Below are 72,089 nucleotides of genomic sequence, written 5' to 3' on the forward strand. Positions count from 1 at the left end.
CCCTATAACCCTAGCATCATCGAACCTTAAGTGTGTAGACCCTACGGGTTCGGGAACCATGCAGACATGACCGAGACGTTCTGCGGCCAATAACCATCAGCGGGATCTGGATACCCATGTTGGCTCCCACATGTCCCACGATGATCTCATCGGATGAACCACGATGTCGGGGATTCAATCAATCCCGTATACAATTCCCTTTGTCTATCGGTATGTTACTTGCCCGAGATTCGATTGTCGGTATCCCGATACCTTGTTCAATCTCGTTACCGGCAAGTCTCTTTACTCGTTCCGTAACACATCATCCCGTGATCAACTCCTTGGTCACATTGTGCACATTATGATGATGTCCTACCGAGTGGGCCTAGAGATACCTCTCCGTTTACACGGAGTGACAAATCCCAGTCTCGATTCGTCCCAACCCAACAGACACTTTCGGAGATACCTGTAGTGCACCTTTATAGCCACCCAGTTACGTTGTGACGTTTGGTACACCCAAAGCATTCCTACGGTATCCGGGAGTTGCACAATCTCATGGTCTAAGGAAATGATACTTGACATTAGAAAAGCTCTTAGCAAACGAACTACACGATCTTGTGCTAGGCTTAGGATTGGGTCTCGTCCATCACATCATTCTCCTAATGATGTGATCCCGTTATCAACGACATCCAATGTCCATGGTCACGAAACCGTAAACATCTATTGATCAATGAGCTAGTCAACTAGAGGCTCACTAGGGACATGGTGTTTTCTATGTATCCACACATGTATCTGAGTTTCCTATCAATACAATTTTAGCATGGATAATAAACGATTATCATGAACAAGGAAATATAATAATAACCAATTTATTATTGCCTCTAGGGCATATTTCTAACACACGCCATCCCTGGTCAGCGGGTAGGTGGAGGGCACTGTTGCCACGCCCGGCTGACCAGAGGCATGGGCGGGGCACTGTTGTCTTCATCATCGGTAGGTGGAGACTCGTCCCATCGTACGGCTGGGATGGGACGGCCGCTGACCCTCGGCCGGGTTGGAGAACATGCCAAGGGTGGAGCTAGCTTGTTGGGGAAGTCTTGAGTTGGTTGTTGGGGCCGAGTTGAGGAGTCTGGCCGGGTCGAGGATTAGGCCGTGTCGAGGGGCTTGGCCGGGTCGAGCGACCCGGCCAAGCACGAGCCGGCTTAAGGGGCAATGCTGGCCCCGTTGTTGAAAAGGATCCGGGTTCCGTTGCCTGCGCGGGGTTCATCCCCCCAACACTCCTCCTCCTCCTCCCACTGCCCTCCTCCCCCTCCTCCCACCTCCTTCTCTCTCCTACCTCCTCCTCCTCCCTCCTTCCACCCCCTCCTCCCTCGGCCTCCTAGCCCCTCCTCCCTCGGCCTCCTAGCCCCTCCTCCTCTCTCCTCCCTCCTCCTTCTCCCTCCTCCCACCCCTTCCTCCCTCCTACCTCCCTCCATCTCTCCTCACTGATAATGTAGTTTTTTTACTGTTTTTTCAATACAATAGAATTTAGTAAGTGCTTAATTTAGTTGTGTTAGGTTTATTAATAGAACTAGTTTCACATAGTTTATTTTACTGTATTTTTCAATACAATAGACTTTAGTAAGTGCTTAATTTAGTTATGTTAGGTTTATTAATAGAACTAGTTTCACTAATTTTTATTAAATGTTAGGGCTAGAACTAGGATGTTTGAGACATAGGGTTTCACTAAGATATTTTTAGTCAATGTTAGGGGTAGAAGTAGCATGTTTTAGACATAGTTTGTAATTTTAGTAATATAAAAATGTGTATTGGAATTTTTTTGTAATTTTGTTTTTCAATATAGAAATGTATTGGAAAATTTAATTATTTTTATGTCATTATCACTTTGTCATCAAAGAATGCTATATGAGATTTGATGATCTAAAATTTTCACTCGGTGAAATATGCAGGTTTTGTAGAGTCGTGTCTCCATGGAGTGATCGTCATCCGAGCTACCTCTAGCTACTTCCTCTACACCCGAGTCAGTGAGCTAAAAGTCCACCTCCTCCTTCTCTACTCCTCGGTGTGTTGAATAGAGTAGAATTAGGGTATTTAGTCGGTGAGCTCATGTGCGAATGCTTATGATAATTGATTCGGATGGAATTGCAAGTTTAAGCATCGTCGTATGTGTATGGACATCTTTGTATCGCAGGGAAAATCCGCGTGGCCTATGTTTTGCCGGTGTGTTGATTCATTTTCGTTCCGACAAATTTCAGGCGCTCAATATGTCCTATTTTAGCAAAGGTCATGCCGGATTTTTCCGTGAATTTAAGCATGACTTGTGCTAGAATATGTAGGAAATATCGAGTGCCCCGGATTTGCTAGAAAGAGAATTAAATGACACTTTGAGTTAACTTTAAGTCTGTCGGGGCTCCATACATGACAGTCAAAAAATCGGTGAGGGAGAGTCTTCACCATATATGAGAGAAGAAGAATGCCGACTGTTGTCGTGGAGGTCGCTTCTCCTTCTTTTCCTTGTGCTAGATATTTGTAATGCACAAGGGAAAGGAGGAGTAGCGATCATCACCGACGGTCGCAATATCAGAGAGGGAGTGCCCACCATATACGTGAGATGAGAGTTTAGGAAGGAAGACTCGACAGACCTAAAGTCAACCCATTGCATATTGAGTAATAGTGGTCTATGTGTTGAGTTTCCTGGTAGTTGCCTTCGATATATTTTCAATTAATGTTTCAACTATGAACATTGGAAATGTCTGACGACGAAAAGGATTTCGGTATGTGCAAATACTGCGAAGACGAGCGCGGCCTGTGTGACAGGCCTCATCTAGTTGGTGGTAGGCGCTTCAGCATGAAGCTGGATGAGACCTTCGAAGTGGATACAGTAAGTCATAACGACAAGTCTTATTTCGTAATTAAGCATGACTTCTGCTTCTTTTGCTTCAACTTATAATTTTTTATTTTTTACTATTCCACTAGTGTATCCCTGCCATGCAAGAATTTATGTCTTGGATAAGATTGGTTTCAGTAGTATGGAAAGTATGGAGGTAAAGAGAGTTCACTTGAGGACCAAGTATGATTATACTTTTGCCGTAAAATTGTACAATGCAGACACCTACACCTATTTTGAATGCACAAATTGGAGAGCACTATGCAAGGCTTATGCATTTGAGCCTGATATGCTTATCACCTTTGATATTCGTCTGGGAGATGAAATTGAAGGTAATATCGACATCTGGGTCGATGTGCAGACGTCTCCAGTTCTACCATTATGTGAGTTTCTCAACCATATTTATGTCTCGGATATTGTTTATTTAAAAATAATTGACAACTAATTTCTATTGACAATTATTTCCATTCAAGCAAACATGTCCAGTGCTTGGTAGACAGCACCTACTACTGTCTCGGTGCTGAACTAAACAGCGAGGAGATAACTCATTATGTTTCATGGCTTGAGGATCTTATACTGTCAAGACAGGTTATTTTCCGGGACTTCGAAATGTTAGTACTCAAAATGTGGGACCACTATTGTGCGTATTGAACTACGGTCACAAATATTTAGGAAAGATGGTAAGATTTTTACTATTTGTCCTTAGTGCATCTTTTATATGCATTATTTTTTAAGCTAAACTTCATTGCTAAGTATATTACTACGATGTTCTTCAACAGGGACTCCCGATGATAGTTGTGCCTCATTGGATCGAGCCTAAAGGTCGCATGACAATGGTCAGCTTACGGCCAAGACATCCTACATTGCACATGAGTGCATTCAAGATTTCTCGAAGCAAGCAAGTCTTAATAGTCAATGACTGGAGTAAAATTGTGAAGGATCGCAGCAGAGAAGTACTAGGGGGCAGCAATCAGAAGCGCGGCCCACAATTAGGAGACAGGTTCATCTGCGTTCTCCAATATGATGAAGCAGGAGTGCTACACATGTTCTATGTTATTTTACCTGAGAGAGAGCAGCAGGAGTGATTAGCTAGCTAGAATGAGTTTGGAGATGATGATGTGCTACACTATGACTATGATGATTAAATAGCTAGTGTTGGTGGTAATGACTATGATGATTATTCTTAGCTAGTGTTGGTGGTGATTAGATAGCTACACTATGACTATGATGATTAAATAGTGTTGGTGGTAATGACTATGATGATTATTAGCTAGTGTTGTTGGTGATGATATGATGCAAGAGTTTTTATATTAATATGATGATGATGTTGATCATGATTATCATGATGATTTTTTATTATGATCATGATTAGTTATTATATCATAGGAACACGCTACTAGTTAGATTAGCCGTAGCGCTTGTATGGAAGGCGCTACTGCTAAGTAGCTATAACAGTAGCGCGTGTAGGAACACGCTACTGCTAAGTGTTAGCTGTAGCGCCATATCAGTAGCACGGTACCCCGCGCTACTGATAGCCCTCAGACCTGCGCTACTTCTAGGCTTTTCCCTAGTAGTGAAAATTAACATAAGTTATGATGAAGGGTTAAGATTGACTCACTAAAACAATTTCCTTCCAACTCCCACCCCCTCCCCTGATAATAAAACAGTGAGAGTTGGAGTCTCAAGTCCCATGACTATTTCCTTGAACTCCCAATCCCCCTAACCAAACAATAAATTTCAAGTCTCGTACCCCTTCAATTCTCATTTCCTAGCTCTAATTACCCCCAACCAAACATGATGTTAGGGCACATCTAGATGTGCTTTAGCAAAACTATAAAACAATAGTTAGATCTTCCTAACAACCCAACGTGGATGCCAAGTCTACCTCTTGGTTCGTGACATAACATGTAGTACAACTGACATGTTTAACAATCTATGCATTACCAAGATAACCCAAGGAAAACCCCACAAAAGAACAAAATATAATAAGGCAAAACAAAACATCTTCATTGCCAAGTTTTCGTGGTGGTGCTGAAAACCATGGCGGCGTCCGACACGGCGGGCAGGTGCGGCCCGTCTTCAACCACTAGTCGATGCAGCCGGCGTGGAAGACGTGGCCACAGCATAGCGGGCGGGATCTCTCCGCGTCCAGCATCAGCTGCTCCATGCATAGGGCCACTCGCAGCGACCACCACATGCCACCGTCCGCGTCCGCCATCTGCTCCAGGCATATGCAGCATCTGTCGCCTCCGGTACCCGTGCCGCCTTCGCCATCGCCTTCTCCCTCGCTGATGGCACCCCGTTCCTCGTCGTAACAGCCTGGGCCTTTGCCGTCGTTGGAGGGGGAGGGGGAGGGGGAGTCCGAGCCGTTGTTTCTGCATCTGTAGATGACGACATAGAGGAGCCGGCAGGTGAAGGCGATGGACACGAGTGAGCCTGTACAGGATACCAAGGAGATGATAAGCCCGACAAGCGGCATTAGATCCATCTTGCTTGTATCCACGACGAGCACATAGAAAGGTTTTTTTGAGAGAGAATCACCAGGGGGAGCTCCCCCACCTGAATATATTACTCAAAAGAGTCACAGCAAGCTGTGTTACAGAGTTACATAGGCAAAGAACATCGAGCAGAGAGGAAAGACCGCCACAAGGAGACGGCCTCCCTGTCACCGGTTTTGAGAAGCCGGTGAGACCAAAGGTCAAGGTCTGAAAGGATTAGTTTGCATGTATAGGTAGAACGTCTATCAAGCGATCTGAACAGTTTATCATTCCGTGCCTCCCATATCTTCCACAAGATCATGAGAAGCAGAAAGGGCCAGACGTGGTCCTGTGTGGCCGGTGGGAGTTGGGCATACCAAAGTTCAGCGATGGCAGGGGAGGTGGGGGTGATGCCGAGTCGCTGCCATATGCGGGCCGCATATGGGCATGAGATGAAGAGATGACTGGCGTCTTCAGGTAGAGCCCGGCATCACGGGCATGCCGGGTCAGTGATGATATGGTTGTGGACGAGGTTTGCACGCATGTTTAGTCTGTCCCGGAAGAGGAGCCATGCGAAAATCTTGATCTTGTTTGGCACACGCGAGCGCCAAATGAGGGTTGAATTTAAGTCGTTGTCCGGATCGCGTAGAAGAACAGCATAGGCTTCTTTGGTGGAGAAGCGGCTGCACCCCAGGAGAAAGCGTTCATCGTGTTCTGGCGATGGCATGAAGTCCTGCAGCAAAGACAAAAGCGAAACCAACTCTTGTGTGGCCACAAAGGTTAAACGATTCCTCAGGTTATAGTCTAAACCGAAACGCATGATATTTGCCACCCTAACTAGTGGAACAAGGGAGTGGGAGAATAGGTTCGGGAAGGTGTGAGCGAGCGGTAGCTGCGTTAGCCAAGTATCAAGCCAAAAATAGGTTGAGGTTGTATTGCTTCACGAGAAAGTAAAGATCGTTCCGTGCTTTGTGATTTTCATTATTTGAAATCGGCCATGTGCTGCTGTTATGTTGTGAAGGAGTATATTCAGAAGCCTAATCGGGTCAAACTCGTTTGAAAGAATTGAACGTGACGTGGCATACAAGGCCTTTTTTTAGTAGCGGAATAGAAGGACTGTTCCCGATTGAACTGCCCATAGGGCCCTTCGTTTCACAATCTTCTGCACAAGGCCCATCAGAGATTATGGTTGAACAAAATGGTGCAGGATCATCTTTTCTTCTTTTTCTCCCCTAAAAAATATCTTCTCTTGTTTTTGATAAATAAAGAAGATTGTACCGTATAACCTCTGCATTATTGACTGACCAAGAAATATGCTCTCTTGCTGTTGTAAAAATGACTAAGGTAAACGTTTCCACTTGGCTGACCGGCCGAGTGTTATGCCGGTCCCTCGCGAATCGTTCGATCGCGTCCCCATCTGTCGGTCCTCCTTTAACTACAGCCACTCATTCTTATCTCTTTTCATCCTTATCTCTTTGGAGGAAACCGTCGACCACTCATTCTTCTCCAATTCCTTTCGTCTCTCTCGCCCATCTCCTCTCTCGCACTTGCAGTCCCTGACTACCGTCTACCGTGACGCCGGCCCGACCACCGCAGCTGGCAGCCTCTGTCCCACGACCTAACATACTCCAAGTCTTCCGCCCTCATCTCCAATTCCTCTCATTGTCGTTCATGTCTGAAACACCGGCCATGGCCACCACGACTCCGAATTTTTGCCGTGAGGGCTGCATCCCCGCGACGGTGGCGGTGCTGGAGCCGTTCGAGACAGTGAGCTACAACCTCGCCGCCTATGCGTTTTTTTGTTGGAAACAACATTATTTTTTGTTGTAACTGGTTTTTTGTTTTGCTACATCGACTTCTACAGTTTTTGCTGCTGAGATTCTTTTGTTGTAACCAGCGGAGTTTTTTGCTGGAACTCGCTAATTTGTTTGCTACAATCCACTACTAAAGTTTCTGCTACAAAGAATTTTTTGCTGGAACCGTCAATTCTATTTGTTGGAACCACCTATTTTTTGCTTCAAAAGAGTACCGGAGATTTATGTTGCTTTTTTATAATTTTTGCTGGATGCGGCGGTGCAAGTCGCTGCAAGTCGACGACGACGGCGAGCCGGAGGAGGCGGCACTACGGGTGCTGCAACCATGATGACTGTGTGCTGGAACTCGCTAATTTGTTTGCTACAATCCACTACTAAAGTTTTTGCTACAAAGAATTTTTTGCTGGAACCGTCAAATTCTATTTGTTGGAACCACCTATTTTTTTGCTTCAAAAGAGTACGGGAGATTTCTGTTGCTTTTTTAGAATTTTTGCTGGATGCGGCAGTGCAAGTCGCTGCAAGTCGACGACGACGGCGAGCCGAAAGAGGCGGCACTATGGGTGCTGCAACCATGATGACTACGTGCTGGAACTGGTCAGCGTTAGAGCTGCATCCATTGTGACCGCACGCTAGGACCACCGGCGGCGGTGCTGCAATCCCGACGGCCATAGGCGGGACCTCGCCGGAGCTCGTCGGCCATGGCCACGACGGCGGGGGCAGGCACGCCTTTTGAGGTGTGGAAGCAGCGAGCCGGGAGGTGGCGCGGTGCTCTACCCGTGGTGGCCCGTGGTGGGGGTGGATTTTTATTCAGGGGAAGAAGACATCGAGGGGGGACCAAATCAGGCGGCTGGGGCTAGTCCGGCGCAACTGTTCGGCCGGACTGCCGGCGCCTATCACTTCCCAATGACTAAGGAACGAAAAGTGAAGGCGAGACACGATTGGTATTCAATTAAAAAGCACTGCTCCGGGTCTTGGGTACTTCAGACCACACTGTTAAATTATTAATGTTAAAAGAGTGAAGTAACCTTTATTCTTGTGCACAGTTTTCGTACTAAATCGTTAAGCAAATGTTCCCGCTTGAAACACTGCTTTTTCCAAAGAATTTTGTTACCACCACGGATCTTTCTAGCAACTCAAGAACATGAAAAGAACATTGTTTTTGTATACAGAAAAGGAGGGACTGTGCCTCCTGTCCGTCCGAACTACAAGCAGAACAAGGTCGAAGTTTCGCATATGCAAAATATGCACTTCACTGGAAACAAAACCACCGGTCCGTCCCTTATTACTCATCAAGGCTAGATGATGCAGTTGGCAATATGAACCTCCTCATAACACCAAAAGGAAATTCCCTTTGGACCATCAGCGAGTGCCCACAACACCACACGCGAGCACCGCCTCCGTGTTCGTAGATATGCCGATGACCAGCAGATACGCCACGACACGGCCCGTCCCGGGCGTCCCCAAAAGAACATTATACGTCAACACCTTCTCTCACGTGTGGCTCCCTCAAACCTAAACGTGGACCGAAAGTGGGCTGTAATTTAATTGCGCCAGCCGGGTCTTGCGAAAGTGTGCCGCAATTTAATTACGTCAGCCGGGTTCTGAACTCAAGACCTCTTGGCTCCAATATCATGTAGAAGTGCATGCTCTAGCCAATGCAACCAAAAGACCGATCTGACGGAAGAGACTAGACATCACATTATACGTCAACAGTCATGACTTGCTTCCCCTTTCCCGTTCCTCTTCTTTTTCGTTATTGGCTATTTGGACTTGTACTGGATAAATATTTCCGTTAAGAAATTAATGAAAAGGGGTGATAGGCCGATTGGAAAATGAGAGATGCCTCTCCCGCGGATCTGGTCGATTCTCCTCTCGCGGCTGGCTCCTGTTGCCACGGCCACAACACTGTTTTTATTTATTTTCTAAGCCTAACACTGTTTTTACACTTGTTTGATGAGTGGGTTGAGGCTGGCCATGCGGTTTCCTGGCTATGCGGTTTCTTTAGCTCAAAAAAAGAAGGCTATGGGGTTTCTTTTTTATTGTACAGTAGCATCTCGAGGTGTATACAAATTACGTGGAAGTACTCTTTTTTTTAACGTGATGTACAAGTAATTTGGCAGACCGGAGGAAGCATGTGCCTGCTGTTTCTTCCGTTTTCCAGTCATGGAGCGATTTCGATTTCGGTTTGGATCAGAACAATGCTACTCTGCAGAACCACAGCCCACAGGACAGGAGGTGGCTTGCGTGACCGATGGACCGGTCACGGAGCGAATTCGAACAGACAGCTCGGTCAAAACTCAAAGGGAAGAGAGGGAAATGCCGAAAACGTCAGCCAGCACCGGGCGGGCATTCGCTGGAACCAGTCCACAGCAGTCCTCGCGTGAACCCTAAACCCGCAACCCACCTCCCCCGAGCTCGGCGCGCTCCCACTCCAAAAACCCTCCTCCACTCCGGTCTGTACACCGTACCGCCACCACCGCACCGGCACCGAGCCGCCCCACCCGCGGCAGAATGCTCCGCTGTTAGAATTAACCTTGTTGTTTTGTTTTTTCATCATATTTATTTAGTGTCATGTTCATCCACTAAGCTGCGGTCATACACTCACATAGATGAGATCAGTGTGTGTATGAAAGCTAGTGGTAGTTAGCCAGGCAGCATGTGGACGGCCAGTTAGTCATGTCAAGTTGTGCGTCGCATGGCACCGTGCTGCATGTGCCGTTGGGTTTGTTAGCAGTCTGCATGGATGTGTTAGCTGCATGCGTATTACTCCGTGGAGTCCGAGCGTCCGAGTTGCGTGGCAGTTGGAGATGGAGAAAGAAACGGACGCAGTTAGTTGTGGCATGCGCCGGGTCAACTGAAACTTGGAAGTGACTCAAGTTCTACGTGTGTTTGCTGTTAGTGTTGAGTATTAATCGGATCAGCCGGTGTGTGGCTTGACCGTGTGTGTTCCATGCAGAGTGTATGCGTGTGTGCATGATAGGTAGTGGTTAGTGGGTGCGTGCTAGACAAGGTTTGTCTGGCTACTTAAGCTTTGTAATCCCAGTGCATTGAGCCAAGAGAATAGAGAAACCGAAAAGTCACAAGTTGTGCGGTGCCACAAAGTTTCTGTGTACTCTTCTTCTACCTCCGCGAGTGATAGGCGCCGGTGCGCCGGCCGAAATTTGGGCCGGTCGCACCAGCATCGTCCGATCAAACGTCACGTAGCCACACGATTCTCTCCCCTCCCTCCATTCAGATGTCATCTCCTTTTCAGAAAAAAAAAGCTTCCACCGCGCCGCCATGGACTAGCGACGTTCCTGGGGCCTCGAAGCACCGCCCGGCGCGTCTCACCTGTCGCCTCCCCCGCCGCCAGTCGTCGTCGTCCCAGCAGGTCGGCGTCGCTGCTGCCGCCTCCTGTGTTTCTCGCCGTCGTCCATGCAGCAGCGTGCGCCAGCTATTGCAGGTCCCCATGGAGACGGCCGCAGCTCCGGTGGCGTCGGTCGCCGGTCGTAACACGCCGACAACGAGCTCGTAAAAAAAAGTACTAACTCGCAGCAGCAGCAAAAAAATAGCCAGTCGTAGCAAAAAGAGTGTGTGGTTCCAGCAAAGATAGCTCGCCGGTGCCGCCACCCCGTCACCATCGTAGCAAAAAAGCTCACCGGTTGTAACTTTTGTAGTCGCGGGTTGTAGCAAAAACACCACCCATCACCACCAAAATGAAGAAGTCGATGTAGGAAAAAATGTAGCAAGTTCCAGCAAAATAAAAAGCTGGTTCCAGCAAAAAAACGACGTCGGCGGTGCGAGGCACGTTCGGTTCCAGGCAAAACCACAGGAAGCAAAAATCAAAAAAGAAGACATGTAGCAAAAAAATTAGCAAGTTCCAGCAAAAAATAAAGCTGGTTCCAGCACCCGACATAGCCGGTAGTAGCATCGGAGATCGCTGGTTCCAGCACTCGACGCAGCCGGGTTGCAGCTTGCCGTCGAGCTGGTTCCAGCATCGCTGCAGCCGGTGGTAGCACCGGGACTCGCTGGTTCCAGCACCGGATGCAGAAGGTTGTTGCTTGGGTCGAAGCTGCCAATCGACGCCGGAGAAGCCCGTCGCAGCTCGTCCGCTCGAGGTCCAACACCTCCCACTGCTCGTCGCAGCACGGCACCCGGGGTCCCCGCACCTCCGGCCGCTCCGAGTGGTCCGCGGTGCGGCTGGATAGGAGCGTGACGATGACTACCTCGCCGGCGTTGAACAAGACACGGTGGCACAGTAGTGGCATGGCTTCCGTAGCCGGCGAGCAGAAAGGAGAAGAATAGATGAGATCTCGCTCGTTGTGTGCGGTGGAAGACGAGATGCAAATGAGTGGTTGTATGGAGCTGTGAAAAGATAAGGATATAAAGGAGACGTGAATTCTTGGTGGCCCCAGCTTTGCACGTGGCTGCTGTAAGCGAGAGAGCGAGCGTGAGCTGCGTGACCGGGAGACCGGCTGAATTTTTAAACGTTTCCCTTCTACCTCTAGCACTTGCATGTTTTCTCGAGAGAATCCTTGAGCTGAGAGAGTTGCAAGGTAGAGAAGAAGAAGCAGCGCTGCGAGAGGCAGCGCCAACATCCGCCGCCTGCCCGGCGCCGCGGCCGGCCTCCGCCGCTCCCTCTGCACGGCGCGCTCCCGCCCGCGCCCGCCGTGGGCCCTGATCCAGCGCGCGTCGGTGGACGAGTCCGGGGCGCCGGCGCCGGGCGTGACCTTCAGCGCCGGCGACTGCGAGCCCCCGCCCGTCGCCGGCCTCACCTTCCCCGCGCACCTCGGGTTCGTCTCGGGCCAGGTCGCCGCCGCCAGCTCCGACGGCCTCCTCCTCGTGCGCTTCTGCCACGCCCGCCTCGACGCGCACGCCCTCGGCGGCCTCGACGCCCTCCCCCTGTCCTCCCAGTTCCGCAGCCTCTCCTGGGCCGGCACGGACGTGGACCCGGAGGTGGTCCGCTTCGCCTGCAACCCGCTCACCGGCGAGCTGTACCGCCTCCCGGACCTCGACGGCACCAAGAGGACCTCCGCCTGCCGCCACCTCGGCCTCCTCACCCAGTCCCAGGGCGGCGACGGGTCGCCTGATAGGTACGCGGTGGCAGAGATGTTTACTGTCGGAGCCCGGGAGGAGGGCGAGGGGGGCTTCGTCATGCGCCGGTTTCTCTCGGAGACGGGGAAGTGGGACAAAGTGACGGGCTTGCCGTCCCCGCTGCCCGCTGGGCGGAAGATGGACATCGGCAACGCCGTGGTGGCCTTCGGCGACCGCCTGTGGTGGATCGACGACAGCTGGGGCGCCATCTCCGTGGACCCCCTCAGCGACCGTCCGGAGCTCCGGTCCGTCCAGCTGCCGAGAGGCAACGAGCTCCCTGACCTGAACGGCATGGCGTCGATGAGGACATTGGGCAGCCACCGGCGCATGGGGGGCAGCGAGGGGAAGATGCGCTACGTCGAGGCGTCCAAGGAGAAGCCGTATGTGATCAGCTTCTTCTCGCTCGACGACGGGGACAGCTCCTGGACGCTGGACCATGAGACGGCGTTTGCTCCAATTTGGGATGATGCACTCCCCTGTTCGGCACCCTTGGAGCAAATGCTGGCAATTGCCGCCATCAACCCACTGAAAGCCAACATCGTGTACCTTGCCTGCGGCGACAAAATTCTTGGCGTCGATATGGTTACTAAGAAGATAACTGGGATTTCTGGTCTAGCTATAGCTGTGCCCGATCTCCCCCTACTACCATGTGTGCTCCCGACGTGGCTGGAGTCAAGCCAAGTTTCATCTTTTTTTTCGAAAAGGGGATCTCCCCGGCCTCTGCATCAGAGTGATGCATAAGGCCATCTTATTAACGAGAAATAAGGTTCTAACAAGGTTCCATAGTCTCCGACTGAAAAGTAATAAAAAGACAGCTCACACAGAGCTAAAGAGGCTGGACACACAGACTAGCCAAAATAGGACGCCACAACCGGCTGGCTAAAGATAGATAGGTAAACTAATTGCCTATCCTATTACATGACCGTCATCCAAACCGGTTGAAGATATCCTGAGCTACCATCTCCCAGCGGATAGATCCAGTAACCAAATGCTCCCTGGCCTCCATCTGAGTGAGTAGCGACCATGAACGGATCACAGCCGTGGCTCGGAAAATAACCTGCAAAAAGTGAATACGTGATGTTCTGTTAAAAACCAAATCATTTCTGCAAGTCCAGATAGTCCACAACAAAGCGCAAACTCCAACACGAATATGTCTCGCTAAGTCCAGCTCAATCCCAGTGAGCCATGTCCCAAATAACGTAGTGACAGAATTCGGTGGAGTAATATTAAAAGCGATGTGAACCGTCCGCCAAAGTACTCTGGCAAAAGGGCAATCAAAAAAGAGATGTTTAATCGTCTCGTCCCGATCACAGAAGCTACACCTCGTAGGTCCTGTCCAATTACGCTTAATCAAGTTATCCTTGGTTAAAATAACCTGTTTATGGACAAACCACATAAACACTTTTATTTTCAACGGAACTTTGACAGCCCAAACATGCTTGGAGGTAGGAATGGAGCTCGAATTAATTACATCAATATACATTGATTTAACCGTCAATACTCCAGACCTAGTCAGTTTCCAGTGTAATACATCGGGTTGTTGAGAGAGATGGACATCCATTAGTCTCCGAACTAGACGGAGCCAATCTTCCCAACGATTGCCCACTAACGACCGTCTGAACTGAATATTAAGGGGGGTTGACTGAAACACCGTAGCAACGAACACCTCACGTCGTTGAACAATGCGATATAACGACGGATATTGAATGGCCAAGGGTGTCTCGCCGAGCCAAGTATCCTCCCAGAAGCGTGTACTAGCGCCGTTGCCAATAACAACCTTTGTCCTATTAAACAGAGATTGTTTGACTTTCATCAGGCCTTTCCAGAAAGGCGAGTCAGTTGGCCTGACTGTGACCTGAGACAAGGACTTTGTCTGTAGGTACTTGCTTCGAAGGATTTGGGCCCACATGGCATCAGTCTCAAAAGAAAGCTTCCACAGCCACTTGCTTAGAAGGCATCTGTTCTTAACTTCAAGATTCTAAATACCAAGACCCCCTTGGTCTTTCGGTCTACAGATGATATCCCATTTTGCAAGTCTGTATTTTCTTTTTAGATCATCACCCTGCCAAAAGAAACGCGATCGATAAAAGTCCAGTCTTTTCCTAACACCAACTGGGACTTGAAAGAACGATAAGAGAAACATAGGCATACTCGTGAGCACCGAATTAATCAGAATTAATCGGCCTCCATAAGACATGAGCTTACCCTTCCAACAACTCAGTTTCTTCTCAAACCGATCTTCGATGCACTTCCATTCTCTATTGGTCAGCTTTCTATGGTGGATTGGAATACCTAGGTAAGAGACAGGTAAATCCCCCAAGTCGCACCCAAACAATTGCCGATAAGCCTCCTGTTCGTCTTTGGCTCTACCAAAGCAGAACAGCTCGCTCTTATGAAAGTTAATCTTTAATCCGGTCAATTGTTCGAAGAGGCATAACACCAGCTTCATATTTCTCGCCTTGGCCAGGTCATGCTCCATAAAGATGATTGTATCATCAGCGTACTGAAGGATGGATACACCTCCATCAACCAGATGAGGGACCAAGCCACCCACTTGACCATTCTCCTTAGCCCTTCCTATCAAGATGGCTAACATATCAACCACAATGTTAAACAAGATAGGGGACATCGGATCTCCTTGTCTTAGGCCTTTATGTGTCTGGAAGTAATGACCAATATCGTCATTCACTTTAATTCCCACACTCCCTTTTTGCGTAAAGGATTCAACCTGGCGTCGCCAGGATTCATCAAAGCCTTTCATACGCAATGCCTGTTGGAGAAATGGCCATTTAACCTTATCGTACGCTTTCTCGAAATCCACCTTAAAAATGACACCATCTAACTTCTTGGAATGGATTTCATGGAGCGTTTCATGAAGGACGACCACCCCTTCAAGGATGTTTCTGTCCGGCATGAAAGCAGTTCGGGAGTGTTGCACCACAGAATGCGCAATCTGTGTGAGCCTATTAGTCCCGACCTTGGTGAAAATTTTAAAACTAACATTGAGAAGGCAGATCGGCCTGAACTGCTCAATTCTCACAGCATCCGTCTTCTTCGGAAGCAGTGTGATAGTTCCAAAATTCAAGTGAAATAATTGAAGTTGTCCAGAGAACAGATCACGAAACATAGGTAGCAAATCCCCCTTGATAATATGCCAGCACTTCTTGTAGAACTCCACCGGAAATCCATCTGGTCCGGGAGCCTTATTGTTTTTCAACTGTGCTATAGCATCAAACACCTCCTTCTCCGAAAACGGGGCAACCAGAATATCATTTTCAGCAGCCGAAAGTTGAGGCACATCCTCATTTCTGGACTCATCGAGAGATACACAATTATCCTCCGGAGGTCCAAATAGCTGCCTATAATACTCGGTTATATATGTTTTTAGGTTATCCTGTCCTAAAATAGTGTCCTCATCTTGTTCAAGTTGGAAAATTCTCTTCTTTCTGTGCTTACCATTAGCAATCAGATGAAAGAATTGAGTATTCGCGTCCCCTTGGACCACTTTGCGAACCTTAGCCTGCAAAGCCCACTTCAATTCTTCTTCGCGGAGAAGTTCTTTCAACCTCTTCTCTGCTTCAGTTTTAACCTGGAGCTCATCAGGCATCAAGATCGTCGATTCAGCCTTAACGTCCAGATTCTGAATAAGAGAGACGAGCCTGTCCTTCTCAATCTTATATACCCCACTAAGGTGTTTAGCCCAACCCCGTAAGAAGCTTCTCAAACTCCTAATCTTATTTTGCCAACGCTCGACCGCGGTCCTACCGCCTACACCCTTCGCCCATTCCCTAGCGATCAGGTCTAGGAACCCTTTGCGTTCGAGCCAAGTTCCATCTGCAGGTAACATTCACATTTGCTTGAGTCCTGGAAGTGGTGAAAGCAAGTATACCATCACTATATAACTGTTAGATTGGTCCATTGGACACATTTCATTTTAAAGTGTCTTGTGAAATTATGTGCTTGGAGCCTTGGAGGCTCATGTAGGATCCTCCCCATGCACTGATTGTGCTAGAATTTAGGAAAAGTGGGGGAAAATTGAGGTGAATTTGAGGGAGGGTAGTGCTTGGAGTCTTTTTGTTGTGATCCACCAGTACTAGAAACAAAATAAGCGCAGATAGGAAGAATAGGGTGTGGATGGAATATAGCTCAAGTGAAAGGCTGAGTATGTTCTAGTCTGTTCATCTTCTGGTTCTGCTGCCCTTTAAATCTAATTAGAACCTGCCACCTCTTATCCTAGTAGCAGCTACTCCCTACTAAATCAGCGACAAGTAATATGGAACGGACGGAGTATGTTGCATGGCCCTTGTGACTACCTATTATTATCACTTTTGTTGCCTTTATATATACTCCCTCCGTCCCAAAATGTGACACCCCCGATTAGACCGTACACTAATCATGCACGCAAATGTGTATGACCAAGATCAGGGACTCACGGGAAGATATCACAACACAACTCTAAAACATAAATAAGTCATACAAGCATCATAATACAAGCCAGGGGCCTCGAGGGCTCGAATACAAATGCTCGATCACAGACGAGTCAGCGGAAGCAACAATATCTGAGTACAGACATAAGTTAAACAAGTTTGCCTTAAGAAGGCTAGAACAAACTGGGATACAGATCGAACGAGGCGCAGGCCTCCTGCCTGGGATCCTCCTAAGTACTCCTGGTCGTCGTCAGCGGCCTGCACGTAGTAGTAGGCACCTCCAGTGTCGTAGGTGTCGTCGTCGACGGTGGCGTCTGGCTCCTGGACTCCAACATCTGGTTGCGAAAACCAGATAGAAAGGAAAGGGGAAAAAGAGGGAGAGAAGCAACCGTGAGTACTCATCCAAAGTACTCGCAAGCAAGGAGCTATACTACATATGCATGGGTATATGTGTAAAGGGGCATATCAGTGGACTGAACTGCAGAATGCCAGAATAAGAGGGGGATAGCTAGTCCTGTCGAAGACTACGCTTCTGGACATCTCCATCTTGCAGCATGTAGAAGAGAGTAGATTGAAGTCCTCCAAGTAGCATCGCATAGCATAATCCTACCCGGCGATCCCCTCCTCGTCGCCCTGTTAGAGAGCGATCACCGGGTTGTATCTGGCACTTGGAAGGGTGTATTTTATTCAGTATCCAGTTCTAGTTGTCATAAGGTCAAGGTACAACTCCGGGTCGTCCTTTTACCGAGGGACACGGCTATTCGAATAGATAAACTTCCCTGCAGGGGTGCACCACATAACCCAACACGCTCGATCCCATTTGGCCGGACACACTTTTCTGGGTCATGCCCGGCCTCGTAAGATCAACACGTCGCAGCCCCACCTAGGCTCAACAGAGAGGTCAGCACGCCGGTCTAAACCTATGCGCGCAGGGGTCTGGGCCCATCGCCCTATGCACACCTGCACGTTGCGTACGCGGCCGGAAGCAGACCTAGCCCCCTTAATACAAGCGCGAGCTTACGGTCCAATGCGGCGCGCGCCACTCAGTTGCTGACGTCAAAAGAGCTTCGGCTGATACCACGACGTCGGGATACCCATAACTACTCCCACGTAGATGGTTAGTGCGTATAGACCAAATGGCCAGACTCAGATCAAATACCAAGATCTCGTTAAGCGTGTTAAGTAACCGCGAACGCCGACCAGGGCCAGGCCCACCTCTCACCTAGGCGGTCTCAACCTGCCCTGTCGCTCCGCCACAAAGATCCACTCGCGGGTACTCCTACAAGCCGACCCGACTTTAGTCATCACATGTGTCATGTATATAGTATTTAAGTATATATCCATGATCACCGCCCAGGTGATCACGGCCCGATAGTATAGCACAGCAGACGAACAAGAATGTAGGGCCACTGATGGAAATCTAGCATCCTATACTAAGCATGTAGGATTGCAGGTAAAGGTATTAACAGTAGTAGCAAGGATAGGCTATGCATCAGGATAGGATATCGAAAAGCAGTAACATGCTACACTACTCTAATGCAAGCAGTATAGAGAAGAACAGGCGATATCTGGTGATCAAGGGGGGGGCTTGCCTGGTTGCTCTGGCAAGTAGGAGGGGTCGTCAACTCCGTAGTCGAACTAGGCAGCAGCAGTGTCGGTCTCGTAGTCTACCGGAGAGAAGAGGGGGAAGAAACAGTAAATACAATGCAAACATAAGCATGACGATGCGTGACATGACAATGAGCGGTGCTAGGTGTGTCCTAACACGACAGTAGGTGGTACCGGCGAAGGGGGGGAACATCCGGGAAGTATTCCCGATGTTTCGCGTTTTCGGACAGACGGACCGGAGGGGGAAAGTTGCTAGTTCGATAGGTTAGGGAGGTGTGGTGGACGAACGGACTGCGAAGTCAGATTCGTCTCGTCGTTCTGAGCAACTTTCATGTTGAAAATATTTTAATCCGATTTACGGATTAAAAGATATGATTTTCTAAAGATTTTATTAATTTCTGGAATTTAATTAATCATTTAAATTAATTCGAAAATGGATTTATGACATCAGCATGATGTCATGCTGACATCAGCAGTCATCAGGGGTTGACTAAGTCAAACTGACATGTGGGTCCAGTGGGACCCACCTGTCATTCACTGTTTAGGTTAATTAGTGTTTAGCTAAATAATTACTGTTTAATTAATTTAAACAGGATTAATTAACTTAATTAATTTAGTTAATTAATTAATTAATTAATTAATTAAAATTATTTTTAATTTTTATTTTCTTTATTCGTTTATTTATTAATTTTTATTAATTAATTTATTATTATTATTATTATTAATTTATTTTATTTATTATTTTATTTTTATTTTTATTTTATTTATTAACTTTATTAATTAATGTATTCTTATTATTATTAATTTATTTTATTTATTATTATTATTATTATTATTTTTATTTTATTTCTTAACTTTATTAATTAATGTATTCTTATTATTATTATTATTATTAATTTATTTTATTTATTATTATTATTATTATTATTTTTTATTTTTTTGTATATTCGTTCTGGGGCTGGGCCCCGTTTGGCAGTGGCCCAGAGGGTTCGGGCCCAGGGGGGCAGTGGCTCAGGTGGGGCGAGGCCCACCTGGCAGTGGCCCAGAGGGGGGCGATGCGGGTGCGGGTTATCGGGCACGGCCCGAACGGGCAACGGGGCGGGGCGCTGGGCGCGCACGGCGCACGCCGGCGTCGGCGGCCAGGGCCAGGGGAGGCGGGGCTCCGACGAGCCACCGGAGCGGCGGCGGAGCAGCGCGGGCAGAGCAGAGGCGAACGGCGGAGGCGAGGCTGCGGGCGTGCGGGCGGGGTCGCCGAAGGAGGGAAAGGCGTCGGGGCCGGAGTGGCTGGAGCGGGACGGCGGCGGCACAGCCCGCGGGCAGGGCGGCACGGAGAGGAGCGCAGCGGACGCGAGCCCGTCCGGAGCTCGGGCGCGGGGCGCACGGGGGAAAGGGGGGGCGCGCGGCGCGAGGTCGACACGGGCGCGCGGGCGAGCGCGTCTGGGCGCGCCGGAGCGCGAGCGGGGCGGCGGTGACCGAGAGGAGAGGGGGCGGGCGACGGAGGCCGGTGGCCTCACCGTGGGTATGCAGGGTCATGGCAGTGGGGGTCGAGGGGGAGACGGGGACGACGGCGATGCGGTGACGAGGCGCTGTCCGGTGAGGAGGAGGAGGCAGGCTGGCGAGGCAGCGCTCCGGCGAGGCGAGGGCGAGGCCGGCGGGGGCGGTCGGCGACGGGGTCGAGCGACTCCTCCTCGATCCCGATCGGGGGAGGCAGAGGAGATATTTCGGGGGGAGTGGGAGGTGGCTGTCGGTAGGGGGGGACTGGGGAGTGGATAAGGGGAGAGAGGTGGGCCGGCCCATTCGGGCGGCTGGAGGTTGGCCCAGTTGGGCCAGGTCCAGTGGGGGGGCTTTTGTTTTTTTTTGTTCTGTCTTCTTTTCTTTTTGTAATTTCTTTTCTTTTATTTATTTGCTTTTCTATTTTATTTCAATTTAAACTATTTAGACATTTTATAAAAATGTGTTTACCACACCATATTTACTTAGGCAAAATATGGCATCTCCCGAACATTTTTATTTTAATATTTGAAAACTTTTGTTATTGACATTAATTTGAATTTAATTTTCGAAACGGTTTCGAATCATCACGAGGTTAACAACAGTAACCGTGGTGACGCGGCACCATTAGCGTGGGATTACTGTAGCTTAATTATCCGGGCGTTACAAATCTCCTCCACTACAAGAGATCTCATCCCGAGATTTTAGGAGGTAGAAGGAAACAGTGCGGGGTATTCATCACGCAAGCGATCCTCGCGTTCCCAAGTGGCCTCATCTTCAGAATGGTGCGACCACTGGACTTTGAGAAACTTGATCGCCTTCTGACGTGTGCGGCGTTCACCTTGGTCGAGAATGCGGACCGGATGCTCCTTATAGGAGAGGTCTTGCTGCAATTCGAGCACTTCATGATCCACAGGTCGGATTGGGTCCTTGAAGCAACGGCGGAGCTGTGACACATGGAACACATCGTGAACCTGAGAAAGGTTCGGCGGTAGCTCCAGTTGGTATGCCACCTTTCCACGCCTTTCGAGAATAAGGAATGGGCCAATATATCGAGGAGCTAGTTTGCCCTTGATTCCGAAGCGGTGAGCACCCTTCATAGGTGTGACTCGAAGATAAGCCTTTTCGCCAGGTTGATAGACCATGTCTTTATGATGACGGTCATACTGATTCTTCTGACGTGACTGAGCAGTCTTGAGATTCCCACGGATAATGCGGACTTGTTCTTCGGCATCTTGGATAATATCCGGACCGAAGAGTGGACGTTCCCCAGTTTCTGACCAGTTCAGAGGGGTTCGGCACTTTCGTCCATATAACACTTCGAAGGGGGCCATCTTCAGACTAGCTTGATAGCTATTATTATAAGAGAACTCAGCATACGGGAGAGATTCCTCCCATTTCTTGCCGAAGGAAATAACACAAGCTCGAAGCATATCTTCGAGAACTTGGTTGACGCGTTCAACTTGTCCTTGCGATTGAGGATGAAACGCGGTACTGAATGACAGATGAGTTCCCATAGCTTCTTGGAAACTTGCCCAGAACCTTGAAGTGAATAAGCTGCCACGGTCTGAACTGATAACCAATGGAATACCGTGGAGTGAAACAATCCTGGACATATAGAGCGTTGCCAACTGGCTAGCAGTGATCGTTTCTTTGACTGCCAGAAAATGTGCAACTTTGGAAAGCCGGTCAATGACGACAAGAATAGCATCATTACCTTTCTGTGATTTGGGAAATCCAGTGACGAAGTCCATCTCAACATGGTACCATTTCCATTCAGGAATAGAGATAGGTTGCAGAGTTCCAGCAGGCCTTTGGTGTTCTGCTTTGATACGACGGCAAACGTCACACTCAGCAACATAACGAGCAATGTCTTGCTTCATATTAGACCACCAGAATCTCTGACGGATGTCTTGGTACATCTTTGTACTACCAGGATGGATACATAGAGGCGTATCATGAGCTTCTTTCATAACTTCCTGTGTCATATCCAGGTTTTTCTCGGCACATGGCACCACTAGGCGGCCCTTGAAGTATAAGGTGCCATCTTCAGCAATGGTGAAGAATGAGGGCTTTCCTTCTGCGAGGTAGCGTTTAATCTTGTGGGCTTCAGAGTCATATCCCTGTATTCTCTTGATGGAGTCCAGAAGATCTGGTCCGACGGCCAGGGTATTGAGGGAACCCTGGGGAACAACACGGAGGTTCATCTTGCGAAACTCCTTAGGAGGGGGAGCGAGTGCACCCGGAGGAACAATATGGAGGTTCAGCTTCCTGAATTCTTCAACAAGCGAGGGCTGAACTTTGTGAACCTGGAGGTGGTTGCAGTAAGACTTGCGGCTCAAGGCATCAGCCATTACATTAGCCTTGCCTGGCGTATAGGAAATACCCAAGTCAAAGTCTGCAACAAGCTCCATCCATCTCTGCTGACGGAGGTTCAGTTCTGGCTGAGTAAACAGATACTTCAGACTTTGGTGGTCGGTGAAGATCTCGCAACGATTACCGAGAAGGTAATGTCGCCACTGCTTCAGCGCATGAATGACAGCAGCAAGTTCGAGGTCGTGAACTGGGTAGTTCTCTTCATGAGGGCGCAATTGCCGAGAGGCATAAGCAATCACTTTGCGGTCTTGCATTAGGACACAGCCTAATCCTTGACGGGAAGCGTCGCAGTAAATGACGAAGTCCTTCTTAGTATCCGGTGGAGCTAGAACTGGGGCAGAAGTCAACTTGACTTTGAGTGCCTGGAAACTTTCCTGACATTTGTCTGTCCATTGGAACTTGACGCCCTTATGCAACAGGTTAGTCAGAGGTCTGGTGATCTTGGAGAAGTTCTCGACGAATCGACGGCAATAGCTGGCGAGACCGAGAAAACTTCTGACTTGCTTAACGTTCTTGGGAGGAGTCCAATCAAGAATAGCCTGAACTCGCTCGGGGTTGACGGCAATACCATCCTTAGAGATGACATGCCCAAGATAGGTTACTTCCGGTAGCCAGAATTCACATTTGGAGAACTTGGCATATAGTTGATGCTCTCGTAGCTTTTCCAGCACAAGTCGAAGATGTTCAGCATGTTCTTCTTCGTTCTTGGAAAATACCAGGATATCATCCAGATAAACCACGACGAACTTGTCGAGGTAAACCATGAATATATAGTTCATCAGACGAGAGAAGGTGGCTGGAGCATTGGTTAAACCGAAAGACATGACGGTGTACTCGTATGAACCATAACGAGTCACGAAGGCGGTCTTTGGGATATCCTCTTCGCGAACACGGATCTGGTGGTAACCCAACCTCAAGTCGAGCTTAGAGAACACTGACGAACCCGCCAGTTGATCATATAGATCGTTGATCCGAGGAAGAGGGTATTTATTCTGAATGGTAGCTTGGTTTATAGGACGGTAGTCTTGAACTAACCGGTTTGTCCCATCCTTCTTCTTGACAAAGAGAGAAGGTGCTCCCCACGGAGAGCAACTTGGGCGAATGAATCCTTTGCGAAGAGATTTGTCGATTTCCTCCTTAAGCTCAAGGAGTTCATGCGGCGGCATTTTGTAGGGTCGCTTGGCTATAGGAGTGGTGCCTGGTTTCAAGTCGATGATGAATTCGACAGCTCTAGCAGGGGGAATCCCTGGAAGTTCTTCAGGGAAGACGTCGAGGAATTCACGCACGACGGGAATGTTTTCAATGCCCTCGAGTGGTGCAGCATTCAATGCATTCAATGCATAGAGCCTTGCCTCGGCATTTTGCACCAGATGGGCTTGGTAAGTAACTATCTCATCTGAAGGGTGTAGCAGATGGACGGTCTTAGTGGCGCAAACTATAGAAGCAGTATGCGCTTTCAACCAATCCATACCCAAAATGAGGTCGATGTTAGACGACTTCAGGATAATGGGAGAGGCATAGAATTCCAGCCCTTCGATTTCCACGGGGACATCGATGCCAACCAAGGAGGTTTGACACTGTCCCACGGGGGTTTTGACCAATACAGAGGTGTTCATCTCCTCACATTTAACGTCGTGCTTGTATGCAAAATCTTCTGACATGAATGAATGCGATGCACCTGTATCAAATAAAACGGATGCTGGTACTGAATTTACGAGGAGTGTACCCATCACAGTAGCAGGCTGGTCTTGAGCTTCGTTGAGATCAACGTGGTTGGCATGAGCACGACCATAAGACTTAGCATTGTTGTTGCGTGGCTGGTTGTTACCACGGACCGTTGCTGGAAGGGCAAGTTGATTCTGATTCTGATTGCAGTCCCTGGCATGGTGACCTGGTTGCCCACACTTGTAGCACAGACCATTATTGGGAGTGGGAACAGGGGCTTGGGACGGTGGAGCTGGAAGTCTTGACTGCCTAGATGGTGGTGGAGGCAGACGAGGTGCAGCATAGGTCTGCCTTGGCGCAGATGCATTTGGACGGTACATGCTGTTCGGGATCCATATCTTACGCTTCTGTGCGGGCGAGCCTGAAGATGAGCCCGTGTCACGGTTGCGCCTGTGAGAGCTCTGGTATTCCTGCAGACCAGTTTCGACATTGATGGCCTTGTTCACCAAGGTGGCGAAATCAGCAAAGTCATGCACTAGAAGTGCGAGCTTGATGTCAGCTTGAAGGCCATCACCGAACTTCTCCTGTCTGCGTGCATCAGTTGCAATGTCCTCTTCAGCATAGCGAGATAAGTCCAGAAACTCCCGCTGATAAGCTTCAACAGTTTTGTTGCCTTGGGTGAGGTTGCGGAACTCACGCTTCTTCCGGTCCATGACTCCCTGAGGAATGAAGCGGGCACGGAAAGCTGCTTGGAAGTCTGGCCATGTGATGATTGTTCCAGCTGGCAGAGTACGCCTGTGGCTGTCCCACCTTTGAGCTGCGGGTCCCTTCAAGAAGAAGGAAGCAAAGGTGACATAGCTGGCAGGGGCTACATCAGCAGACTCCATCTCATAGGTGATGTCACGGAGCCAGTCATCAGCATCCAGAGGCTGAGTTGAGCTGCGGTAGATGGTTGGGTTGAGGCGTATGAAATCTTGAAGAGTCACTTGGGCTGGCTGCTGGTTCATATTGGGGCGAGGAAACTGAGCCATCATACTTTCCATGAACTGGCGGTTCAGTTCAAACTGTTGGATCATACCAGCCATGTACTCAGGTGGTGGTGGGGCATTGCCACCACGACCACGACCACCTGGTCTAACCATCCTGCTAATATATAACAGGGGTAGTTCAGCATTGAGAAATATTTGCAAAGACAAGAATCATTCATGATGAAACATGCATAACGAGAGGAGCACGATAGCTACTACATAGTAGTCGGCATAACTTACAAAAGGGGTCATGCATAGAGTTCAGTACACAGAGTTCAGTGCATAGACTAAAACATCATAGGCGGCACACAGGCTCACGGCGACTGCATCTAACACTACAAGCAAGCCTACATCAGTCCCAAGAGGTACTGTGGAGGTAATCGTAGCCCGACAGCTGGTAGTGAGGCAACGGATAGCGCTCCACGTCAGCAGACTGGGGGGCACGGATACTCAGGTGTAGAGCCCGACGCTCAGGTGGCAGAAGAGGACCAAGTCGGGAGAGTAGCCTCCCACCTCTGGCCAACCGACACCGTGGGGCATCACGGTCCTGGCTGGGTAGATCGCAGTACGTGGTACCTGTCCAGATCGGACAAAGGGGTGCAGCAGCGTCAGAGCACAGTAAAGGTGCTGACGGGTGGTGTACATCTCGTGGCGAAGAGCTCGGTTAGCTCGATCCAGCCCATCAGCATGCAGAACCAGGTTCTGATGGTAGAAGGGCTCTCGGGTGACAGTGGAGTAGGCAGCAGTATAGTATCCCTCCGCACCAACATCAGATGCGATAGCTATGTGCCTGAAAGGGGAGGTGTCCAACTCCCGATACTCTCCACGAAGACGTGTCAGAGCAGCATAGGCAGCATCGTGGACAGCCATATCGATGGTCACACCAACACCATGTGCGGTGTGCAGCACAGTAGTGGAGTCATACTCCCGAGAGTAGAGGTGGACGATGGCACGGTACTGCTCCAGGTTAAAGTCCTGGTACTCCTCGTAGACGGTGTACTCAGGGTGCCAGCGATAACCCAGATAGGTCATCATCTCAGCTAGCACCGCAGGTGATCCCGAGGCACCAATGGCCATCGTGTGGCGAACGACCTGCCTCGTGGGTTCCATCTGAAAGCAAAGACGTTTCAAAGGAGTCAAATGACAGTGTGTGAATTGTTCAAAATACTACTCTAAGAAACAACTATGGCTTATCCAACTTCGGGGTGAATGCGGTCACGGGATCCTAGTGTTAGAGTTAGTAAATTCGTTTTAATCCGAGTAGAAGAGAGTTTAGAGTCCCAGAGTAAAGGTCGAGGAGTAAAAGATCCTAGTACCACCCAATGGCGACGTGGGCCCGTAAGACACACAGCCATGTTAGTAAAAGTTTTGTAATGTCTAGACTCGACTTCGGCCAAGGAGTGTGGAAAGGGGGATTCCTACAGGCAGTCGGCTCTGATACCAACTTGTGACGCCCCCGATTTGACCGTACACTAATCATGCACGCAAATGTGTACGACCAAGATCAGGGACTCACAGGAAGATATCACAACACAACGCTAAAACATAAATAAGTCATACAAGCATCATAATACAAGCCAGGGGCCTCGAGGGCTCGAATACAAATGCTCGATCACAGACGAGTCAGCGGAAGCAACAATATCTGAGTACAGACATAAGTTAAACAAGTTTGCCTTAAGAAGGCTAGCACAATCTGGGATACAGATCGAACGAGGCGCAGGCCTCCTGCCTGGGATCCTCCTAACTACTCCTGGTCGTCGTCAGCGGCCTGCACGTAGTAGTAGGCACCTCCAGTGTCGTAGGTGTCGTCGTCGACGGTGGCGTCTGGCTCCTGGACTCCAACATCTGGTTGCGAAAACCAGATAGAAAGGAAAGGGGAAAAAGAGGGAGAGAAGCAACCGTGAGTACTCATCCAAAGTACTCGCAAGCAAGGAGCTATACTACATATGCATGGGTATATGTGTAAAGGGGCATATCAGTGGACTGAACTGCAGAATGCCAGAATAAGAGGGGGATAGCTAGTCCTGTCGAAGACTACGCTTCTGGACATCTCCATCTTGCAGCATGTAGAAGAGAGTAGATTGAAGTCCTCCAAGTAGCATCGCATAGCATAATCCTACCCGGCGATCCCCTCCTCGTCGCCCTGTTAGAGAGCGATCACCGGGTTGTATCTGGCACTTGGAAGGGTGTATTTTATTCAGTATCTAGTTCTAGTTGTCATAAGGTCAAGGTACAACTCCGGGTCGTCCTTTTACCGAGGGACACGGCTATTCGAATAGATAAACTTCCCTGCAGGGGTGCACCACATAACCCAACACGCTCGATCCCATTTGGCCGGACACACTTTTCTGGGTCATGCCCGGCCTCGTAAGATCAACACGTCGCAGCCCCACCTAGGCTCAACAGAGAGGTCAGCACGCCGGTGTAAACCTATGCGCGCAGGGGTCTGGGCCCATCGCCCTATGCACACCTGCACGTTGCGTACGCGGCCGGAAGCAGACCTAGCCCCCTTAATACAAGCGCGAGCTTACGGTCCAATGCGGCGCGCGCCACTCAGTTGCTGACGTCAAAAGAGCTTCGGCTGATACCACGACGTCGGGATACCCATAACTACTCCCACGTAGATGGTTAGTGCGTATAGACCAAATGGCCAGACTCAGATCAAATACCAAGATCTCGTTAAGCGTGTTAAGTAACCGCGAACGCCGACCAGGGCCAGGTCCACCTCTCACCTAGGCGGTCTCAACCTGCCCTGTCGCTCCGCCACAAAGATCCACTCGCGGGTACTCCTACGAGCCGACCCGACTTTAGTCATCACATGTGTCATGTATATAGTATTTAAGTATATATCCATGATCACCGCCCAGGTGATCACGGCCCGATAGTATAGCACAGCAGATGGACAAGAATGTAGGGCCACTGATGGAAATCTAGCATCCTATACTAAGCATGTAGGATTGCAGGTAAAGGTATTAACAGTAGTAGCAAGGATAGGCTATGCATCAGGATAGGATATCGAAAAGCAGTAACATGCTACACTACTCTAATGCAAGCAGTATAGAGAAGAACAGGCGATATCTGGTGATCAAGGGGGGGGGACTTGCCTGGTTGCTCTGGCAAGTAGGAGGGGTCGTCAACTCCGTAGTCGAACTGGGCAGCAGCAGTGTCTGTCTCGTAGTCTACCGGAGAGAAGAGGGGGAAGAAACAGTAAATACAATGCAAACATAAGCATGACGATGCGTGACATGACAATGAGCGGTGCTAGGTGTGTCCTAACGCGACAGTAGGTGGTACCGGCGAAGGGGGGGAACATCCGGGAAGTATTCCCGATGTTTCACGTTTTCGGACAAACGGACCGGAGGGGGAAAGTTGCTAGTTCGATAGGTTAGGGAGGTGTGGTGGACGAATGGACTGCGTATTCGGATTCGTCTCGTCGTTCTGAGCAACTTTCATGTTGAAAATATTTTAATCCGATTTACGGATTAAAAGATATGATTTTCTAAAGATTTTATTAATTTCTGGAATTTAATTAATCATTTAAATTAATTCGAAAATGGATTTATGACATCAGCATGATGTCATGCTGACATCAGCAGTCAACAGGGGTTGACTAAGTCAAACTGACATGTGGGTCCAGTGGGACCCACCTGTCATTCACTATTTAGGTTAATTAGTGTTTAGCTAAATAATTACTATTTAATTAATTTAAACAGGATTAATTAACTTAATTAATTTAGTTAATTAATTAATTAATTAATTAAAATTATTTTTAACTTTTATTTTCTTTATTTATTTATTTATTAATTTTTATTAATTAATTTATTCTTATTATTATTAATTTATTTTATTTATTAACTTTATTAATTAATGTATTCTTATTATTATTATTATTAATTTATTTTATTTATTTTTATTTTATTTTATTTATTAACTTTATTAATTAATGTATTATTATTATTAATTTATTTTATTTATTTTTATTATTATTATTATTTATTTTTATTTTTTTGTATATTCGTTCTGGGGCTGGGCCCCGTTTGGCAGTGGCCCAGAGGGTTCGGGCCCAGAGGGGCAGTGGCTCAGGTGGGGCGAGGCCCACCTGGCAGTGGCCCAGAGGGGGGCGATGCGGGTGCGGGTTATCGGGCACGGCCCGAACGGGCAACGGGGCGGGGCGCTGGGCGCGCACGGCGCACGCCGGCGCCGGCGGCCAGGGCCAGGGGAGGCGGGGCTCCGACGAGCCACCGGAGCGGCGGCGGAGCAGCGCGGGCAGAGCAGAGGCGAACGGCGGAGGCGAGGCTGCGGGCGTGCGGGCGGGGTCGCCGAAGGAGGGAAAGGCGTCGGGGCCGGAGTGGCTGGAGCGGGACGGCGGCGGCACAGCCCGCGGGCAGGGCGGCACGGAGAGGAGCGCAGCGGACGCGAGCCCGTCCGGAGCTCGGGCGCGGGGCGCACGGGGGAAAGGGGGGGCGCGCGGCGCGAGGTCGACACGGGCGCGCGGGCGAGCGCGTCTGGGCGCGCCGGAGCGCGAGCGGGGCGGCGGTGACCGAGAGGAGAGGGGGCGGGCGACGGAGGCCGGTGGCCTCACCGTGGGTATGCAGGGTCACGGCAGTGGGGGTCGAGGGGGAGACAGGGACGACGGCGATGCGGTGACGAGGCGCAGTCCGGCGAGGAGGAGGAGGCAGGCCGGCGAGGCAGCGCTCTGGCGAGGCGAGGGCGAGGCCGGCGGCGGCGGTCGGCGACGGGGTCGAGCGCCTCCTCCTCGATCCCGATCGGGGGAGGCAGAGGAGTTATTTTGGGGGGAGTGGGAGGTGGCTGTCGGTGGGGGGGGGGACTGGGGAGTGGATAAGGGGAGAGAGGTGGGCCGGCCCATTCGGGCGGCTGGAGGTTGGCCCAGTTGGGCTAGGTCCAGTGGGGGGGGGGGCTTTTGTTTTTTGTTTTTTGTTCTGTCTTCTTTTCTTTTTTAATTTCTTTTCTTTTATTTATTTGCTTTTCTGTTTTATTTCAATTTAAACTATTTAGACATTTTATAAAAATGTGTTTACCACACCATATTTACTTAGACAAAATATGGCATCTCCCGAATATTTTTATTTTAATATTTGAAAACTTTTGTTATTGACATTAATTTGAATTTAATTTTCGAAACGGTTTCGAATCATCGCGAGGTTAACAACAGTAACCGTGGTGACGTGGCACCATTAGCGTGGGATTACTGTAGCTTAATTATCCGGGCGTTACACAAAATAAGTTGCCTTTATATATCAGCCTATCATCTTTGTGTTGAGTTGTGATACCTGCTGCATCCTCTGCTCAGTATCGAAATCGTGTCTATATTAAATATGTAGAACATATTATTAATATGTATGTGCTTCCTCTCATGCACAACCCAGACGTGTCTCCCCAAAAATTGCTGTTGGGAGCTCGAAGGTATCTTGCCGTGCGCACCTTCCCTCTCAATGCTGTTATATGGAGCTTGTGTGCCACCTTATTATCATTTCAGTGTTGTTTCTATATTTCTATACCAGCGCATTCAGGCCCGGCCCTGAGGGGGGGCAGGGGGGGCGGCCGCCGCGGGCCCCCGAGATGGAAGGGCCCCCCAAATCAGGCATGCATGTATAGAGGAAAAAAAAGCGATGTTGCATGTTCCACCGTGCAGTGCCTGGCCCAACAGATCCGTAAGCCCACACAGAGGACTCCTGAAATCGAGCAACGCTGCCAATCACGCACGACGCTCGCGCTGATCAATCGCACGATCTAATTGCTATTTTGCCTAATCGCGTCATCGCCTTAATTACGACGCCGTCGCCTTGCCTGATCGCATCGCCATTAGCTCACCTCCCAGGGCCGGTCCTGAGATTCTGGGGGCCCGGGGCGGAAAAAGATTCGGGGGCCCTTTAATATAATGAGAACATCTGAAAAAATCGCTGAAACATTGGGTATCAAATCTGGTCGATCATTCTAATGATGTGCCAATTTTCATAAAGAAATGTCATCTGCACTGTCCTTACTGAAGAAAATACAGTCTAACCTACGATCCATTCAATCAGATTTTTATATAATTGGATTTATTGACTATTTTACTAAGAATACCGCGGATGTCATTTCTTCACCAAACTTCACACGGGAGTAGAACGGTCGACCATGTTTGATACCCTAATTAAATTCTAGGTTTTTTTTGTCTTGATATTTTTTGAACCCTATCTTCATAGAGGGTTCACGAGCACCCAAGAGCTACAAATCGTCTTCCTGACATAACAGCCAATATTTGTATATATAAGATATACCAAGAAAACATTTCAAATGCATCAATATTGCATCGACTAAGTTGTACATATTACGTTCAAAAATTCTGAACATTCTTAGATGCATAATTTCTTCTCAATGGATAAAATTGCAGGATGCATATATTCTTTATAGATTAGATGGCCATGCCGAAATTTGAAGAAACAAGTAGTAATTCAAAAATTACTCAATCAACAGAATAAATCTTATCGATGATAATGTGAAACTTGCAAATTACAAATGCATGAAGCTGAATAATATCTATCACTCAGCAGTGTCCAATCAGTCGATCATCATTCTGCTGTTGCAATATAAAAGACACAATATCGATGTCATCTATGAAAATCTGTAGATCACCAAGTCACATAAAGGCTATTAGGCTACCTTCTCTGCCATTCGTGATGTAGCCGCGCGGACAGCAGAAGACTGCCGACTGCCACCGGGCGTCCCTGTGGCCGGATGGATGTTGTTCGCCCTTTTCCTGGCGGCCGCTGCAAGGAGGTGAGCTAATGGCGATGCGATCAGGCAAGGCGACGGCGTCGTAATTAAGGCGATGACGCGATTAGGCAAAATAGCAATTAGATCGTGCGATTGATCAGCGCGAGCGTCGTGCGTGATTGGCAGCGTTGCTCGATTTCAGGAGTCCTCTGTGTGGGCTTACGGATCTGTTGGGCCAGGCACTGCACGGTGGAACATGCAACATCGCTTTTTTTTCCCTCTATACATGCATGCCTGATTTGGGGGCCCCTTCCATCTCGGGGGCCCGGGGCGGCCGCCCCCCTGCCCCCCCCTCAGGGCCGGGCCTGTCACCTCCTTGCAGCGGCCGCCAGGAAAAGGGCGAACAACATCCATCCGGCCACAGGGACGCCCGGTGGCAGTCGGCAGTCTTCTGCTGTCCGCGCGGCTACATCACGAATGGCAGAGAAGGTAGCCTAATAGCCTTTATGTGACTTGGTGATCTACAGATTTTCATAGATGACATCGATATTGTGTCTTTTATATTGCAACAGCAGAATGATGATCGACTGATTGGACACTGCTGAGTGATAGATATTATTCAGCTTCATGCATTTGTAATTTGCAAGTTTCACATTATCATCGGTAAGATTTATTCTGTTGATTGAGTAATTTTTGAATTACTACTTGTTTCTTCAAATTTCGGCATGGCCATCTAATCTATAAAGAATATATGCATCCTGCAATTTTATCCATTGAGAAGAAATTATGCATCTAAGAATGTTCAGAATTTTTGAACGTAATATGTACAACTTAGTCGATGCAATATTGATGCATTTGAAATGTTTTCTTGGTATATCTTATATATACAAATATTGGCTATTATGTCAGGAAGACGATTTGTAGCTCTTGGGTGCTCGTGAACCCTCTATGAAGATAGGGTTCAAAAAATATCAAGACAAAAAAAACCTAGAATTTAATTAGGGTATCAAACATGGTCGACCGTTCTACTCCCGTGTGAAGTTTGGTGAAGAAATGACATCCGCGGTATTCTTAGTAAAATAGTCAATAAATCCAATTATATAAAAATCTGATTGAATGGATCGTAGGTTAGACTGTATTTTCTTCAGTAAGGACAGTGCAGATGACATTTCTTTATGAAAATTTGCACATCATTAGAATGATCGACCAGATTTGATACCCAATGTTTCAGCGATTTTTTCAGATGTTCTCATTATATTAAAGGGCCCCCGAATCTTTTTCCGCCCCGGGCCCCCAGAATCTCAGGACCGGCCCTGAGCGCATTGTTGTTTCTATCCCTGTTTCTGAAATTTTCGATGTCACCACATCCATATTGTGTATCAGGGCAGACTAGGGAACATGTGTATTTGTTTGTTTGTTTGATTGGATATTTGTATGTCTATATGCATTTTATTCATCTAGTTACTGTAATCTGTCCAATGTCTCATTCTCCTTTGCCATTTCAAGTCATTTATACTATGCAGATAATGTATACGGTGTTATAGTTGTTTAAGTTCTTGCTTTCATTGTTGCAGGTTGGAGCAAGAAAAACACCCGTAAAAGTGAGGTATCGCCAAACACTGTCAAAAGGGAGAATTTGCATGTCGAAATAGAACTGTTGAAATGAAGTGCACCGGCTAATCTTTCTTATGGTACTTTCTCGTAACTAGCTCTCCTTGTTTCATGTACTCCCTCTGTTCTAAAATAAGTGTCGTGATTTTAGCTTATTTTGAAAAGGAGGGAGTATTATTCATCACAGCCCAAATCCTATTGTGGTGCACTTTTCTGATTCACCAGGCATGACTTATTATTACAAAGTTAAACTTGGAGTGTGAAACATCAAAGGGGTTATGCATGATCCATTGTTTTTCATCATTAATATATTATTAACACCTACTGATCTTATGATCTTACCTAAACTTGCTGCTTGTTCTTGCTACTGTTGAAGTATATGTGGATTGACCAACTTTCCCCATGAGTTTGGACCTTTTGGCTCTACTACTCTTGGGGTTCAAATCTCGCTTCCATAATTTAAAGGGGGTGTTGAAGTATAGGTGGATTACCCAACCTTGGGTTCACCCCTTTCTATCCACGTTTAGGCCTTATCATGTCATGCATTAGAGGGGGTGTTGAAGTATAGGTGGATTGCCCAACCTTCTCCATCAGTTTTGGACTTTTGGTCTTCTGGTTAGTGCATGAAACTTAATAGCTACTTTGTCATAAGACCATGTCATAATTTTGGCTGCAACAGTGAGTAAACAAAGCATGTTTGCAGTCTGCAGATGGCATCACATTTTGTAATTGCTCTAAAGCAGTATGAACTGGAATCTGTTTGTGCTGTTGTGTACTTCTCAACTCATGTTTGTGTTTACGTGTGTTTATATTGAGCCCACGAAGAAATTAAAGGAACAAAAATCTTTTGTTTATGTCAGGTGTTCTCTCCATGCCAGTATTTTGATGTCTCTAGTACTCCCTCCGTCCCAAAATTCTTGTCTTAGATTTGTCTAGATACGGATGTATCAAGTCACGTTTTAGTATTAGATACATCCGTATCTAGACAAATCTAAGATAAGAATTTTGAGACGCAGGGAGTATGTATTTGTTTTCAGAATCATGACAAAGATCTCGACGAGACTCATGTTTATATTTTGGTTTGCAGGTTACTCGAAAATGTCAAATCAGAGTTATTTTGGAGGATTAGGAAGCTAATGGTGGTACTTTCCTGAAATCTCATTTTGGGGGGAATTCCTTGAGAAGTTTGGGTATATTAGGATATGCTGATGCACTTCCTCAGTCACAGTTTGGGCAAAAAGTGTGGCGGGAAGCTTACCATATTTTGGATTTACTTGTGCGCTGTTGAATTCAGTACAATGGTTGATTCCTTCATCAATTCAGTATGTAAAAAACGATGGCATGATGCAACGTTATGCCCTCTTAACTTCGAATGAATTATATCTTTTGGAAGTTAGAATTCTGGATCATTATGCCTAGACTGATCTGGAATCTGAAATCTTGTGTTCACCTGAGAATGCTTACTTTGAAGTTTGAACTGAATGAATGGCGGGCTTGTAAGCTTAAACCAATGTGCTCTGGCATTGTTATGGAATGATTGGAATCTGGGGATAAGCTTCATCCTGGGCATTGGCATGTTCCTCAATCGGTATTTTGGAGTGGTTTAAATATGTCGTGAACTGTGGCTGGTCTTGGAGTGTGCATGCCAGTTTTTATTCTCTTTTCAGTTAGGATGCCTTGAGGACGAGCTGCAGAGATGGTACATGTGGACATTATCGCATTTTGGTAAATTGACTTTTGAATATGTTCAACTAGAGATTCTGATGATCCATAAGTCAAAACTCTCGGGTTTTTTTTATATTGCCCAACTGAAAAATGGTAGAGTTTGGGAAGAGGATAACTTGGGGTCACTATCGGTCCTAGTGGGCAAACTCCTCTTTCTCTTGGTCTAGAAAATTTTGGTGGTAACTTTTTTTTCGTGGTTGGATGGTTAGGAGGATAGTGGTGTCTCGGCTCATTAGGGTCCAAGTCCTGGTGCTCGCATTTATTCTGGATTTATTTCAGGATTTTCGGCGATGCATGTTCAATGGGAGGAGATATTCTCGTTGACTACGAGGCGTCTATGATGACCTTGTAAAGTCTCAAGATGATATGCTGGCTCAGTTTCTCGGAGGTGCTCATAGGGATAGGATGTGCATGTGTGGTCATAAGGGTAAGTGTATGCCCGTATATATGTGTGCTTATGTCTGTACTGTGTTAAAAAATTAGTAAATGATGAAGGTGTCTAATGTCGAGAGAAAGTTATACGTTTGTATTCTTGTGACGTGTATACCGTATTTCCCGTATGTGCGCCGGCCTGGGACCCTTACTTGAGCGACCGACCTAGCAAGGCTTTGCTATCCCACGTATTCAACATGGTAAACTTAATTGACTTGAGCATCTTCAACAGACGCACGGATGTGCGGCGCGCTATTTTTTTTTTGCAGCGTCGAAATAGCGTTTTAGGGCGCTGAGCTGGTGTTTTGCTTTACCAGAAGCGCAAAAACACATCACCCAATCCTGCAGCCCTGCCTGCAGCAGCCCAGATTTTGCAGCGCGCGCGATACCATTTTCCCCAGCGTGCGAGATTTTAGCGCATCTACTGGAGCGCCAGTTTTGGTTACGCGCGCGTAATAATCACTTTTTTCAGTACGGCTAATCTAACGTGTCTGTTGGAGATGCTCTTAGAGAAGAGGAAAATAAAAGACACATCATGGCAAAACCGACTTGGAGAAAAACGAAAGAAAAGGCCCATCTGGGAAGTAGCCATGCACATCTTGGATCCCACCAACACATACATGGGTTGCGAGACTCACGTGCGGGCAGCCAGAATCTTGGCGCCGCGCATTACTTGACTGCTCATCTTCAAGATCAGTGTGGGCTTTGGCAAACGAAGAGATGGTGGAGCACATGATAATGACCAGAGAAGAAAATGCAAAGTTATGGCTGTTCACTATGCATGACTCTTTACCACATGTGGATTTACGTACATGGCTGTGACTTTGTGGGCGATATGGCATGCGCGTCGGAAATCAATCTACAAACATGTGTTCCAGCCACTCATGTCAACACATATGTTCATCAAGCGCTTCATCGTAGAACTTGAGGCTCTTGCTCCAACATCATCAGCTACCCAGCCTCCCAAGCCGGCGAGTCAAACCTGGATTCGTCCACCTCCGGGAATCACTAAATGTAACGTAGATGGAGCTACTTCTGTACATATGGAGATCGAGGAGCAGTTGCGGTTGTTTGTCGGAATGAATATGGAAAATATTTAGGGTCTTCTTCGATCTCCTGGGCAGGAATTTCAGACCCGACGATTTTGGAGGCCTTAGCAGTGCGGGAATTAAGTTTTGGCCACCGCTGATGATTTAATGCTTAAAAGGATTCTGGTCTCATCGGACTGCCTTCAGGTAATTAATGATGTAAAGGCAAACACTGGAGGTGCACGCCAAGCTATTGTAAGGGAGATCAGAATTTGTGCACAAGATTTCGAGGAGTGCAATTTCATTCATGAAAGTAGATCAAGGAATCATGAAGCTGATAGTTTAGTGAATATCTTTGTACTTAGATACTGGTAGATATACGTGGTTACTTAAGCCGCATGACTCTGTAATCATTGCTCCGGAACTAGTTGATCAATAAAGTTTTTAGTTCCCTAAAAAAACACTCACGTGCCGCAATTGCCATGAACACACGAGAAATTACAGAATGATCTTTAAGCTGAAAACTATTCTTACAATCTCGCGGATTATGGGGGAGTTGCAAGATTACGCATCCACCTTTAGCTCCAGAGCACTACTCACGTGTCGCAATCGCCATGAACATAAGAGACATTGTAGAATGGTCTTTAAGCTGAAGTTAAAAACTATTCTTAGAATCTCGCGAATTATGGTGGAATCTTGGAGCACCCAGGATTAACCTAATAGTGAGTAGTTATGGAGATGAAGGATAATGTGGTGGCGGCTGTGGAGGAGTGGGTGACGAATGGATCTCGACCTTGTCTGTGAACTTGCTCCCGCATTCCCGCCCCCGCCCCTCCACTCTCCTGAATATCACCAGTGCTCTCGATTACGGCTGGGGACGGGGCTGTTACCAATCCGGAGGCTTGAACCTAGGTAAAATCATTGTGTCATCTTCATCGCCGACAAGATCCCTTCAGATATCACCCTTCTCTGTACAGTAGTTCACGACTACATATAGCTCATAAGATCGGCGGAGAATTATTCATCAACACAAAAGGGTGTCTACTAACTTATCCTAGTTCTAGATATTTGAATAATTATCCGAAAAAATTATTTCCAAGATTTTTATGAGATTTCCATCCACATTTAGTTTGGTTGGTTTCTATTCCAATTTTTAGTTTGAAAAAATCTATATAGGAGTTGGGGTTGACATATTTACCAGTGGTCTGAATAGGATAAGAAAGCTTTGGTTAAAATTTGGACCCTGATATCTTCCACACGTTCGGGTGGGGAGAGCATCGCCACACACGTGGTACCAGCGATCGACCCACCGAACGAGTCGTTCGGTATCAGCGATCATCCCACCGAACGACTTTTTTTGAGATAAACGAAAACTTTATTCATTAGAGATAAAAAAATACATTTTCAATCATAAACGAAAACTTTATCCCACCGAACGATTTTGTTCGATAGGGAAAAAACACCACAGCCCAATATACTACATTTGCCATTGTCCATAATAAAAATAAAAAATTGGGCTTTATTTGTCACAACAAAATCTGGGCTTTTATAAAAATACTTTTTTCATATTTGTGCAAAAAAAAAGTCCTCAAGATATGCAGGTGGTTTTTTTTACGGAAAGCTTTTGATCTATTCATTTTCAACCATAGCAGTACAACAAATATCAAATAGAATAAAAATTATGTCCATATCCGTAGACTACCTAGCAACGACTATAAGCACTGAAGCGGTTCGAAGGCGCGCTGCCGTCATCGCTCCTTCCTCGCCAGAGCCAGGTACAAGTTGTCGTAGTTGACAGTTGAAAAGTCATCGTGATAAGGCCTTATAGGACCAGTGCACTAGAACAGCAACCACCACCGACGAAGAGAGAAGCAAATCGGAAGTATCCCACCTGAAGACACACGAACATAGACGAACGAAGACCGGATCTGAGCAAATACAGTAAAGATAACCATAGGTAGAATCCTGGAAGATCTAGCAGAGACACACCTCCACAAATCCTCTGACGATGTTGAACGAAGCACCAGGACAAGGGCTATGTGAGGAGAATTTTTTTTTATCTTCAGCCTTCGGGGAGCCGTTGCTGTGTTGCCTTCTTGAGTAGGACACAAACCCTAACAAAACTCAAAAAAAAAAATAATCTAAAAATGAAGTCCTCCCGTCGGCAAGAGTCGAGATCCACCACGCCCCCATGACCCTAAGGCCATAAGAGACGAGGGCAAATCAGCGACACCGTCGATGGGAAGCAGAAACCCTAGTGCCCTGTCCCCTTGGGAGGAGAGGCGTGTGTTCTCTGTTACCACCCTAAGATATGCATGTGTTAAAAAGGTGTAAACCCAAATTTTCTGAATTGTATAAGTAATTAATATTTTTTATCTTCAAAACTTTAATCCTCAAACAATGGCCATATTGTTTACAATTCGAGGCAAAATAAAGTCAGGGGCATTAGAGTCCCAAGACTCAGGTAAGCTAACTCTAATACAATGTTTTGCTAGAATCAGCAACAAGATTTGATTCCCTACAAAAATGAACATAATCAACGCTTGAAAACTCCAGCCCCAGGAGGAGCATCTGTAATGATCGGTGTGTCCGGACCCATACATCCCTTCGGATTCAAAATTGCATCCAAGGCGCTTCTACTGTCCGATTCGATGACAACTTTAGTGTAGCTGATGGTAGCCGCTGGATTCGAAATGCATAACCAATGTCTCAGCACAAAATGACGTGTCAATGTTGATTTTAACATACCCTGCATTTGGTTTCTTCCACGCATACATCTACTGTAATATCATTCGTCATGATAAAAGGAAACTTTTCATGTGAAAGTCGGAAATAATTCCTAGTACTAGTTAATAGCTGCATGTGTCGAGTGCTAACAAACCAAATAATTCCATACATGGCGGGGATTTGTAGCTTAACCACGGATGATATACCCCCAAAAATCATGGATAGTATCAATTCAATAATACCATTGCAACTTTTTTATTTACTTCCGTGTTTTAATGATGCTATATATGGCATATTTTCTTCGTTTTTGAATCAAGAGCGACGAGGTTAGCCCGTCCGAACGATATGCTGCCTATATAAGCAAGCCTGCCGCGCTCCACCTTCGCTCCGATCCTTGCCGAAGTCGACGAGGTGGTGCTCAACAATGGCAATGGTGCTCGTAGCACTTGCACTCTGCTTGTGTACCACCGTCCTCCTCTCCACTCCACCACCCGCGCATTCCTACACCGGCGACCCATCCTCCGCTCCCCGCCCGAGCCCCGCAGCGGCAGAGCCGACGTCGTCCTCGGAGTACAAGACGTACATCATCCTGCTCAAGCCTCGAGCGGATGCCCAGGTTATGGACGACGAAGCGCGCCAGGGCCGGTACCGGTCCTTCCTCCCCGACGACTTGACCGCCCACGGCGAGCCGCGGCTCCTCCACTCGTACAACACCATCTTCCACGGATTCGCCGCCTTGCTGACGGAGGAGGAGCTGGACGCCGCGTCCAGGAAACCCGGCTTCGGGCGCTGGTTCCCGGACGAGATGATGTACCCCACGACGACCCGCTCGCCCGAGTTCCTCGGCTTGAGCAAGGACGCCGGCTTGTGGCCGAAATCTAGCTACGGCAAAGGGATCATCATCGGGGTGATCGACTCCGGCATCGAGTCGAACCATCCCTCGTTCGACGACGTCGGCATGTCGCCGCCGCCCGCCAGGTGGAAGGGCACGTGCAAGGGCATGGTCAGGCCCGTCCGGTGCAACAACAAGCTCATTGGCGTCAGGTCCTTCGTGGACTACAACCCCGCCGATGAGACCGGCCACGGCACGCACGTGGCGTCGATTGCGGCGGGCAACTTCATCGCCAACGCCTCGTCTTCCCACGGACAGGCCGCCGGGACGGCCGCCGGGATCGCCCCCGGCGCACACGTGGCCATGTACAAGGCCTGCAGACCTAGTGGGTGCCTCCGCTCGAACTTAATTCGTGCGATTGACACGGCTGTGAGCGATGGGGTCGATGTGGTCAACATCTCCCTCGGCCGTAAACCGGGACTACCACTCAGCAGGGACGTTGTGGCCATTGGCGCATTCCGCGCGGTGGCCAAGGGCGTCGTCTTCGTGACTTCTGCTGGCAACGACGGCCCCGACCCGTCCACCGTCAAGAACGACTCGCCGTGGGAGATCACGGTGGCTGCCGGGTCGGTGGACCGGAGGCTCGCCGCCGACCTTGTGCTGGAGTCGGGCGACCTGCTGGTGGAAGGAGAGGCGCTGGTGCAGGGGGCCAACTCGACCGCCTACCAACCCCTCCACTACCCCGGCGACGGTAACCTGTGCAAGAAGGTGAGCGCCGACCGCACGAGGGGCCACATCGTGATATGCGACGATGCGTTGGTTAACGTTGACGCTCAGGCCCGCATCATCAAAAATCTCTACGACAATGGCGCGGCTCAAGTCGTGCTCATCGGTCCGGAGAAAGCTGGTTTCACCTTGGGCTTCAGGGAGTACGGCTCCTCCGTCGTGCAGGAGCCCGCCGCCGTTGGCCGCAAGCTCAAGGACTACAGCAAGTACCCGGATTCCGCGGCGCAGGTGTTATTCAAGGGCACGCAGCTCGGCGTCGGCCCATCGCCCACGGTCATCTACTTTTCCGGCCGTGGCCCGAGCCGCGGCAACCCACACATTCTGAAGCCCGACATCCTGGCGCCGGGGCTCAACATCCTCGCCGCCGCCACGGCGAGCCCAGACCGGGGGCCTTTCAGGTTCAAGTCCGGGACGTCGATGGCGGCGCCTCACATCAGCGGAGTCGTCGCTCTTCTCAAGAGCATGCACCCGGACTGGTCGCCGGCGGCCATCAGGTCAGCCATAATCACCACGGCCGATGACGTGGACAACGAGGGCAGCCGGATCATGAACGAGAAGCACGAGCCGGCGAGCGCCTTCGCTGTAGGCGCGGGGCACGTCAACGCCACGCGGGCCGTCGACCCGGGGTTGGTCTATGACCTGGAGGTCAGAGACTACGCCGGGTACATTTGCCATCTTTTCGCCAAGCTCGACAATGATGACGACGACTACGCCGTGCAAGACATCATCCAGGACTTGAACTTGAATTGCAAGACCGTGCCCCCTCTGTCGGACGTCGACCTCAACTACCCGAGCATTGTGGTGCCGGCCAACACCACTGTGCGGAGGACGCTTACGAACGTGGGGCCGGCGGGGGAGTACACGGCCAGGTTGCACACACGCAAGATCGTGTTCCATGACGTTGGGTTGGATTTCTCGCCCAATTCACTGTCCTTCTCGCGGCCCGGGGAGAAGCTCACCTTCCAAGTAAGCCATCATGGGCCGGAGCTTGCAGAAGGATTCTTGATCTGGGAGTCGGATACGCACACGGTCCAAAGCCCACTCGTTGTCGTGCGTTCGTGAGCGGAAGTTAGACAGATGGAATGTAAGAGATGTGCCACTCCACTGTACTACTACTGCTGCTAGCTTTGCATTGCTTACACGACCAGAATAAAAGAATCATTTAAATTATTTCTTTTAAAGAAGTCGATTTGGTGGCCGAAATTTTGAAAATTTTAAAATTTAATCTTCTCAGTTTCAAAAAATTCTAAAAATATGGACTCTTCTTTTTTCCTGTTATGTGGCGTTTTGTTTTTCTAAATCAGATTGCAACATAAGTTTACCCACGGGCAGCATTCCATGATTATACGATCTATATGAAGCTAGGAAAAGTTACCATTCTATTAGCAGCAGGCTGGTTTTCCACCTTAATTTGTACTAGTTCTTAGGCTGTTTCTAGTTTATCTCTGCAGCATGACTTATTGACGCAATGGATCACCAACTAATTCTCCTACAAAATCATCATCATCGTCATCAATATAATGGCGTCAACTTTGGATCCATATTTTCTGATGAATATTTCAGTCATCAAATCTAAAATACATGCATTCTACAATAGTTCTACCATGAATTCTGGTTTACATCGCATATGACCGTTTTTTGAGAAAAATGGTATGCTCTACAGCACATACCTGATAACCTATATCAAATTAACATAAATGCCAGTGAGATGTCCGTTTTCTAGTTATGCAGAAGCATTTACCATCATCAGCATCCAAATATCCAATGAAGCATATCCTAGATTTGATGAATACAAAGCCAAACATGTCAGAACTAAACACTTCAGGGCATTAACATTTTACAAAGAACATAAGCACAATCTCTTGCAACTCGCAAGTAACGATTTCTGATAGGTGTGCACCTACACTTGTCCGAAATATTTAAGAACATCAGTCCTTTTAAAGAGAATTACATCAGACAAAAAAATAAGCCCAAATTGTCATAGAATTCCCCAAAATAAGAGCTCTTGTCTTATAGGTGCCACCTTCGACTCAATCTTTGTTGTGTCGGCAACAATGGTCGTACTAGGACGGCGTAGCTGAGATAAAATAAATAAAAAGAGAAAATTGGCCCTTTGCCAGCATCTAGTTTTTTAACGTGGCTTTTATTTGGAGCTCAGTCCATTAATTAAGAAGTACTCCCTCCGTCCCACAATGTAAGACCTTTTTTTGACACTACAATGTACTGTCGAAAAAATGTTCATGCTTCGTTCCCCATCAGTTATGATTTTTAAATTTTTAGAAACACGAATTAAGGACACAACAAAATCGTACTCCGTCCGTTCTTTTTTCCCGCATATAAGTTTTGTATTAAGTCAAATTTCATCAAGTTTGACCAAGATTGTTGGAAAAAAAACATTCGCAACATCAAATCATTATTATTAGATGCATCATGAAAGTTACTTTACATTGTCTATCTTTAGTATTGTAGATGTTGAAGTTTTTAATATAAATTTGGTTAAATTTTACAAAGTTTGATAAATTTTATAAGTGGAGTAAATTGAATTGGACGGAGTACTTGTGAACGCATCTCCAGACGTGATATGGGAATTTTTTCTGTCTTTGAGATCACGTGGGTCTAAGGTGACGACGACATGGACTTTGCATATATGGACATTTGCTCATGGCGAGCAAGTGATTGCCCGCTATACACGCCCTTTCTTTTATTGGATCACCGGGGTGTGTAATGGGCTACAAATTCACTCAGTTTGGGCCTTCAACACTGTACCATGTAAATGTATTTGTTGGCATGTAGAGATGGAGTTCCCTGAATTGAAGTTTGCTAGTGAGGTAATGAAGGATGAATGCGAACGATTGTAGTATTATGTCCGAAAGTATTTATGTTTGTAAGTGTTAGATGAGTGGCGAGTGAAAAGTTAAGGATAATCATAATTGATACACGGTACTCCGTGCATTGGCATTCATCTTATGGAACACAATGTCTAAGTTCCGGCCACTGCCAAAAATTCCTAAAATTCAAAACACCGGGGTGGAATGGCTATTGCATTCTATAAATGTCCTTCAGAAAACTGAAAGAGCCATGTTGCTTATGGTTTTATGGATATGCTGGCATGTTCGTAATGAGACGGTCCATGATAAAATCCCACCAGTCAACCACCCGTCCAAGTCTCCTGTAGGTTCCTGTGTAGCTATCTGGTTTTACTCCATCATGTTTCACAGAACTCAAACATGGACATTGTTAAAGGCAAAGGCATATTGCATCTTCCTGTCATGCCAAGGTGAGGAGATCGGCCTACCCGAAAAAAAAGGCGAGGAGATCGGCCTATGCCTTGCTTTGTTGAAAATCTTCCCTGGGTAGCTCCAGGGTCGGCAAAATTAAACATGGGTGGATCCTTTGATACATCTTCTGGTACTTCAATCATGATGGTCAAATCTTGTCTAGCTCCGGAAGATTTATACACGTTTGCCCCTCGACCCTTGAAGCAAGCAACAACCTGCATGAAAGGCATGACATCTTCCCTACAATGGTGCAGCGCCCCAATGATTGTTAAATCAGACGGTCTTGAGTTGCTGAAAATGTTTAGCAACGAGGAAAGGAACCGACCAGCTTTAGCGTCCTTAATCGGTGAGATTTTACATCTCAAAAAAGCTGAAAGAGATACTCTTATAAGCAGAAGCCAGAAAAATTGTAGTGATTACATGGTTAAGTTTGGACGTATTGAGCGCTGAACAGTTGTTTGGCTCCACTCAGGACTGCGGGCTAGTTTGGTTCTTGTCCTGGGGGCTACGCCTGGAGAAAAGTGTAAGGGCATATTTATCCCTAAGATGTTTTGGTGATTGATGTCAATGCTTTTGCGGACTAATCGTGTGCATTGAGTGTTTTCAGAGATTCATCCTTTTGGCACGAGACGATTCCCTCCCCTCGGAGCTTGAAGCGAAGACGGTGTAGTCCTTTCGAATTAGTTTGGTGGACTAGTTTCATAGGGATCACCGTACCATCAAGAGGGGGTCCGCTTTGGAAAGGCTAGGGCGGAATCATCACGTACACTTCCTTTGCCCCCCTCCGAGCCTTTCCGGTTCAATGATGGGCTCGTTTCCCTTCTCAGTGTGCCCTCTCTAGTCCCAGCGGTAGTACCGCGGGCCGGAGCGGTAGTACCGTGTAACGCCCACGATGCGGCTATATCTCCCACGTGTCGAGGCACGACTTAGAGGCATAACCGCATTGTGGTATTGTCGCAAGAAGGGTTATCTTCACACAATCCCATGTAATGAACAAGAATGGGATAACGAGAGTTGGCTTACAATCGCCACTTCACACAATACATAAATTAATTCATACATCAATCAGAGTACACACATAGGTCCGACTACGGAACCAAAATAAAAGAAGACAACCCCAAAAGCTAGATCCCCGATCGTCCCAACTGGGCTCCACTACCGATCAACAGGAAACGAAACAACACAACGAACAAGATCTTCATCGTGCTCCCACTTGAGCTCAGTTGCGTCACCTGCACTGGTATCGTCGGCACCTGCAACTGTTTGGAAGTATCTGTGAGTCACGAGGACTCAGCAATCTCACACCCGCGAGATCAAGACTATTTAAGCTTATAGGAAAGGATGGGGTAATGAGGTGGAGCTGCAGCAAGCACTAGCATATAAGGTGGCTAACATACGCAAACAAGAGCGAGAAGAGAAACAACGGAACAGTCGTCAACTAGTAATGATCAAGAAGTGATCCTGAACTCCTACTTACGTCAAACATAACCCAAACGCCGTGTTCACTTCCCGGACTCCGCCGAAAAGAGACCATCACGGTTACACACACGGTTGATGCGTTTTAATTAAGTCAAGTGTCAAGTTCTCTACAACCGGATATTAACAAATTCCCATCTGCCTCATAACCGCGGGCACGACTTTCGAAAGATAATACCCTGCAGGGGTGTCCCAACTTAGCCCATTATAAGCTCTCACGGTCAACGAAGGATAAACCTTCTCCCGGGAAGACCCGATCAGTCTCGGAATCCCGGTTTACAAGACATTTCGACAATGCTAAAACAAGACCAGCAAAGCCGCCCGAATGTGCCGACAAATCCCGATAGGAGCTGCACATATCTCGTTCTCAGGGCACACCGGATTGTCCAAGCTTCTGATAGGCGAGCCCAGAGTTGCCCCTGGTGGCCACCGGCGGCTGACAGGTTGGACCAATACTCAGAGGAGCACTGGCCCGGGGGTTTAAATAAAGATGACCCTCGGGCTCGCGAAAATCCGAGGGAAAAAGGCTTAGGTGGCAAATGGTAAAACCAAGGTTGGGCCTTGCTGGAGGAGTTTTATTCAAGGCGAACTGTCAAGGGGGTCCCATAAATCACCCAACCGCGTAAGGAACGCAAACTCAAGGAACATAATACCGGTATGACGGAAACTAGGGCGGCAAGAGTGGAAGAAAACACCAGGCATAAGGCCGAGCCTTCCACCCTTTACCAAATATATAGATGCATTAATTAAATAAGAGATATTGTGATATCCCAAAATATCCATGTTCCGACATGGAACCAACTTCAACTTCGCCTGCAACTAGCAACGCTATAAGAAGGGCTGAGCAAAAGCGGTAACTTAGCCAAACAACGGTTTGCTAGGAAAGGATGGTTAGAGGCTTGACATGGCAATATGGGAGGCATGATATAGCAAGTGGTAGGTAGCGCAGCATAGCAATAGAACGAACAACTAGCAAAGCAAAGATAGAAGTGATTTCGAGGGTATGGTCATCTTGCCTGCAAGGTTCTCAGAGTTGTCGAAAGCTTGATCCTCGTAAGCGTACTCAACAGGTTCCTCGTTCACAAACTCGTCTCCCGGCTCTACCCAAAACAAGAACACAAGCAACGGAACCACAATCAAACACGGAAAATGCACAAGCAACATGATGCAAAACATGTATGATATGCGAGATGTGGTATGCGGTGCAATATGCGTGCTCCGGAAGAAAAATGATGAACAAGGCAGTAACTTGGCAAACCAAGCATGCCACTGGAAAGATGAGATGATTTCAGTCGAAATTGATATAAAGATCACCGGAAACGGATGCACGGTTTGCAAATGGCAAGCAAAACAAAAATGACACGATTCTGCGATTAACAGCATGATAGTACTTAGAATACACTAAGTAACTACGCTACGGCACTCCAACATAGCAACAAAGAATATGGCAGTAATCTACAGAAGATGCTTGACAAAAGATGAACAATGAGCTACGGCCAGATCACATCACAGCAGGTTCAAACAAGCATGGCAATAGTGCAAAAGATATCAGGTTCACAGACTTGGTGAAATTACTGGACATGGCTGAAACAGCATCAGGTAGCAAAGTTCAGAGCAAGCAAACAACATGCTACAGGAACTTAACATAGCAAAACAAGGCATGGTTTGATTCTACTAAATGCATATGACAAAAGTCCCTTACTGACCATAAGCCAAAAAGAACCAGACAATATGATGGCAACCATATAAACGTAGCAAGTTTCCTTAACAGGTTCCAGACTTGGCAGAAAACAGAGCATGGCAGAAACAGTATTATGATGGCATCTTTGTGAGCTTGATTCACTCACCACAAAGCAACTCATGACAAAACAAGCATGCCTACAGCAAGATGTCATGTTTATGAAGCTATCCATGGCAAGATCAAATACATAGCATGAATGGATCAACTACAACAACCTTGGCAAAATTGAATATCATGTTAACAATCTTCCAGAAATATTTTATAGCAAAAGTAGAGCAACATTAAGACATGCTATAGCACTCGATAATTGCAACCAGGGGCATGGATGGATAGATCACAACTATATCTACAAAACATCCTTACTGAACATCTCCGAAAGGAGCATGGATCTCTCTGTAGACATATGGATACATGGCAACAAAATAACAGCAGTAACAGACAGCAAAATCCTAAGTCCCTGAAAACAGAAACATCACGAAGCCTAGTTTGCATGCTTGTGCTAGTCACCACAGATATCACAAAAATACATAGCATACACCTTTGTAAAAATTGCATGGCATACATCAAAACACATGTAGAGCTCATGCCTATAAGATGCACATATCAATAGCAACAAAAATAACAAATCCTCAAGTTCTGATAAGTAACAACAGTTAACAGCATATAGCACTCTTGCACCAGAGATTTGGGCATCAAGATGGACTCAAATGAACATAGCATAATGGAACAAAATTAAGAGCATCTAGAGGCGAACATTTCAATATATTACACGCACGAAACGGAGCTATATGCAGAGAGTTATGATGCAATGAACAGGAGCATATAAAGTCAAATCTCTGGGACTTGGAGAAATTAGAGGGAAGGGAAAAGTCAACCGCGCGGTTTCAGATCCAGATCGGCGCTGCCTTCGATGATCGCCGGAGTGAGCTCGCCGGAGTTCGGAGTGGAGGAGGCCGGAGCTCGGGGGAGGTTGGTGAGGCGCGGGAGGAGCGGCCGGAGGCGCCGGTGTTCACGGGCGGCGGAGCACGGGAGCTCGCCGGCTCGGGTGCGGGCGGGGCGGCGCCGGCGACGGGGCGCGCGGAGGCGGCTCGCCGGCCGGTGCGGGAGGGCGGCGGCGAGGCGGCGGGGCGACGGGATCCGGCGGCGGCGCGGGGAGCTGTGGGAGGAGGCGCGGGCGCGCGGGCGGCGGGCGGAGGAGGCGCGGGCCGGGAGGGCCCCGCACGGGCCCCGGCGGGCCGGCGGCGATGTGGGCGCGGGGTGCCACGTGTTGGCCTCCCGTTGGTCGGGCGCGGCGGCGGCAAAGCGTCCGCCCGGAGTGGACACGTCCGGTGGCGGCGGGGTGATTTTTGCTAGGGTTTGATCTGCGAAGATTTCGGAGGGGGGGTGTTTTTATAGGAAGAGGGAGTTAGGAGACTCCAAATGGAGTGCGGTTTTCGCCCACACGATCGTGATCGAATGACCTAGAGCATGGAAGTGACTTAGATGGGTTTTGGGCTGTTTGGAGGGGGGTTTTGCTGCAACACACAAAAGGACTTTGCGGTTACCCGGTTAACCGTTGGAGCATCAAACGACCTCCAAATGGCACGAAACTTGACAGGTGGTCTACCGGTGGTATACCAAGGCCACTTGACAAGACTCGGTCCATTACGAGAACGTTCAACACCCGCTCACAAAAAGAAACGAAAAGAGGGTGCGCCGGTGCATGTGGGAGTGTCGGATTGCAAAACGGACAACAGGGAAAATGCTCGGATGCATGAGACGAACACGTATGCAAATGAGATGCACATGATGACATGATATGAGATGCATGACATGAACAAAATGCAAAATGAAAAACAAAACCCGACCAGGAAGGGAATATCATAGCACATAGCCGAAAATGGCAAGAGTTGGAGTTACAAATATGGAAAGTTACATCTGGGTGTTACATACCGCTTGGGTGCTACAAGCGGTAGTACCGCTCTAGAGCGGTAGTACCGCTCCAGAGCGGTAGTACCGCTGGTGATGAGGACATCAATACCATTGTTACACCCACAGCCCCTGCTGCTATACATACTGGACCAATTACTAGAGCTCGCGCACGCAAATTAAATTACCAGGTACTTTCGTTTCTTGGTAATGATTCTAATGTTCATGAGAATATGATGCTGCCTAAATTGGATACATTTGTTTTGCTTACAAATGAAGGGCGTAGCTTTGAGAAGGATTAACATTAGAGCAAGAACAAGCATGGAGATGATGGCATGCGCATGGGGAACAAGAACGGAGTTACAAGTGATGATTTCAGGACGTTGAAGCCACCATAATGCGTGCATGAAGCCTTGGACGAACTATACAAGATGCTACTTCATAACTTTCGTCCAGAGGCTATTCTAGGTGCTGCGTCACCTTATTATTGGGCCAGGCCCATGTAATTTCGAAATACTTGAGTATAGGCTATTTTTAGAGTCCGTATGTGTGGGGAAACAAGAGATAGGGTTGGTTTCGGACCCCTTCCCCAAGGGCCACGAAATTCCCCCCTCTTCCTCCATATATACAGCCCTTAGGGCGTCGTTTAGACTTTGGGTTTTGTTTAGATTAAAAGTTCGCCATAGCTGCAACTTCGCGTACTTCGTTTGTGTTCAACGACCAGACAAAGGCGTCACAGAACCCCACCTTGATCGATAAAGCTTTCATCTTATATTCGCAATATCCAGATTGCAATCTCAGTTTCTTGCTTGTTCTTCGTTTGCTCACAGGAAACAGACCCTCGTGGTCAGGTTGATCGCGCTCCGGCGTGGTCAATAACCTCTCGGAGTCAATAACCTCTCGCACGTTCGTAGTCGGATCATCAAAGTCGACTTCCACCAAAGCGATATCCATCATCTCATCGAAAGACGGGACACCTTTGCCTCTATCAGGTGGTATCAGATTTCCAGGTTGCTCGGTGAGATTTTACAGTTTTTCGTAGTTTAGATCGAGTTTGTTCTTCATACCTATAGTCCACGAAAAAGCCAAATTTTTTTTTAGGTTTAGTTCATCCTATCCGAACCAATCTGAGCCTTTGCATAATCTTTTCTGTGTTTGCTTTGTTGAATTTGCGGTTGCATTGTCGTGTCAAGTTGCTGGTCTTAGCGTCTAGTCTTTTAGAGTTTCGAGTTCTGTTCACAGGTTGTCACGTCGCCGCTGCCATATATCACCACCGCATCATCATCATCGCTGCTGCCATATACCACCACCGCACCAACTTCATCGCCGCTGCCATATACCACCACCACATATTCATCGCCAATCCGAGTCCATATACGCCACCACATATCCGCCGCCATCACGCCAATCCGAGTACACCTGCAACATATATCCGCCACCAGTCCGAGTTCCACCAGATTCATCTCCGCCACCAGTCCGAGTTCCACCAGATTCATCTCCGCCACCAGTCCTAGTCTAAGTCCAGTATTTTGTTACTCTGTTTTGGATTTCCAGATCACGCCATACTCCGAGTCGTGACAGAGAAGGACTCCCAAACTTTTGTGTTACCCGCAGTAGAAAAATAGTTCCAGTTTCAAAAAAAAACTAAGTCTGGAAAATTCTGGCTAGGCAGTTTTTAGACCATTTGTAGACTTTTTCGAAAAAAAATTGTTGTGGAGCAAAAAAAAAGAGGAAAAAAAGTGCAAAAAAAGTGAATTTTTTTCAGAGTGTGCTCCTCCCTTGTTTACGTGCAGCGCCGTGCTTTTGTTAGTGTTCTAGGCTCGCGTCTCTAGCACGGTCTAGCCTAGGACCAGCACAGTACCGTCATTGAGCGTTTATTCAACTTTGCATATCTGAATTGATTATTGCTGACCCTTTTTGCTACCATATTATAAGCCTTCCCAGCTCCACATACATCTACGTCGTCCGTTTGACTCTCCCTGGTAATCGCTCTATCCAAGCTTTGAGAGTTTTGACTACAACGGTTGCCGATCACACCTGCTGCTGGGTAAGAACTGGTAAGAATTTGAGATTCGCTTGAAGGATTTGTGACACACCACCATCACCACCACTTCCTAGTAGTCCGTAGGATCATATTCTTTTGTGTTTCTATTGCTGCTAACCATGGCAGGATCACAAGCCGATGAGACTGATTGGGAGAACATGACGAACAAGGGGTTGCATGATAAATTTCAGCAAATGATGAGTGGCCAGGTGGGAGATGTGCTAAACAGATTTGAAGAGGCTATGGAGAAGATAGATGCCATGGAGAAGTCGTTTGAGACAAAGCTGGATAACAGGTTTAATGAATTGCTCAAGCGTCTTCCCCAACCACCACCGGCTGCACCTGTCGCACCTCTACAACAACAACAACCACATCTCCAACGCCGCCTTCCAAATCAAGTGGGACGAGCACAACGCGTTCCAATTGAGACTGGTCAAAATTCGGGTGCCGCTCCACCTACTGTTGATGCTTCTTTGGCTCCTACTACTGCGGTGGCTGAGGAGGATGACGATTATGCGGGCGATTATGAGGATGAGGTTGATCAAAATCAGAACTACGTGCAGCCACCAGCACCACCTCCAGCAGGTCGACCTCAGGTATATATTCGCAACGGTAGGCCTGCACCACCACCTCAGGTACGAGATCATGACCATGTTCCTAAACTGAAATTGAATAATCCACCGTTTGAGGGTAGATACATTCCTGATGTATATCTTACTTGGGAGTTAGAAACTGAACAACGTTTTACATGTTTACAATATCCCGAGGAGAGACGGGTTGCTGCTGCTGTTTGTGCTTTCACTAGTTTTGCATGTGTATGGTGGTCTGAACATTGTAGATTATATCCTATTCCAGCTACTTGGGCTGCTTTGAAAACTGCTATGCATACTCATTGGGTTCCACCATATTATCAACGTGAATTGCTTCGAAAACTGCAGCGTTTACGACAAGGGAAAAATTCTGTAGAAGAATATTATCAGGAATTACAAACTGGCATGATTAGATGTGGTATTGTTGAGGAGAATGAAGCTATGCTTGCACGTTTTATGGGTGGTTTAAATAGAGAGATTCAGACCATTCTAGAGTATAAGGAGTATACTAATATCACTCGTTTATTCCATCTTGCTTGTAAAGCTGAACGTGAAGTGCAGGATCGACAAGCATTGGCGCGAACTAACTTTTTTGCAGGTCGACCTTCATCATGGACACCGCGTGCATCTTCTACTTCCACTGCACCAGCACCTCCATCAGGTTCCACCTCCAGCCGTGATACAAGAAACCAGGCACAACCACCACTATCTGTCAAGAGCGCACCTGCCGGGCCTGCACAGAGCTCTTCTTCTTCCATGGCATCAACAGGGCACACAAGTGATATTATTTGTCGTCATTGTAAGGGAAGAGGACATTATGCACGAGAATGCAAATCTCAGCGTGTAATGATTGCTACTGAGGATGGTGGGTATGAGTCCGCTAGTGACTATGATGAGGAGACTTTGGCTCTTATTACACGTGAAGAACATGGTGGAGATGATTCTGAAAATGAGACGCAATACATGGCTCCTGAAGACGCTGACAGGTATGAATGTTTAGTTGCTCAACGTGTTTTGAGTGTGCAGGTCACACAAGCAGAGCAAAATCAGAGGCATAATTTGTTCCATACAAAGGGAGTTGTGAAGGAACGTTCTGTTCGCGTCATCATAGATGGAGGGAGCTGTAACAACTTGGCTAGCATGGAGATGGTGGAGAAACTATCTCTCACCACAAGACCACATCCACATCCTTACTACATCCAATGGTTCAACAACAGCGGCAGGGTTAAGGTAACACGTACTGTTCGTGTGCATTTTAGTATCTCTACATATGCTGATTATGTAGATCGTGATGTGGTACCCATGCAAGCATGTTCCTTATTACTTGGTAGACCATGGCAATTTGATAAAAGTTATGTACACCATGGTAGAAACAATCAGTATACTCTTGTTCATAAGGATAAAAATATTACTTTGCTTCCTATGACTCCTGATTCCATTTTGAAAGATGACATTAATAGAGCTAATAAAGCAAAACAGGAGAAAAATAAGAGTGCAAATCAGATTGTGGCAAAAGAATTTGAGCAACAAATGAAACCTAATAATAAACCATCTAGTGTTGTTTCTGAAATTAAATTGAAAAGTGCATGTTTACTTGCCACAAAATCTGATATTGAAGAGCTAGATTTCAACAAATCTGTTTGCTATGCTTTTGTGTGCAAAGAGGCATTATTTTCATTCGAGGACGTGCCTTCCTCTTTGCCCCCTGCTGTCACTAACATTTTGCAGGAGTTCGCTGACGTCTTTCCACAAGACGTGCCACCGGGATTACCACCTATTCGAGGGATTGAGCATAAAATTGACTTAATTCCCGATGCATCGCTACCCAACCGTGCACCATACCGTACCAATCCAGAGGAGACGAAGGAGATTATGCGTCAAGTACAGGAGCTGCTCGACAAAGGTTATATACGCGAATCTCTTAGTCCTTGTGCTGTTCCTATTATACTTGTGCCTAAAAAGGATGGTACATCGCGCATGTGTGTTGATTGTAGAGGCATTAATAACATTACTATTCGTTATCGTCATCCTATTCCTAGGCTAGATGATATGCTTGATGAATTGAGTGGCTCTACAATATTTTCCAAAGTTGATTTGCGTAGTGGATACCATCAAATTCGTATGAAACTGGGAGATGAATGGAAAACAGCATTTAAAACTAAGTTTGGTTTATATGAGTGGTTAGTCATGCCTTTTGGGTTAACTAATGCACCTAGTACTTTCATGAGACTAATGAACGAAGTTTTACGTGCTTTTATTGGACGATTTGTGGTAGTCTATTTTGATGATATACTGATTTATAGCAAATCTTTGGAAGAACATTTGGAACATTTACGTGCTGTTTTTATTGCTCTACGTGATGCACGTTTGTTTGGTAACCTTGGGAAGTGCACCTTTTGCACCGACCGAGTATCTTTTCTTGGCTATGTTGTTACTCCATAGGGAATTGAAGTTGATAAAGCCAAGATTGAAGCTATTGAGAGTTGGCCGCAGCCCAAAACGGTCACACAAGTGAGGAGTTTCCTTGGCCTCGCTGGTTTCCATAGGCGTTTTGTGAGAGATTTCAGCACCATTGCTGCACCTCTCAACGAGTTTACAAAGAAGGATGCGCCTTTTGTTTGGGGTACCGCACAGGAAGAAGCCTTCACGGTATTGAAAGATAAGTTGACACATGCTCCTTTACCCCAACTTCCTGATTTTAATAAGACTTTTGAGCTTGAATGTGATGCTAGTGGAATTGGATTAGGAGGTGTGTTATTACAAGGTGGTAAACCTGTTGCATACTTTTCTGAAAAATTGAGTGGGCCTAGTCTGAATTATTCTACTTATGATAAAGAACTATATGCTCTTGTTCGGACTTTAGAAACATGGCAACATTATTTATGGCCCAAAGAATTTGTTATACATTCTGATCATGAATCTTTGAAACATATTAAAAGTCAAGCTAAACTGAATCGTAGACATGCTAAATGGGTTGAATTCATTGAAACTTTCCCTTATGTCATTAAACACAAGAAGGGTAAAGAAAATGTTATTGCTGATGCATTGTCTCGTCGCTATACTATGCTGTCACAACTTGACTTCAAAATATTTGGTTTGGAGACCATCAAAGATCAATATGTGCATGATGCTGATTTTAAAGATGTTTTGCAGAATTGTAAAGAAGGAAGAACCTGGAACAAGTTTGTCGTTAATGATGGATTTGTGTTCCGTGCTAATAAGCTATGCATTCCAGCTAGCTCTCTTCGTCTTTTGTTGTTGCAGGAGGCGCATGGAGGAGGATTAATGGGACACTTTGGCATGAAGAAGACGGAGGACGTACTTGCTACACATTTCTTTTGGCCAAAGATGAGACAGGATGTTGAGCGTTTTGTTGCTCGCTGCACTACATGTCAAAAAGCTAAGTCACGACTCAATCCTCATGGTTTATATATGCCTTTTCCTGTACCTAGTGTTCCTTGGGAGGATATATCTATGGACTTTGTTTTAGGTTTACCTCGAACAAAGAAGGGGAGGGATAGCATATTTGTTGTTGTGGATAGATTGTCAAAAATGGCACACTTTATACCATGTCCTAAAAGCGATGATGCTGTTAATGTTGCTGATTTGTTCTTCCATGAAATTATTCGTTTGCATGGTGTGCCAAATACTATTGTTTCAGATCGTGATACTAAATTTCTTAGCCACTTTTGGAGATGTTTATGGGCTAAGTTGGGGACTAAACCGCTTTTTAGTACTACTTGTCACACCCAAACTGATGGACAAACTGAAGTAGTCAATAGAACATTGTCTACTATGCTTAGGGCTGTTTTGAAGAATAATAAGAAAATGTGGGAAGAATGCTTGCCTCATATTGAGTTTGCTTATAATCGTTCATTGCATTCTACTACTAAGATGTGCCCTTTTGAAATTGTGTATGGTTTCCTACCTCGTGCACCTATTGATTTGTTGCCTCTTCCATCTCCGGAGAAGGTTAATTTGATGCTAAACAACGTGCTGAATTGATCTTAAACATGCATGAGTTAACTAAGGAAAACATTGAGCGTATGAATGCTAAATATAAACTTGCTGGAGATAAGGGTAGAAAACATGTTGTGTTTGCACGTGGAGATCTTGTTTGGTTACATTTGCGTAAGGATAGATTTCCTGATTTGCGCAAATCAAAGCTAATGCCACGTGCTGATGGTCCTTTTAAGGTGTTAGAGAAAAGAAATGATAATGCATATAAACTTGAGCTGCCTGCAGATTTTGGGGTTAGTCCCACTTTTAACAATGCAGATTTAAAGCCTTATTTGGGTGAGGGAGATGAGCTTCCGTCGAGGACGACTTCATTTCAAGAAGGGGAGGATGATGAGGACATCAATACCATTGTTACACCCACAGCCCCTGCTGCTATACATACTGGACCAATTACTAGAGCTCGCGCACGCAAATTAAATTACCAGGTACTTTCGTTTCTTGGTAATGATTCTAATGTTCATGAGAATATGATGCTGCCTAAATTGGATACATTTGTTTTGCTTACAAATGAAGGGCCTAGCTTTGAGAAGGATGAACATTGGAGCAAGAACAAGCATGGAGATGATGGCATGCGCATGGGGAACAAGAACGGAGTTACAAGTGATGATTTCAGGACGTTGAAGCCACCATAATGCGTGCATGAAGCCTTGGACGAAATATACAAGATGCTACTTCATAACTTTTGTCCACAGGCTATTCTAGGTGCTGCGTCACCTTATTATTGGGCCAGGCCCATGTAATTTCGAAATACTTGAGTATAGGCTGTTTTTAGAGTCCGTATGTGTGGGGAAACAAGAGAAAGGGTTGGTTTCGGACCCCTTCCCCAAGGGCCACGAAATTCCCCCCCTCTTCCTCCATATATACAGCCCTTAGGGCGTCGTTTAGACTTTGGGTTTTGTTTAGATTAAAAGTTCGCCATAGCTTCAACTTCGCGTACTTCATTTGTGTTCAACGACCAGACAAAGGCGTCACAGAACCCCACCTTGATCAATAAAGCTTTCATCTTATATTCGCAATATCCAGATTGCAATCTCAGTTTCTTGCTGGTTCTTTGTTTGCTCGCAGGAAACAGACCCTCGTGGTCAGGTTGATCGTGCTCCGGCGTGGTCAATAACCTCTCGGAGTTGGTTTAGAAATTGCTAAGGCGCGACGTCATCGCACGTTCGTAGTCGGATCGTCAAAGTCGACTTCCACCAAAGCGATATCCATCATCTCATCGAAAGACGGGACACCTTTGCCTCTATGAGCTGGTAGCCCCCAGCCGTAGTACCGCTGCGGTTTCGTGCTAGTACCGCCTTGATTCGAGGGGTCCTTTTCCGTGTCGGGTTTTACGGTACTAGCCGCGGCAGTGGGGGCCGTAGTACCGCTCGTATGCGGTAGTACCGCCCTGACCACCGCGGTAGTATCGCTCTGGGCCCAGCGGCAGTACCGCGAGGGGGAGCGGTAGTACCGCTCTCTGCGGGGCTGGTGTGGGGGGTAACGGTTGGATTGTTCCCCCCACTATATAAGGAGGTCTTCTTCCCCAAAGTTGACCTACCTCTTCCCCCAAAAGCTCCATTGTTGCTCCAAGCTCCATTTTCGCCCGATCTCTCTCCCTAGCCAATCAAACTTGTTGATTTGCTCGGGATTGGTTGAGAAGGCCCCGATCTACCCTTCCACCAAGAGAAATTTGATTCCCCCCACTTATCCCTAGCGGATCTTGTTATTCTTAGGTGTTTGAGCACCCTAGACGGTTGAGGTCACCGCGGAGCCATAGTCCATTGTGGTGAAGCTTTGTGGTGTCGTTGGGAGCCTCCAATTAAGTTGTGGAGATTGCCCCAACCTTGTTTGTAAAGGTCCGGTCGCCGCCTTCAAGGGCACCAATAGTGGAATCACGGCATCTCGCATTGTGTGAGGGCGTGAGGAGAATACGGTGGCCCTAGTGGCTTCTTGGGGAGCATTGTGCCTCCACACCGCTCCAAGGGAGACGTACTTCCCCTCAAAAGGAAGAAACTTCGGTAACACATCCTCGTCTTCACCGGCTCCACTCTTGGTTATCTCGTCCCTTTACTTTCGCAAGTTTACTCGTGTTATATCTCTTATTTGCTTGCGTGCTTGTTGTCATTGCATCATATAGGTTGCTCACTTAGTTGCATATCTAGACAACCTATTTTGATGCAAAGTTTAATTTGGTAAAGAAAAGCTAAAAATTGTTAGTTGCGTATTCACCCCCCTCTAGTCAACTATATCGATCCTTTCAATTGGTATCAGAGCCTCGTCTCTTTTTAAGGACTTTACCGTCCGAAGAGTATGGTTGAATTCGTAGACGGTGTGGAGGAGCACTCCGGTGTGAATCCGGTCTCGTCTACGGGAGATGGGGGAACCGCGGTCTCTCGTGAGGAATTAAATGTGGCGTTGGACACATTGAAAACCTCCATGACTACCGAGGTCGAAAGCATGTTTAATAAATACTTAGAAGGGCTTAAGCTTTCCACCGCACCGTTGAAAGTGGGTGATCCTACCAACAAGGTGACGGATGCTACCTCCGACAAAGGGGAAGCTACTAGCGAGAAAGCTCCTTCTTCTAGTGGTAAAAAGGGCACCGGCATCTTTGCCCATGTGGAACCTCCACCTGTCTATGGTGGACCACTCCCTTCCACTCATTTAAATCATGCCGGCCCGGCTCCTAAGATTGAGAAGAATGTAGATTTTGACTCTTGGGTCTATCGTTTTAAGCGTCATTTAAATCATGTGAACACTAACCTTTGGAGAATCATTGAAGAAGGTTTCTATCCGCATGACCGAAGTAACTTCACTCCTAGAGAAGTTGTGGATCATCAATTCAATGAGAATGCTCTCTTCATCATCCAAGAAGCAACTCCACCCGAAGATCTTCCTCATCTCCGGCCTTACACCGTGGCCAAAGATGCTTGGCTCCAAGTTGTTTCCCTCTATCGGGGAAGCGCAAGCATTCAACGCTCCAACTATGAAGTACTGCAAGATGAAGCCGACGAGTTTGCAATGAAAGAAGATGAAGAACCTCGTGAGCTTTTTCGGAGAGTTTGCCATGTCCTCCGTAATTCGTCAAAGGCCGGACTTTCACACCTTGTCCTCAAGTGAAGTGTTGGATGAGTTTGTTGCTATGAGCATCTTGGACAAGACAGCCGACAATGCGGTTCTTTGCTCTCAAAGAGTAAAGAATTCCAACCTTGCTCTAAAGGCCAAGGTTAGTATGGAGGAAGAGGATGAGGAGGAAGAAGAGGAGGGCAACCTCGAAGATACGAAGTATGCCTATCATGAACACATGGCTCTTGCTTCAAGGCAATTTTGGAGCAAGAAGAACACAAGGCCAAACTTCAACAAGAGCAATTCAAGTGGCGCAAAGGGCAAGCAACGAGTGAGGACTTGCTTCAATTGTGGCAATGTGAGCCACATTGTTGCGGAGTGCCCTTACGAGAAGAGGGAAGACAATGGTGGCAAGCTCATTAGAAAGGATAAGGCCAAGTCGTTCCCCAACAAGAGCAACTTCACCAAGAAGACTCCTCCCAAGGCATTGGTGGTACAAGCAGAGTACAACGAGGATGATGACGATGATGAAGATGGTGAGTCGGTTGCCATGGCCTCCGTTGCCATTGCGAAGACTCCACGGATGTCTCTCTTCGACTCACCCAATGAGAACATCACCGCCAAGTGCCTCATGGCTAAAGCCACCAATAAGGTAACCTCCAACATCAAAACTACCATCATTAATCATCCTTCTTCGATGGATAGCATTGATGAACATGAGGGGACAAATGTGGAGGAAAATGAGTTTGAGACCTTTATGGGTAAACTCAAGGGTAAATCCAAGAAGCACTTCGTTGCTCTCTTGGAACAACTTGGTGAAGCCAATGACATGATCGAGGCTCACGAAGATACCATCTCTAAGATGGAGGGGCATAGTCGTGACTATGCTGATGAGATTTCGGATCTTTCCAATGCTCTTGACGAAGAGCGTGGTCTTCGTTTGGCTCTTGAGGAGTCATACAACGATGATCATTCTAAGTTAAAGAAAGATCTTGATCATGCTCTTGTTGTGTTTTATGTGCTAAACTCTGAGAAGGCAAAACTTGGGGTTGATCTTGCTAGACTTAAAGAGGAGTTTGACATTCTCGACAAGGCTCACAAAGTCTTGAAGGGCGTTCATGCTAGCCTCAAGGAGTCTCATGATCAACTCCAAGTAAAGCTAACTAAGGAGAAAGCCACCTTTCCTCATATGGTGTTAATTGATAATGCAAATGCTACTAACCCCTGTTGTGAGCATGTGCATCTTGTTGAGGAGAATGCTAAGTTGAAGGAGCAACTTGAGAAAGGCCTTGTGTCATGCATACAAGGTGAGAAGAACCTCAACGACCTTTTGAGAAACCAAAAGGAAGTTGTGGCCAAGGAGGGGATTGGGTTCGCACCCAAGCCCAAGAACACGAAGAAGAATGACAAGACCAAATGACCTCCTCCTCTCAAGCAAATTTTTGTGAAGGAGGGAGAGGGTGCTTCCAAGGAGAATAAGAACAATGCAAAGGGTGACGGTGTCAAGAAGGGCAATACCACCCCATCCAACAAAGCCGGCGACTTTAATCCTTCTTATGTGTTATGCCGTGCAAGTGATGGGCATGTTTATGCCAAATTTGTTGGTTCTCCTCATGAGTATATTGAACGGTCCATTTGGGTTCCTAAGACCCTTGTTACTAACATCAAAGGACCCATTACAAAATGGGTACCTAAAACCAAGCATTGATCTCTTGTAGGTGTTTGCTTCCAGTGGGGGATCATGGTTGCTCGATAGTGGAGCTACAAATCATATGACCGGAAGCAAGGACGGGGTGGTGGACGTGCACAAGATTCCATCTATGCCCACCAATGTCGAGTGGGGTGATGCCTCGTCTTCTAAGGTATTGGGACTCGGCAAAGTTGTCATTTCTCATGATCTCACGATCGAGAAGGTCATGCTAGTTGAGTCCCTTGCATACAATTTACTTTCCGTTCGTCAACTTGCTACCATGGGCTTTGCCACTTTCTTCAATATTGATACCGTGGCCGTCTTGTGGAGCAAGACTCTTAAAGTAGCCTTTGTTGGGCATGTCGAGAACGGTCTCTATGTGATTAACTTTTCGGAGCGACCCACTAAGACCGCGACATGCCTAATGGCTAAAGTTGACGTGGGATGGCTTTGGCATCGCCGTTTAGCCCATGTCAATATGAGATCTTTGCAAAGTCTTCTCAAGGGGGACCATGTCCGTGGACTAACGAATGTTAGTTTTGCTAAAGATCGTGCTTGCAGTGCTTGTATCGAAGGAAAGCTTCATGAGAAGGCTCACCCTCCCACGACTCTCATTTACTCGAAGAGGCCTTTGGAGCCCCTTCATTTGGATCTCTTTAGGCCTCCATCCTTTGATAGTCTTGGGGGTAGAAAGTATTGCTTGGTAATTGTGGATGACTATTCAAGATACACTTGGGTGTATTTCTTCAAGAGGAAGAGTGAGACCCAACAAACCGTCATTGACTTTGCAAATGAAGCCCAACATCAACACAATGCAAAGATCTTGACAATAAGAAGTGACAATGGCACCGAGTTCAAGAACTACACCTTGGATGAGTTTCTTAGTGATGAGGGTATCAAGCATCAATATTCCGCACCTTACACCCCTCAACAAAATGGTGTTGCGGAGAGGAAGAACCGGACGTTGATGGATGCGTCAAGGACCATGATGGCGGAGTTCAAGTCTCCATACAACTTTTGGGCCGAAGCCATCAACACCGTGTGTCATGCTTCAAATCGGCTCTATCTTCGCAAAGGCTTGAACAAGACTCCATATGAGATACTCACCGGTAACAAGCCCAACCTCAAGTACTTTCGGGTGTTCGGGTGTAAGTGTTTCATTCTCAAGAAAGGTGTTCGTCTGTCTAAATTTGAGACTAGAGCTCATGAGGGCATATTTGTTGGTTATGCTACAAACTCCCATGCTTACCGTGTTCTCAATAAGTCCACGGGACTTATTGAGGAGACATGTAACATGGAGTTTGATGAGAATAACGGCTCCCAAGTGGAGCAAAGTGGTCCTTGTGATGTAGGTGATGAAATTCCTCCCCAAGCCATAAGAAGAATGGGTGTTGGTTATATCCTACCCATTGAGGAACCCCTTGTGGCCGAAGGAGAAGGACAATGCTCCACTCAAGTGGAGCCATCACCAACCAGAGACCCACACGCTTCCGAAGAACAAAGTGAAGGCCCTCAACCTCATGAACAAGATCAAGGGCAAGATCAACCTCAAGATGGTGGTGATCCACCAAATGATGCCCAAGGTCAAGTTCTCCCCCTCGAGCAAGTTCAAGTTCAAGAACAAGCTCAAGACGACGCTCAAGATGATCAAGTAACCCCTCCTCGTTTCACTTCCGAGGAGGAATTGGAGTGTCATGCCGCTAAGATCGCTTCCAAGCTCACCACCAAAGGTCATCTCATGGAGAATGTGGTTGGAAGCCTAAGAAAGGGGGTAAGCACTCGTAGACAATTAGCAAACTATTGTGAACATCATGCGTTTGTTTCTTGTGTCGAACCCCAAAAGGTTTATGAAGCGCTCGAGGACCCGGATTGGCTCAATGCCATGCATGAAGAACTCAACAACTTCGAACATAACCAAGTGTGGAAATTAGTGCCAAGGCCAACCGGGAACCATAATGTCATTGGAACCAAGTGGATATTCAAGAACAAGCAAGATGCTCATGGGATCATTGTTCGCAACAAGGCTCGTTTGGTGGCACAAGGCTACTCCCAAGTCGAGGGTATCGACTACGGTGAAACCTTTTCCCCCGTCGCTCGCCTTGAATCTATTCGTTTGTTGATTGCTTATGCTTCTCATCATAATTTCACGTTCCAACAAATGGATGTGAAGAGTGCTTTTCTTAATAGTCCCATAAATGAGTTGGTGTATGTCAAACAACCCCCCGGGTTCGAAGATCCCTATTTCCCCGATCATGTGTATCAACTCCACAAGGCGCTCTATGGCCTTAAACAAGCCCCACGTGCGTGGTATGAGCATCTTACGGAGTTGTTACAAGATCGTGGATTCGAAATCGGGAAAATCGACCCCACTCTTTTTACTAAGAAGGTCAAAGGGGAGTTGTTTGTGTGCCAACTATATGTTGATGATATTATTTTTGGTTCCTGTTGAGGATATAGCTACTGGTGTAACCCGCCCGAGATGGGCCGGGTTACGTTGCGACAACTCTTCATTCAGAAGCCCAAGGACAGGTTAAGGATGGCGGTTTAGTAATAGGTCTAAGGCCCGGAGGTGACTTAAGGCCCGTAGTGGTAAACCGCCGTTGTGGCATGACTTGTAGTGTAAGGCAAGAATAGTTAAGAGTCCAAGCTAGACACAGTTTATGAGCCGGCCGGGACTCTGAGAGCCGCTGGGCGTTAGCCTTTCTATATAAAGGGACGACCCGGCGGCGGTTCAGGACAAGTAACATCAGATCGATAGCCAGGCATAGCGGTTTAGCTCCCTGGTCATCGAAACCCTAAGTAATTCCACCTCAACTGGAGTAGGCTTTTACCTTCACCGTAAGGGGCCGAACCAGTATAACCTTCGTGTCCTTTGTCCCGTTTAACCCCTTTAAGCTTCCTAGCTGCGATGGCTCCACGACTAAGTCCTTGCATGAGGACATGTGCCGTGACAATTCCACGACAGTTGGCGCCCACCGTGGGGCCAGCGCACGGTGGATTTGAGTTCTTGAAGGGCAGCTTCGAAGGGCTCAAGGGATATGCTGTGGGCCGGATGAACAAGAGTCGTCGCGGCAAGCTCTACATCAACGACGCAGACTGGGGCCCCGATGCCGGCTCAATCGAGTACGGGTACCGGGTCCCCTTCGGCGGAATCCACGTGTTCATTGGCAAGATCAGTGAGCCGGGCCCTGAGCCGGACATCGGCACCGACCTCATCGAGACGGCTCAGCGTGCGAGACCCGCCCGGGCTCTGCCCGCTTTGAAACGTGCTTTTGTGGGATGCGTCCATGGAGGACTTTCTCAAGGATCTAGATCTGGCAATGAGACGGCCGCTCGCTCTGACGGCGAGTCGTCCACAGATGACACCAACTCGTTATATCAACTTCAAGATGGCAGGCTCAGGGGTTGTTCCGATGGCGACAGTATTCCGGACCCCTTTGAGCTGCCCAGCCGGGTTGGAATCTTCATGGCCGGCACACAACCTGTTCAAAACCCCGCCGCTGGGGCAGGGGGCCCTGCGCACTCGCCGGCTCAGGTGCTAATGGATCTCACAGATAAGATGACGGCCCTGTTAACTGCCACGGTCGTCCCGGCGGATCAAGCTCAACATGATGCAGAAGTGGCACAGTTAAAGCTGGATATAGCACGAGCCAAGGAAGATCTAGCAGCGGAAGGGATCAGGATGGCTGCAGAACGGGCGGCTCTAGACGCCCAGACTCTACTGATTCAGGCGCAGTCTTTCCGGCTCACGATGGATCAGAACGCATCCAATGAGATCATGAGAAGGAGGCATCAGAAGGCTCAATCTCGACTCCCTCCGGTTTATGATCCTCGAAACCTCTTCAAAACGCCTGGTGCAGGGCCCAGTAACCCGCCAAAAATCACGGCACCCGGGGCTGGAACGCCGGTTCAGCCGCAAGTGATGGGGCCTCCCCGTGTGAATACTGCCCCACCTCAATATGTACCAATACCGCGGGTCACTATTCCAATCCATTGGAGAACATGATCGCTGCGGCGGCGCGACTGGCGGCTCTCCCAGTTGAGGGCGACTCTCCGACGGCGGTCGAAACCCGCCGGGTCAGAGAGCTTCTTCAGACGGCTCTGGCGCAACAGGAGGCATATTCATATAGCCGGGACATGATTCACTCGACCCCTCGCCCAAGCCGGAGCCCAAGTTATAGCAGACACATGGTTTCAGCGACTGGCTCAAGCAACGTCCGACGCCATGACTTGCCAGCTGGCCATGGCTCGGCGCATAATGGAGCCTTTAACGCAGTAGACCGAGACAGAGCATGTCAAGAGGCGGAGCAGGCGGCTCAGCTGATGGCTTACCAACCCCTCCCGGTTTATCCAACGGCCTCTACCGAGGCAGGCATAGCTACGAGGACCGGAGGTGTCCCCTGTCTGGTACCGGCTCTCCGTAACGAACGTCTGCCCAAGGATTTTAAAGGACCTAGGAAGGTACCTAATTACACGGCGGATTTATAGCCCGGAGCATGGATTGAGAGCTACGAGATGGCTATGGAGTTGCTGGAGGTCAGCGAAGCGGCAATGGCCAAATACTTCACCATTATGTTGGATGGAACTGCCCGCACTTGGTTGAAAGGGCTGCCACCTAATTCTGTCGGGTCATGGGCAGAGCTAAAAGCCCGGTTCATCCAAAACTTCAAAGGTACATGCAGGCAATCTATGTCAATTGTGGATTTGACTAACTGCAAGCAACAAGAGGGCGAGTCTACCACCCATTGGGTACGTCGGGTCAAAGAGATAATACATTCGTCTGATAAGATGGATGCCGGCTCTGCAGTCTTAATGTTGGAGCAGAATTGTCGTTTTGCGCCCCTGAAGATGAAGCTCGGGCGGCTCAAGCGCGATTGCAATGATATGGGTACGCTGATGGCGGCTCTGGTCAAGTACGCCGACTCTGATAGTACCAAGGATCCCGCGTCCGATGATGAAAGGACAGGGAAGGGAAAGAAGAATGGCAACAGCAAGGGCCCTCAGCATAACCCGGCGAACCTGGGAGGTAACAAACGTAAAGCTGATGGCAGTATGGACTTTGTGGCCAACACCAGTGCGCAGGGTAACAACAACGGACGTAAGGGGAGACCACCTCCCCGATCCGGCGGGTCAGGCCCGACGCTTGAGCAATTGTTGAATGAGCCCTGCCCAAGGCATGGCTCTAGGGAGAAGCCGGCCACTCATCTATGGAAGGACTGCGCAATCATGAAAGCCTTCAAAAATTCCAATGCTTTTAATGGCAACAATGGGCAGGGCGGCGGCGGCAGCTTTCATGGCCCGGGCGGCGGATCAAATTCCAATCCTCAGAATTTTCAAGGTAATCAAGGAGGTTTTAATCAGCAATCTGGCCAGGGTAATCAGCAGCAGCAGCAGGGGGGTTACCAGACCAATCCAAAGCAGCTCAATAGTGGACAGTATCATGTGTTTACTACCAGTCTGTGCAAGCGAGACCAAAAGCTTCATAAGAGGGCTGTGAATGCTGTTGAGCCGGCGGTTCCACATTATTTGAGATGGTCTGAGCAGCCTATTGTATGGAGTAGGGAAGATCACCCTCCCCGGGTTGATAATCCGGGTCACCTGGCCTTGGTGGTGGCTCCTCGGGTTGGGGGGTATAAATTCACTAAGGTGCTCATGGACGGAGGCAGTAGCATCAACATCCTCTATTATGAGACCTTCCGTCGTATGGGGTTGACTGATAAAAACCTCAACCAGTCCAACACTGTTATTCATGGTGTGGTGCCCATTAAGTCGGCTTATCCAATTGGTATGATCGAACTGGAAGTAGCCTTTGGAGATGAGTACAACTACAGGGTGGAAAAATTGACCTTCGAGGTGGTTAAAATAAGAAGCCCGTACCATGCTCTATTTGGGCGGCCGGCTTAGGCCAAGTTCATGGCACGGCCGTGTTACGTATACTTGCAGCTCAAGATGCCGGGTCACAATGGGACCATTACGGTTCACGGCAGCCGAAAGATAGCTTTGGAGTGCGAGGAAGGTGACGCTGCTTACGCTGAATATGTTTGTGCAACAGAGGAGTTGAAGTTTTACAAGGATAATATTGACCCGGCAGATATGACGTCTTTGAAAAAGCCAACCATGGAGCATGAGCCGGTAATGAAATTTAAGTCGGCCGATGAGACTAAACTTGTTGACTTTGTTCCAGGTGACTCATCTAAGCAGTTCAGCATCAGTGCCAATCTGGATCCGAAATAGGAAGGCGCGCTCATCGAGTTCATCCATGAGAACAGGGACATCTTTGCATGGAAACCTTCTGAGATGCCGGGTGTACCAAGAGAACTCGCTGAGTACACTCTCAATATTGATCCAAAATTTAAGCCAGTCAGGCAATTCCTCCGGCGGTTTAATGAGGAGAGGCGGAAAGCCATTGGTGAGGAAGTAGCCCGGCTCTTGGCGGCCGGGTTTATCGTTGAAGTCTTTCATCCAGAATGGTTAGCTAACCCGGTGCTCGTGCTCAAGAAGAACGGCACCTGGCGTATGTGTGTGGACTATACGGATTTAAAGAAGGCTTGTCCGGCTGATCCTTTTGCTCTCCCCCGTATTGATCAAATTATTGATGCTACGGCAGGTTGTGAGCGTTTAAGTTTTTTGGATGCTTACTCTGGATACCATCAGATCAAAATGGCAGTTAAGGACCAAGAGAAGACGGCGTTCATCACTCCCTTTGGAGCCTTCTGTTATGTGTCTATGCCTTTTGGGCTCAAGAGTGCACAGGCGACTTACCAGCGGTGCGTGCAGAATTGTCTCCATAATCAGGTTGGGCGCAACGTTCATGCTTATGTGGATGATATTGTGGTAAAATCCAGAGAGAAGGAAACCTTGGTAGATGATCTGAAAGAGACCTTTGATAATCTCCGGGTCTACAAGATGATGCTTAATCCGGCCAAGTGTGTTTTTGGTGTTCCTGCAGGCAAGCTCTTGGGTTTTCTGGTTTCTCACAGAGGCATTGAAGCTAACCCGAAGAAGATCAAGGCAATCACCTCTCTGGCTAAGCCGGCGTGCATAAATGATGTCCAGCGTCTGGCGGGTCGCATCACTGCTTTGAGTCGGTTTATAAGCCGGTTGGGCAAAAATGCCATGCCACTATATCAGATGATGAAGAAAACAGATGACTTTGTCTGGAATGATACTGCTAATGCTGCTTTTGAGGATTTGAAAAGACAGCTAGCTGAGCCGCCAGTACTTGCCGCTCCTGTCGATAAGGAGCCCTTACTGTTATATGTAGCTGCTAACACACGAGCCGTCAGTGTGGCTGTGGTGGTGGAGCGTAAGGAGGCGGGTAAGGAACATCCGGTTCAGTGGCCGGTTTACTACGTCAGCGAAGTACTCATTGAGTCCAAGCAACGGTATCCACATTGGCAGAAGCTCGTTTATGGGGTTTTCATGGCAAGCCGGAAGCTTAAGAATTACTTCCAGGGCCACCCTATCACTGTGGTTAGTTCTGCTCCCCTAGGAGATATCATTCAAAACAGAGAAGCCACAGGAAGAGTGGCTAAGTGGGCCATAGAACTTGGGCCACATGGTCTAAAGTACGTGCCACGCACTGCTATCAAATCTCAAGCATTGGTGGATTTCATCAACGATTGGACGGAGCTGCAGGTACCTGAAGAGAAACCGGATAATACATACTGGACTATTCACTTCGACGGGTCCAGGCAATTAGAGGGCTCGGGGCTGGAGTTGTGTTAGCTTCCCCTCGAGGTGACAAGTTTTGTTATGTACTACGGTTGATGTTTCCCTGTACTAACAATGCAGCTGAGTACGAGGCCTTGCTCCATGGTCTTCGGATGGCTAAGGAGATGACCTTAAGCCGGGTAAGGTGCTTTGGTGACTCAGATTTGGTGGCCCAACAAGTATCAGGCAAGTGGGATTCCAAGGACCCCCTCATGGCGGCTTATCGCCGCGAAGTTGATGCCATTGCTGGACATTTTCAGGGTTACCAAGTAGAGCACATTGATCACAGAAAGAACGAGGCGGCTGATGCATTAAGCCGGCTGGGCTCTCAGCGAAAACCGGTGCCGCCTAAACTTTCTTGGATACTCTGCATAACCCTTTTGTCAAGTTGCCTACAGAGGAAGACTTGGCTGTTCCTGACCCAGAAGTACAGTTGGTGGCGGCTCTCCACGTTAACCCAGATTGGACAGTGCCATACTTGGCTTATATGACCCGGGGAGAATTGCCTGAGGATGAAGCTTTGGCCAGACAAATAACCCGGCGGTCTAAGTCAATGGTAATTGTTAATGGCGAGCTGCATCATCGCAGTGTCACGGGATCTTTTCAGCGTTGTGTTTCCTCTCGGGAAGGTCAAGAAATTCTACGCGAGATTCACGAGGGGGATTGTGGCCATCATGCTGGCTCAAAATCCCTTGTGGCCAAAGCTTTTCTCCATGGTTTTTATTGGCTGACGGCTCATGCTGATGCAGAAGACTTGGTCAGTAAGTGTGACGGTTGTCAAAAGTTCTCAAGACGGGCTCACGTGACGGCCCAAGAGTTGAGGATGATTCCAATCACTTGGCCGTTTGCAGTCTGGGGGCTTGATATGGTTGGGCCTTTCAAAAGGTCCAAGGATAAGAAGACCCACCTCTTGGTGGCGGTTGACAAGTTTACAAAGTGGGTAGAGGCAGAGCCAGTTAGTAAGTGTGACGCAGCCACGGTGGTCCAGTTCATGAAAAAGGTGATATTTCGCTTTGGTTTTCCACACAGCATTATAACTGACAATGGTACCAATCTGTCTAAAGGCGCCATGGAGGAATTTTGTCAACGAGAGCATATTTGGCTTGATGTTTCATCAGTGGCTCACCCTCAATCCAATGGTCAAGCTGAGAGAGCCAATCAGGAAATCTTGAAGGGCATCAAGCCCCGGCTTTTGGTCCCTTTGCAACGGACGCCGGGTTGTTGGGTGGAGGAGTTACCCTCCGTATTATGGAGCATCAATACTACTCCTAACAGGTCTACGGGTTACACGCCTTTCTTCATGGTTTACGGAGCTGAGGCGGTCCTCCCTAGCGACATCCGTCATGATTCGCCTCGAGTGGCGGCTTATGTCGAGGCAGATAATGAGCAAGCGCGTCAAGATGCTCTTGACTTGTTGGACGAACAGCGTGACATAGCAGCAGCTCGCTCGGCGATTTACCAACAAGACCCACGCCGCTATCACAGCCGCCGGGTTAAGTCCAGGGTCTTTCAGGAAGGAGATTTGGTGCTCCGGCTCATCCAGGATCAAACAGATGCACACAAGCTATCCCCACCTTGGGAAGGGCGCTTTGTGGTCAGCAAGAACTTGCACAACGGGTCATACTACCTTATCGACGTTCGGGAGCACAAAGATTCACGGAAGTCGGAGGAGGAGACCCGCCGGCCATGGAACATAGCTCAGCTTCGGCCTTATTACACTTGAGCCACCGGCTCTCATAATGTACATATTTCTATAGCCATGTATATATTGTGATAAATAATAAAGCAGGACCTCAGTCCTTTTTTCCTCCAAAGGTAAATGTATCATTGTTACTTTCATTGTAATACTACATGGTCATTTGGAGGTTGATCCGGCTTACGATCGTATTCGAATCTAGCCGTTAAAAATATGATCACTTGGGGGCTTCCTGTTCAAACATAGGTCGTATCCGAACCGAAGAGAACATAGCTATCGATACCCATTTGATTGGAATATTGCCGAGCTCATTAGGGAGTTTTTATTGATCATATTTGAATCATAGCTCAACCCCCTTTGGGAACCGACGTGGATCGTATTCGAATCAGCGTCGTTAAACAACTCTCAAGGTCATTTGGGGGCTTCCTGTTCAAACATAGGTGTTATTCGAACCAAAGAGAACATAGCTGTCGGTACCCTCTTGATCGGCAACGCCAAAGCCACTGGGGGCTATATGATCGCATTCGAATCTTAGCTTAACCCCTTTGGGACGGTTCTCTAGTCGTATTCGAATCAGAAGCCCCTAAATTTTTGAGATCTCTTGGTTTGCAAACCAGTTCTTTTGATGATATTAAAAGTATTCAAGGGTGGTTCTTATTCCACCGGCTTAACCTTGATTAATAATGTTGATAGCACATAATAAGCATTATATGTGCTGGTGAGCCGGAGTTGAGTTCTCAACCTCATTATTCGGGTTACATAAACCGGAAGTGTACTTGAAGGCTCGCAGGTACGCTGTTATGGTTATCTCGAAGATATAATTGAGAGCTGGTTTATTATGACTTTGATTCATATTCCGGGTTATATGTCAAATATATGACTCTCCGTGCGGTAAGCCGCCTAGAGACTTGTGATTTGTTTTCTATACAGGACAATTAAAGACAGCTCTTTAAACTTAAGGAAAGCGGAGGATCAACATAACTCGGAAGAATATAAAAGGGCAGTTAAAATAGAGTTAAGTGCTACGCACATGCACGATGGCACAACAAAATTAAGTGTTCATCCTACTCTATTACAGGACTCCCCGAGTCCAAAAGGTGAGGCATTGTTTGTGAGACATAACCATGAGCCGCCTGAGAAATCAAAGGTGCTTGTTGGGCTGAAGCTTCCGGCTCATCCCTCTCCGCTCCTCCGGCTGTTTCCATGTCCTGGAAGGTTGATGATTTCCAGTCAATGCCACTCAAGGCTTCAAATTGAGCTTCATCATCAATTAACCCGGCCGGGTTAACTTCAGGGGCGAAGGTATGCTTACGAGTCGGAGGAATCAGGCTGACTGCTTCATAATGAGGTGTTGGGATCCTCTGATTCTCCGCGTCATAGCCCGGTTGATATTTGTTAAGGTCTGTGTCATTACCAATCAAAGTGGCCACCGGGCGTATGCTCTTCACACAAGCGGCGAAGTCTTTCTGGTCAAAGGGAGTGCCATCTTCCTTCAAGCTAGGATACCCAAGGGCGATGTCGGCCGGGTCTAGCTCCGGTAGAAACGCCTTGGCCCGGCTTAGAGCGGCTATGGCTCCGGCTCTTGCAGAAGCTCGTCTTAACTCTTGGAAGCGTTGAGGAAGCACGGCAAGCCACCTGAGTACATCCGCCAGATGAGTGGGAACCTCGTTTGATAGAGCCACAACGGCTAAGGCACGTTGTGACCCGGTGTAAAGTTGTTCTACCAAGGTATAAACCGCCTTCAGCTTGGTCAGCGCGTTCTGGTTGAGATTGGAATTCCTGGGACCTGCTTTACAAAGTCAAGTTAGCTGATGGCAATGGATATATTTATGGGAAATGAACGATGTAAACTAGTTAGAAACTTACAGAGTAACTTACCAAAGATTGCGGAGACCATCTGAGATACATGGCGTTTTAAGCCGGATAGCTCGGTGGTTCTTTCAGTAAGACTGGCCTCCGCTTGTTCAGCCCGGCTGAGCAAAGCAGTTTTCTCATCCGCCCAGGCTTTTCTTTCTGCTTCAAACTTCTTCTTCAGTTTTTCTTGTGCAGATATGCTGACTTCAAATTTGGAGTTGGCCTTTTGGGTTTCACTTTCCTGAGTCTTCAGGCGGTTCTTTAGATCAGAGATTTCCGATTCAAATTTCTTACAGGCGGCCTGTACAAATTCCGGGTTACAGTTAGGGTGATTATAATGCAACATTAAGT

General features: G+C 47.6%; 2 protein-coding genes across 2 annotated transcripts; both read left to right on the forward strand.

Annotated features, from left to right (window-relative positions):
* Positions 1-9,682: 9,682 nt before the first annotated feature.
* Positions 9,683-34,714, forward strand: LOC109755416 (uncharacterized). Its single transcript, XM_073499229.1, has 4 exons — positions 9,683-12,905; positions 16,052-16,070; positions 33,117-33,233; positions 34,241-34,714. Exons 1-3 carry the CDS (start codon positions 12,246-12,248, stop codon positions 33,206-33,208), a joined length of 771 nt encoding a protein of 256 aa, XP_073355330.1. The 5' UTR covers positions 9,683-12,245; the 3' UTR covers positions 33,209-33,233; positions 34,241-34,714.
* Positions 34,715-39,870: 5,156 nt separating this feature from the next.
* On the forward strand, positions 39,871-41,745 carry LOC109784177 (subtilisin-like protease). The gene is made up of 2 exons (XM_073507399.1): positions 39,871-40,077; positions 40,432-41,745. Exons 1-2 carry the CDS (start codon positions 39,871-39,873, stop codon positions 41,743-41,745), a joined length of 1,521 nt encoding a protein of 506 aa, XP_073363500.1.
* Positions 41,746-72,089: the final 30,344 nt, after the last annotated feature.

This window comes from Aegilops tauschii, chromosome 1 (assembly GCF_002575655.3).
Source record: "Aegilops tauschii subsp. strangulata cultivar AL8/78 chromosome 1, Aet v6.0, whole genome shotgun sequence".
Lineage (NCBI taxonomy): Eukaryota > Viridiplantae > Streptophyta > Magnoliopsida > Poales > Poaceae > Aegilops > Aegilops tauschii.

Coding starts and splice junctions, on each gene's coding strand:
- LOC109755416 (XM_073499229.1), top strand. CDS start 12,246: ATGTTTACTGTCGGAGCCCGGGAGGAGGGCGAGGGGGGCTTCGTCATG.
- LOC109784177 (XM_073507399.1), top strand. CDS start 39,871: ATGATGTACCCCACGACGACCCGCTCGCCCGAGTTCCTCGGCTTGAGC. Junction 40,078..40,431: donor GCAAGGGCATGGTCAGGCCC/GTCCGGTGCAAC, acceptor GCGGTGGCCAAG/GGCGTCGTCTTCGTGACTTC.